The sequence below is a fragment of the Bufo gargarizans genome, chromosome 2, assembly GCF_014858855.1.
Source record: "Bufo gargarizans isolate SCDJY-AF-19 chromosome 2, ASM1485885v1, whole genome shotgun sequence".
Classification (NCBI taxonomy): Eukaryota; Metazoa; Chordata; class Amphibia; order Anura; family Bufonidae; genus Bufo; species Bufo gargarizans.
In genome coordinates, this window is record NC_058081.1 from 57,019,450 (window position 1) to 57,085,962 (window position 66,513).

The 66,513-nt window shown below is 42.3% G+C and overlaps 19 non-coding genes across 19 annotated transcripts; all 19 read left to right on the forward strand.

Moving 5' to 3' along the window:
* Positions 1-18,235: 18,235 nt before the first annotated feature.
* LOC122929794 lies at positions 18,236-18,371 on the forward strand. The gene has a single exon (XR_006388015.1). It is a non-coding gene; the product is annotated as a U4 spliceosomal RNA (small nuclear RNA).
* Positions 18,372-19,124: 753 nt separating this feature from the next.
* Positions 19,125-19,197, forward strand: TRNAK-UUU. The gene has a single exon. It is a non-coding gene; the product is annotated as a tRNA-Lys (tRNA).
* Positions 19,198-19,424: 227 nt separating this feature from the next.
* LOC122929793 lies at positions 19,425-19,563 on the forward strand. The gene has a single exon (XR_006388014.1). It is a non-coding gene; the product is annotated as a U4 spliceosomal RNA (small nuclear RNA).
* A 754-nt stretch (positions 19,564-20,317) lies between these two features.
* TRNAK-UUU lies at positions 20,318-20,390 on the forward strand. Its single transcript has one exon. It is a non-coding gene; the product is annotated as a tRNA-Lys (tRNA).
* Positions 20,391-21,144: 754 nt separating this feature from the next.
* Positions 21,145-21,288, forward strand: LOC122929788. The gene has a single exon (XR_006388012.1). It is a non-coding gene; the product is annotated as a U4 spliceosomal RNA (small nuclear RNA).
* A 10,069-nt stretch (positions 21,289-31,357) lies between these two features.
* On the forward strand, positions 31,358-31,499 carry LOC122929783. Its single transcript, XR_006388010.1, has one exon. It is a non-coding gene; the product is annotated as a U4 spliceosomal RNA (small nuclear RNA).
* A 755-nt stretch (positions 31,500-32,254) lies between these two features.
* On the forward strand, positions 32,255-32,327 carry TRNAK-UUU. The gene has a single exon. It is a non-coding gene; the product is annotated as a tRNA-Lys (tRNA).
* Positions 32,328-41,446: 9,119 nt separating this feature from the next.
* LOC122929769 lies at positions 41,447-41,587 on the forward strand. Its single transcript, XR_006387998.1, has one exon. It is a non-coding gene; the product is annotated as a U4 spliceosomal RNA (small nuclear RNA).
* Positions 41,588-42,341: 754 nt separating this feature from the next.
* TRNAK-UUU lies at positions 42,342-42,414 on the forward strand. Its single transcript has one exon. It is a non-coding gene; the product is annotated as a tRNA-Lys (tRNA).
* Positions 42,415-43,168: 754 nt separating this feature from the next.
* LOC122929777 lies at positions 43,169-43,311 on the forward strand. Its single transcript, XR_006388005.1, has one exon. It is a non-coding gene; the product is annotated as a U4 spliceosomal RNA (small nuclear RNA).
* Positions 43,312-44,065: 754 nt separating this feature from the next.
* Positions 44,066-44,138, forward strand: TRNAK-UUU. Its single transcript has one exon. It is a non-coding gene; the product is annotated as a tRNA-Lys (tRNA).
* A 232-nt stretch (positions 44,139-44,370) lies between these two features.
* LOC122929781 lies at positions 44,371-44,504 on the forward strand. The gene has a single exon (XR_006388008.1). It is a non-coding gene; the product is annotated as a U4 spliceosomal RNA (small nuclear RNA).
* Positions 44,505-45,258: 754 nt separating this feature from the next.
* Positions 45,259-45,331, forward strand: TRNAK-UUU. The gene has a single exon. It is a non-coding gene; the product is annotated as a tRNA-Lys (tRNA).
* A 232-nt stretch (positions 45,332-45,563) lies between these two features.
* LOC122929785 lies at positions 45,564-45,697 on the forward strand. The gene has a single exon (XR_006388011.1). It is a non-coding gene; the product is annotated as a U4 spliceosomal RNA (small nuclear RNA).
* A 754-nt stretch (positions 45,698-46,451) lies between these two features.
* On the forward strand, positions 46,452-46,524 carry TRNAK-UUU. Its single transcript has one exon. It is a non-coding gene; the product is annotated as a tRNA-Lys (tRNA).
* A 7,718-nt stretch (positions 46,525-54,242) lies between these two features.
* On the forward strand, positions 54,243-54,383 carry LOC122929772. The gene has a single exon (XR_006388000.1). It is a non-coding gene; the product is annotated as a U4 spliceosomal RNA (small nuclear RNA).
* Positions 54,384-55,950: 1,567 nt separating this feature from the next.
* Positions 55,951-56,091, forward strand: LOC122929774. Its single transcript, XR_006388002.1, has one exon. It is a non-coding gene; the product is annotated as a U4 spliceosomal RNA (small nuclear RNA).
* A 754-nt stretch (positions 56,092-56,845) lies between these two features.
* TRNAK-UUU lies at positions 56,846-56,918 on the forward strand. The gene has a single exon. It is a non-coding gene; the product is annotated as a tRNA-Lys (tRNA).
* Positions 56,919-57,150: 232 nt separating this feature from the next.
* Positions 57,151-57,284, forward strand: LOC122929782. Its single transcript, XR_006388009.1, has one exon. It is a non-coding gene; the product is annotated as a U4 spliceosomal RNA (small nuclear RNA).
* Positions 57,285-66,513: the final 9,229 nt, after the last annotated feature.

The window sequence follows — 66,513 nt, forward strand, 5'->3', positions numbered from 1 at the left end:
TCTCTACTACCCCATAGGTCTTACGATTGCACCATTGAATTGGTAAAGGGGGCCAGGTTTCCCAAGGGACGCATCTATAACCTTTCTAGACCTGAACGCAAGGCCATGGAGGATTATGTCAAGGAGAGTCTCAGTAAGGTGCACATTAGGCTTTTGGTATCTCCTATGGGGGCAGGATTTTTCTTTGTCAAAAAAGGATGGAGGCCTCTGACTTGTATTGATTATCGGGAATCGTTGATTCTCGATTTGTTTAATCAAGTACTAGGGGCTTCCTGGTTCTCTAAAATTGATTTCAAAGGGGCATATAACTTAATTCTAATTAAGGAGGGAGACAAGTGGAAGACAGCTTTCAATACTCCAGCTGGACACTTCGAATATCTTGTAATGCCTTTTGGCCTTTTATGAATGATATTTTCTGAGAATTCTTGGGTAAATTTGTGATTGTTTACCTAATGATGTTTTGATTTTTTCCCCTGATCTTGAGAGTCATGTGGTTCATGTTAAACAAGTGTTGGTAATTTTGAGGAAGAATCAATTAGCTGCCAAACAGGAGAAATGTATTTTTGGGGTACAAGAGATATTATATCTCGGGTAAATGGATGCTAGCAAGGTATTAGCAATAATGGATTGGGTAAGGCCATTGTCCTTAACCTCTTAAGGACCTAGGGCTTACAGGTACGCCCTGATGTCCTGGTATTTAAGGACACTGGGCATACCTGTACGTTCTGTGTATTTCCGATCACTGCCGCTTGACGGGTGGTGATTGGAACAAGGTGCCTGCTCAAATTATTGAGCAGGCACCTTGGGTCAATGCGCGGGGGGGTCCCGTGACCCCCTGTGTCGGCGATCGCCACAAACCGCAGGTCAATTCAGACCTGCGGTTTGAGGCTTTTACTGGAGGTTGCGGCGGTAATCGGAGAAGCCATCAGGTCCCCGTGCGGCTGTAAGGGGGACCCGATGGCCTTGAAGGCAGCGCAATGCCTTCCTTAAGCATCGGCGCTGCCTTCCGTGATGAGCCTGTGAGATCCAGCCCCCTGGATCTCACAGGCTGGAAGCTGTATGAGTAATACACACTGTATTACTCATACAGCCAATGCATTCCAATACAGAAGTATTGGAATGCATTGTAAGGGGGATCAGACCCCAAAAGTTGAAGTCCCAAAGTGGGACAAAAAATAAAGTGAAAAAAAGTAGAAAAAATAAAGTTTCCCCCCCAAAAAATTAAAAGTTTCAAGTAAAAAAACGTAATTTTCCCCAAATAAAGTAAAAAAAAAGACAAAAAAAGAAAAATGTTGACATATTAGGTATCGCCGCATCCGTATCAACCGGCTCTATAAATATATCACATGACCTAACCCCTCAGATGAACAACGTAAAAAATAAAGAATAAAAACTGTGCTAAATAAACAATTTTTTTGGCACCTTACATCACAAAAAGTACCAATCTAACCGTCACCTCATCCCACAAAAAATGAGCCCCTACCTAAGACAATCGCCCCCCAAAAATAACTATGGCTCCGAATATGGAGACACTAAAATGAAAAAAAGTATATATATTAGGTATCGCTGCAAAAATATCACATGACCTAACCACTAAGGTGAACACCGTTTTGTCACCTTAAATCACAAAAAGTGTAATAGCAAGCAATCAAAAAGTTATACGCACCCCAAAATAGTGCCAATAAAACCATCATCTCATCCCGCAAAAATCATATCCTACCTAAGATAATCCCCCAAAAAATTGAAAAAACTATGGCCCTCAGACTATGAAGACACTAAAACATGATTTTTTTTTGTTTCAAAAATGAAATCATTGTGTAAAACTTACAAAAATAAAAAAATAGTATACATATTAGGTATTGCCGCATCTGTGACAACCTGCTCTATAAAAATACCACATGATCAAACCTGTCAGATGAATGTTGTAAATAACAAACAAAAAACTGTACCAAAACAGCTATTTCTTGTTGCCTTGCGTCACAAAAAGTGTGATATAGAGCAACCAAAAATCATATGTACCCTAAACTAGTACCAACAAAACTGCCACCCTATCCCGTAGTTTCTAAAATGGGGTCACTTTTTTAGAGTTTCTACTCTAGGGGTGCATCAGGGGGCTTCAAATGGGACATGGTGTTAAAAAACCAGTCCAGCAAAATCTGCCTTCCACAAACCGTATGGCATTCCTTTCCTTCTGTATCCTGCCATGTGCCCGTACAGCAGTTTACGACCACATATGGGGTGTTTCTGTAAACTACAGAATCAGGGCCATAAATATTTAGTTTTGTTTGGCTGTTAACCCTTACTTTGTAACTAGAAAAAATATATTAAAATGGAAAATCTGCCAAAAAATAGAAATTTTGAAATTGTATCTCTATTTTCCATTAATTCTTGTGGAACACCTAAAGGGTTAACAAAGTTTGTAAAATCAGTTTTGAATACCTTGAGGGGTGTAGTTTCTAGAATGGGGTCATTTTTGGGTGGTTTCTATTATGTAAGCCTCACAAAGTCACTTCAGACCTGAACTGGTCCTTAAAAAGTGGGTTTTTTAAAATTTCTGAAAAATTTCAAGATTTGCTTCTAAATTTCTAAGCCTTGTAACATCCCCAAAAAATAACATATCATTCCCAAAATGATCCAACCATGAAGTAGACATATGGGGAATGTAAAGTAATAACTATTTTGGAGGTATTACTATGTATTATAGAAGTAGAGAAATTGAAACTTAAACATTTGCTAATTTTTAAAAATTTTTGGTAAATTTGTTTTTTTTTAAATAAAAATGTTTTTTTTTAACTCCATTTTACCAGTGTCATGAAGTACAATATGTGACAAAAAAAACAACCTCAGAATGGCCTGGATAAGTCAAAGTGTTATCACCACATAAAGTGACACTGGTCATATTTGCAAAGAATGGCCTGGTCCTTAAGGTGAAAATGAGCACAGTCCCTAAGGGGTTAAAGGCCTTACAACGTTTTTGGGGTTCGCTAATTATTTTCCGCAGATTTATAAAAAAAAAAATCGGTAATTGCTAGACCCTTGACGGACCTCACAAAAAAGGGGCGGACCTGGATAACTGATCTGCTGAAGCTACTGAAGCATTTGAAACTCTTAAAAAGGCCTTCAGTAGTGCTCCTGTTTTGATTCAGCTGGATCAAGAGAGACCTTTCATTGTGGAGGTGGATGCCTCCTAGGACAGAGTAGGGGCAGTCCTCTCACAAGGCCCCTCTACTCTTACCAATTTAAGGCCTTGCGCCTTCTTTTCCAGAAAATGTTCTCCCATCGAGAGAAATTATGACGTGGGGAATCGTGAATTGCTAACCATTAAATGGGTGTTTGAGGAGTGGAGGCATTTTCTTGAAGGGGCTAAACATTGTGTTACCGTTGTCACTGATCACAAAAATCAAATATTTCTTGAGTCTGCTAAGAGGTTGAATCCCCATCAAGCCAGATGGGCATTGTTTTTTTACACGTTTTAATTTCTCCATCACTTTCAGGCCAGGAAGTAAGAATGTGAAGGCCGATGCCTTATCTCTGAGTTTTTGTGCGTTTCAGCCTACAGACACACCACCTGAAACCATACTGCCAGCTAATGTATTTTTAGCAGCCTTGTCCCAAGATCTTACGGCTCTTATTAAGGCAGAACAACATCTAGCCCGGCACCCACACCAACAGATAAGTTGTTTGTCCCCTAAAAATTCTGTCTCCGGCTGTGTCATGATTCTGTTTTGTGTGGACATCCTGGTATCGAGAGTACTAAAGAGCTGGTATCAAGATCTTACTGGTGGCCCACACTATTCAAGGATGTCAAGTCCTATGTGTCGGCCTGTGAGGTTTGTGCCAAGTCTAAAACCCCTAGAACTCGCCTTGCTGGTGAGTTGCGACCCCTACCAGTAAACCCTGGTCTCATATTTCTATGGATTTCCTCACGGACCCACCTGCGGAGGGCAAAACTGTGGTTTGGGTAGTGGTTCAGCAAGATGGTACTTTTTTTACTCTTTCTAAGCTTCCTAATGCTAAGACTCTGGCCTCTGTATTTGTAGAACAAATTGTACATTGCATGATATTCCCGAGAACATTGTATCTGATAGGGGGGTCCAGTTTGTGTCTAGATTTTGGAGAGCCTTCTGTCAAAGGTGCCAAATTTTATTGTCTTTCTCATCTGCCTATCATCCTGAGAGTAACGGGCAGATTGAACGACTTAATCAGTCTGTGGAACAGTTTCTCAGGTTATATGTCTCCGATGATCAGCAATTATGGGTTAAGTATCTTCCTTTGGCAGAATTTGCAATAAACAACCATGTTAATTCCTCCACTGGTGTCTCCCCATTCTTTTGTAATTACGGTTTCCATCCTCGTTTTCATTCTGGGTCATCCGTCTCCTCGTCTAACCCCGAGGCGGATAAGGTCTCGTCAGAACTGTGCACAGTTTGGGTTCGGGTTCAGTCGAACCCAGAAAAAGCTCAAAACAGTATTAAAATCAAGGCGAATAAGAAACGTTCTCAGGGGATGGATTTTCAGGTTGGGGATAAGGTGTGGCTATCTTCTAAGTTTGCACCTCGCTTTATAGGTCCATACGAGATTACGGAGGTAATTAACCCAGTATCTTTTAGGATGAGACTGCCCGAGTCTTTCCACATCCATGACGTTTTCCACAAATTTCTGCTTAAGAGACATGTTGCACCTGTTGTTCCTTCAGAGCTGGCTCCGCTGCCAGTACTGGTTAATGATTCTGTGGAGTTTATGGTTTCCAAGATATTGGATGTTAAGAGAGTCCGTAACTCTTTACAGTACCTGGTGCACTGGAAAGGCTATGGACCGGAAGAAAGGTCCTGGGTATCAGCTAAGGATGTTTATGCCTCTAGACTTGTTAAAAATCTCATGTGGAACATCCTGAGAAGCTGTCGCCTAGGGCCTTGTGTCCGGTGGCCCCGCGTAAAAGGGGGGGTACTGTCACGGTGTGCTCTGTGCGGAGTTCCAGGAGACGGGGACGGCTGGAGCGCGCTCGCGTCATTGGCACGCCGGGCGTCGCCCGTTACCATGGTAACCGCAATGGGGCTGAGCCCTGAGCTGCTCACTCGGCGCTCGGCTGTATTGGAACTCAGGAGTCATGTGATGCTGGCCACGTCACATGACTCCACTAGTGCCCTATTTAAACAGGCAATATGCTAGCCACAGATTGGGTCCTTACTGCGAATACTTACCTGGTTTGTTGGTGTCCTGCTAGTGTTGTACTTCCCGTTTGTCTCATCCCTTGGTCTTGGCGTTCCCTCCTGGTTTTGACTTCGGCTTCTTCCTGACGATCCTCCGCTTGCTCCTCTGGCAATTTACAGCTCTCTTGGTTATTGACTCGGCTCGTTTTGACTTCTCTGTTGTATGTTTTGTTCGTCTTCCCTGCACTTATCCTAGTTGAGGGTTTGTCGTCCAGTTGTCCCTTGTCACTAGGACTTGCGAGGCAAGTAGGCAGGGACAGGGGTGCGGATGGAGCTCAGTGGTCACTTCCCCACTCCCTGTGTGTGTGACAGCTGCACAATACAAGTTTTTATAGTTACAGTTTTTTTGGGGGGCAACTGTTATAGCACACCAGTTGCAATTAGTTGTTCCAGTAGCGTTTGTCCCTCTGTATAGCTGCGGTATCGCGGCAGAATCGCACACAACTGCTGCACAATACAAATGCACTAAATAGAAAGTATATTATAGGTATATCATACCCCTGCCACAACTGCTGCACAATACAAATGCACTACTGTATTTTCCGGCGTATAAGACGACTGGGCGTATAAGATGACCCCCTTTTGTAGTTAAAATACAGGGTTTGGGCTATACTCGCCGTATAAGACTATGCAACCAGAGGGGCGTGGCTAGGCAGCCGTTCGTGATGGCCGCATGAACGCATAGCTCTCCCAATCCATAAAACCCCTGCCAATTGTGCCCGGCTCACTTAGTAAACATACCCACGATGCCGCGGGGGAAAAAGACCCAAGCCAAGCAGGGCAGGCTGGACTTTTACTTTGATAATGGCGCGGATGCAGCGCAGCTTGCCTCAGCCGACTAAGACCCATCCTCACCGTTCACTGTAGCGGCCCCGTCACCCTCCACTCCAGAGCAGTGTGAAGACCACATGAGTGCAAACCTGCTTGCCCAGCTCATGATTCAGGAGGTTCGGTCAGAGCGGGTCATGCCATAGTCTCTTTGCAGCAGGGACACGTGGAAGCGCAGAATGGAGAATTAGCTGTTTCCCACAATCAGCTAATAGATAATCAAGAGACTATGCAACAAATAGAGGGAGCTGTTTAAGACTAATGAACAGTGCCCTCTATTGGTTGCATAGTCTTATGACAATACTATTCGCTGTTGTGAGATCGTGAAAACTCAGATCTGATGGTATATTCTAACCCTGAGGTGTTCCCATGGTGATGGGGACGCCTCAGGGTTAGAATATACCATCGGATCTGAGTTTTCACAATCTCACAACAGCGAATAGTGTTGTCATAATCTCCAGTCCAGCTCGGAATTAAGAACCGTAAGTTTCAGCACACCGTATACCGGCTTATAAGATGACCCCTGACTTTTGAGAAGATTATCATCTGTTAAAAAGTCATCTTATACGCCGGAAAATACAGAATATCGAAAGTATATTATAGATATATCACACAACTGCCTCAATCAGTTTTTTTGGGGGGCAACTGGTATTTCACACCAGTTGCAATTAGTTGTTCGAATAGCGTTTGTCCCTCTGTATAGCTGCAGTATCGCAGTAGGGTGTATAGGGAGAGGAATTACCAGTAGAAAGAGGGAGGCGCTCATGCCACTCTACAGAGCACTAATGAGACCTCATTTGGAGTATTGTGCTCAGTACTGGAGACCAGATCTCCAGAAGGATATTGATACTTTGGAGAGAGTTCAGAGAAGAGCTACTAAACTGGTACATGGATTGCAGGATAAAACTTACCAGGAAAGATTAAAGGACCTTAACATGTATAGCTTGGAAGAAAGACGAGACAGAGGGGATATGATAGAAACTTTTAAATACATAAAGGGAATCAACAAGGTAAAAGAGGAGAGAATATTTAAAAGAAGAAAAACTGCTACAAGAGGACATCGTTTTAAATTTGAGGGGCAAAGGTTTAAAAGTAATATCAGGAAGTATTACTTTACTGAGAGAGTAGTGGATGCATGGAATAGCCTTCCTGCAGAAGTGGTAGCTGCAAATACAGTGAAGGCGTTTAAGCATGCATGGGATAGGCATAAGGCCATCCTTCATATAAGATAGGGCCAGGGGCTTTCCATAGTATTCAGTATATTGGGCAGACTAGATGGGCCAAATGGTTCTTATCTGCCGACACATTCTATGTTTCTAACCACATAAAACTGCTGCACAATACAAATGCACTATAATATATTTTCTATGTTAGAAATAATATTATAAGTATATCATACCCCTCAGTATGTCACACCTATCGATAGCACACCTTTACCAGTTCTTAAAAGGACTTTTGTGGCCCTATTAGCTAGCATTTGGTGTCCCTAACAGTCTGTCCCTGCTCCACACAGCAACCTCTTCCTGCACAGGCAAAAGACTGAATGTAAAATGGCGGCCAGATAGGGTTTATTTATAGGGTAGGGGGTGTTTCCATGTGCTGCAACGTCTCAATTGGCTGTCCTGTCCCACCTGATGGATGTGTAATGGGTCAAAGTTTTGCACAATGCAAAAGAATACGGCGCTGGCGGACATCGCCATATGTTCGCCTGTTAGGCCAACCGCGAACGAGCAAAGTTCATGCGAAACGACCGCTGGGCGAACCGCAAGGCCATCTCTATTGTGCAATATGTTTTTAACAAAGGTATTTTATCAAATTCTATGAAAAAAGGTGTTATTACATTGGTGCATAAGAAGGGGGATAAAAGATATCAAAAACTGGCGCCCGATATCCTTGTTAACCACTTCAACCCCGCTAGCTGAAACCCCCTTAATGACCAGGCCACTTTTTACACTTCTGCACTACACTACTTTCACCGTTTATCGCTCGGTCATGCAACTTACCACCCAAATGAATTTGACCTCCTTTTCTTCTCACTAATAGAGCTTTCATTTGGTGGTATTTCATTGCTGCTGACATTTAAAAAAAAATATATATTAATCGAAATTTAACATTTTTTTGCAAAAAAAATGACATTTTTCACTTTCAGCTGTAAAATTTTGCAAAAAAAAAAACATCCATATATAAATTTTTTGCTAAATTTATTGTTCTACATGTCTTTGATAAAAAAAAAAATGTTTGGGCAAAAAAAAAAATGGTTTGGGTAAAAGTTATAGCGTTTACAAACTATGGTACAAAAATGTGAATTTCCGCTTTTTGAAGCAGCTCTGACTTTCTGAGCACCTGTCATGTTTCCTGAGGTTCTACAATACCCAAACAGTATAAAAACCCCACAAATGACCCCATTTCGGAAAGTAGACACCCTAAGGTATTCGCTGATGGGCATAGTGAGTTCATAGAACTTTTTATTTTTTGTCACAAGTTAGCGGAAAATGATGATTTTTTTCTTTTTTTCTTACAAAGTCTCATATTCCACTAACTTGCGACAAAAAATAAAAAATTCTAGGAACTCGCCATGCCCCTCCCGGAATACCTTGGGGTGTCTTCTTTCCAAAATGGGGTCACTTGTGGCGTAGTTATACTGCCCTGGCATTCTAGGGGCCCAAATGTGTGGTAAGTAGTTTGAAATCAAAATGTGTAAAAAATGGCCGGTGAAATCCTAAAGGTGCTCTTTGGAATGTGTGCCCCTTTGCCCACCTAGGCGGCAAAAAAGTGTCACACATGTGGTATCGCCGTACTCAGGAGAAGTTGGGGAATGTGTTTTGGGGTGTCATTTTACATATGACCATGCTGGGTGAGAGAAATATCTTGGCAAAAGACAACTTTTCCAATTTTTTTATACAAAGTTGGCATTTGACCAAGATATTTTTCTCACCCAGCATCGGTATATGTAAAATTACACCCCAAAACACATTCCCCAACTTCTCCTGAGTACGGCGATACCAGATGTGTGACACTTTTTTGCAGCCTAGATGCGCAAAAGGGGCCCAAATTCCTTTTAGGAGGGCATTTTTAGACATTTGGTGTCACAACCAGACAGCTGAGAAGCTCTGACAGAGGTCTTTCAGAACCTCCTCCTTGACTTTGTTGTGGTATTCAGTTTCTCATCTCGTTAGCCTCTCTCAGCTGTCATGTGTTGGACTAATTGCTTCCCTTTAAATTCCTCCCCAGAATGCTTTTCTGGGCGGCTTATATTTCTTCCTGGAGTGTGTGTGCACGCTGGTCTTGTTCTCCTGTCTGCTACAAAAGCTAAGTGTTGAACATTTATCTGTTACTTTCTGTTTGCTGGATCCCAGGTGACCCTGACTCCCTCCGTATCTTGTGTAGGGAGCCGGTGGTCATGTCCCCTCACTATCGTAGGGTGCTCAGGGGTTATATAGTCAAGGTACGTGGATATGCAAACCTCCACCATTCGGATCTTTGCGTAGGCTGAGCAACCAGGGAAAGTGCCAGGTCTTCTGCAGGGGTCCCCCCTTGGTTCCTTAGTTTTTGGATCCAGCAAGTCATTTATGCATGTTGCTTTGCCTTGTTTCCTGTACACTGTCCGTGACATTATAAGCCGCCAAAACCGTCTTAAGCATGGATCCGGTTTCACTTTTGGCTGAACGCTTCCAGGGTCTTTCATTGGAGGTAGCTGACCTCCGTAAGACTTTTTCTCAGCTTCAAGTGACCGGTTTAGCTTGCGTTCATGGAGCTTGTTCTGAGCCTAAGATCTCGCTCCCGGATACGTTCTCCGGGGGTAGTGAGAATTTTGTGAGTTTTAGAGAGGCTTGCAAACTCCATTTTCGCCTTCTTCCCCTTTCCTCTGGAGATGAGAAACGGAGGGTGGGGATCATTATATCGCTGCTCAGAGGTAACGCTCAGTCCTGGGCCTTTTCGCTGCCGGAGGGGGCACGGCCTCTCTGTTCAGTGGATGAATTCTTTTTAGCCCTGGGTCAGATATATGATGATCCGGATCGTATTGCTCTGGCGGAGTCTAGACTACATCTCTTATGCCAGGGTAAACAATCCGCAGAAATATACTGCTCAGAATTTCGGAGATGGGCAGTTGATACTGGTTGGAATGATGCTGCACTCCGAAGTCAATTTTGCCATGGTCTTTCAGAGGGATTGAAAGATGCATTTGCCTTTCATGAGAGGCCTATTTCTTTGGACTCTGCTATGTCTCAGGCCGTTCGTATTGACAGGCGTCTTAGAGAGAGAGGAGAGATGTCTCCTTCCTGTCATACGCAGTCCCAGGACAGTGCAGCGGTCTCATTCTGTGCGCAGGGGTCTCAGTCGCCGTCAGCCCCTTCTGAGCAGGAGCCCATGCAGCTGGGGTTGATTGCTTCTAACAATAGAAGATTCAGCTCGCATGGGAGGGTTTGTTTTTGTTGTGGAGGTATAAATCATTTGGCAAATATTTGTCCCTCTAGGAGATTCAGGCAGTTTTCTGGGAGTAATAAAGAAACAAACAGGAAAAAATCTTTTAAAAATGTTCCGTCTGTTACTATTGGCAGGGTTGAGGCGGAAATTTAAGGTTTTCCATTTGCTTGTAGTTCCCGTTTTGTCCTGCCGGCTAGGGTGGCGCTAGAGAGCAAGAACATTTTTTGTGAGATTTTTGTGGATAGTGGAGCAGCGGTCAATCTCATTGATAATTAATTTGCGATAACTCATGGTTTCCAGGTGCGCACTTTGGGAAAGGATATTCCTGTTTTTGCTATCGATTCCACTCCACTTTCTCAGAAATCATTAAAGGGCATAGTTCACGATATCCGTTTAATTGTGAGTGATGCTCATGTTGAGGATGTGTCATGTTTCGTCCTTAGCGGTTTGCCTACCCCTCTGGTGTTGGGGCTGCCCTGGCTCACTATGCATAACCCCACCATTGATTGGCAAGCGAGGCAAATAAATGGTTGGAGTGACTTTTGCAGAGAGAATTGCCTCATGACATCTGTTTCTGAGGTTGCTACTAAGACTGTACCATCTTTTCTCTCTGAATTTTCAGATGTCTTCTCTGAGAGTGGAGTTCAGGATTTGCCCCCGCACAGGGAGTACGATTGCCCTATTAATCTCATCCCAGACGCCAAGCTGCCTAAATCTCGTTTATACAATCTTTCCCAACCTGAGAGGATCGCTATGCGTGCTTATATCTCTGAGAGTCTGAGAAAAGGACACATACGACCCTCTAAGTCACCTGTTGCCGCTGGTTTTTTCTTTGTTAAGAAAAAAGATGGTTCTTTAAGACCTTGTCTGGATTTCAGGGAGCTGAACAGTATCACAATTCGTGACCCTTATCCGCTTCCTCTGATCCCGGACCTGTTTAACCAGGTTGTTGGGGCTAAAGTCTTTTCCAAATTAGATCTAAGAGGGGCATACAACCTGGTCAGAGTCAGAGAAGGGGACGAATGGAAGACGGCCTTCAATACCCCTGAGGGCCATTTTGAAAATTTGGTTATGCCTTTTGGTTTGATGAATGCCCCAGCCGTTTTTCAGCATTTCGTGAACAGCATTTTTTATCATTTGATGGGAAAATTTGTATTGGTGTATTTGGATGACATTTTGATTTTTTCTCCCGATTTCAAAACTCATAAGGAACATTTACGTCAGGTCTTGCTCATCCTGCGGGAGAATAAATTATATGCGAAACTGGAAAAATGTGTGTTTGCGGTTCCAGAAATTCAATTTCTGGGGTTTCTTCTCTCCGCTTCTGGTTTTCGCATGGACCCCGAGAAGGTCCGCGCTGTGCTTGAGTGGGAGCTTCCTGAGAATCAGAAGGCGCTGATGCGTTTTTTGGGCTTTGCCAATTATTACAGGAAGTTCATTTTGAATTATTCTTCTATTGTTAAACCACTCACTGATATGACCAGAAAGGGGGTAGATTTTTCTTCTTGGTCAGTAGAGGCGCGTAAGGCTTTTTCTGATATCAAGGAGAGTTTTGCTTCCGCTCCCATCTTGGTGCAACCTGATGTTTCTTTACCCTTCATAGTTGAGGTTGATGCTTCTGAGGTGGGCGTGGGGGCGGTCTTGTCTCAGGGTTCCTCCCCTGCCAATTGGCGACTGTGTGCCTTTTTCTCAAGAAAACTCTCCTCCGCAGAGAGAAATTACGATGTGGGAGATAGGGAATTGTTGGCCATCAAGTTGGCTTTTGAGGAATGGCGCCATTGGCTAGAGGGAGCCAGACACCCTATTACCGTATTTACTGACCATAAAAATCTGGCCTACTTGGAGTCAGCCAAGCGTCTGAACCCGAGACAGGCCAGATGGTCTTTGTTCTTTTCTAGGTTTAATTTTGTTGTCACGTTCCGCCCTGGAGTTAAGAATGTGAAGGCAGATGCCCTGTCATGTTGTTTTCCGGGAGGCGGGAATTTTGAAGACCCGGGTCCCATTTTGGCTGAAGGTGTGGTGGTCTCTGCTCTTTTTCCTGAATTGGAGGCAGAGGTGCAGGCAGCCCAGTCAGAGGCTCCTGATCTTTGTCCTCCTGGGAGGTTGTTTGTGCCTCTCGCTTTAAGACACAAGATTTTTAAAGAACATCACGATACGGTCCTTGCTGGGCACCCGGGGGTAAGAGCCACACTGGATCTCATCGCTCGGAGATTCTGGTGGCCTGCGCTTCGTAAGTCGGTTGAGGGTTTTGTGGCAGCCTGCGAGACTTGCGCTCGTGCCAAAGTCCCTCATTCACGGCCATCAGGTCCTCTCCTTCCCTTACCCATTCCTTCCCGTCCTTGGACACATCTGTCCATGGACTTCATAACGGACCTGCCTCGTTCCTCGGGGAAGACTGTGATTCTGGTGGTGGTGGACCGTTTTAGCAAAATGGTGCATTTCATCCCTTTTCCTGGTTTGCCCAATGCTAAGACGCTGGCGCAGGCATTTATTGATCACATTGTCAAATTGCACGGTATTCCTTCAGACATAGTCTCTGATAGGGGCACGCAGTTTGTTTCCAGATTCTGAAAGACTTTCTGTTCTCGCTTGGGGGTTCGGTTGTCATTCTCTTCTGCTTTCCACCCGCAGTCGAATGGCCAGACAGAGCGCGTCAATCAGAATCTGGAGACATATCTGCGCTGTTTTGTGGCGGAGAATCAAGAGGATTGGTGTTCTTTTTTGTCCCTTGCTGAGTTTGCTTTAAATAACCGTCGTCAGGAGTCCTCTGATAAGTCACCATTTTTTGGTGCATATGGGTTTCATCCGCAGTTTGGGACTTTCTCGGGAGAGGGGTCTTCTGGTTTACCTGATGAGGACAGATTCTCCTCGTCTTTGTCATCTATTTGGCAAAGGATTCAGGATAATCTAAAGAGCATGAGTGAGAGATATAAGCGTGTGGCAGATAAGAGACGTGTGCTTGGTCCGGACCTGAATGTTGGTGATCTGGTGTGGTTGTCTACCAAGAATATCAAATTGAAGGTTCCCTCCTGGAAGTTGGGTCCTAGGTTTATTGGGCCTTACAAAATCCTGTCTGTCATCAATCCTGTTGCATACCGTCTTGATCTTCCTCAGACTTGGAAGATCCATAATGTTTTTCATAAGTCCTTATTGAAACCTTATGTTCAACCCATTGTACCCTCGCCTTTGCCTCCTCCTCCGATTATGGTTGATGGGAATCTTGAATTTCAGGTCTCTAGGATTGTGGATTCTCGTCTTGTCCGCGGTTCTCTTCAGTACCTTGTTCATTGGGAGGGGTATGGTCCTGAGGAGAGGATGTGGGTCCCAGTGACGGACATTAAGGCCTCTCGTCTCATCAGGGCTTTCCATAGGTCCCATCCTGAGAAGGTGGGTTCTGAGTGTCCGGAGTCCACTCGTAGAGGGAGGGGTACTGTCACAACCAGACAGCTGAGAAGCTCTGACAGAGGTCTTTCAGAACCTCCTCCTTGACTTTGTTGTGGTATTCAGTTTCTCATCTCGTTAGCCTCTCTCAGCTGTCATGTGTTGGACTAATTGCTTCCCTTTAAATTCCTCCCCAGAATGCTTTTCTGGGTGGCTTATATTTCTTCCTGGAGTGTGTGTGCACGCTGCTCTTGTTCTCCTGTCTGCTACAAAAGCTAAGTGTTGAACATTTATCTGTTACTTTCTGTTTGCTGGATCCCAGGTGACCCTGACTCCCTCCGTATCTTGTGTAGGGAGCCGGTGGTCGTGTCCCCTCACTATCGTAGGGTGCTCAGGGGTTATATAGTCAAGGTACGTGGATATGCAAACCTCCACCATTCGGATCTTTGCATAGGCTGAGCAACCAGGGAAAGTGCCAGGTCTTCTGCAGGGGTCCCCCCTTGGTTCCTTAGTTTTTGGATCCAGCAAGTCATTTATGCATGTTGCTTTGCCTTGTTTCCTGTACACTGTCCGTGACATTTGGATCCCAGACTTCTTCTCACGCTTTAGGGCCCCTAAAATGCCAGGGCAGTATAAATACCCCACATGTGACCACATTTTGGAAAGAAGACACCCCAAGGTATTCAATGAGGGGCATGGCGAGTTCATAGAAATTTTTTATTTTTTGTCGCAAGTTAGTGGAAATTGATTTTTTATTTTTTTTTCTCACAAAGTCTCCCTTTCCGCTAACTTGGGACAAAAATGTAAATCTTTCATGGACTCAATATGCCCCTCACGGAATACCTTGGGGTGTCTTCTTTCCGAAATGGGGTCACATGTGGGGTATTTATACTGCCCTGGCATTTTAGGGGCCCTAAAGCGTGAGAAGAAGTCTGGAATATAAATTCCTCCTAACAAAAGGGACCACCAGAGGACCAGGTAGCAGGTATATTAGACGCTGTTATCAAAACAGCGTCTAATATACCTGTTAGGGGTTAAAAAAATCACATCTCCAGCCTGCCAGTGACCGATCGCCGCTGGCAGGCTGGAGATCCACTCGCTTACCTTCAGTTCCTGTGAGCGCGCGCGCCTGTGTGCGCGCGTTCACAGGAAATCTCGGCTATCGCAAGATGACGCGCCGATGCGTCCAGGAGGAGTAAATCAACCACCTCCCGGACGCATCGGTGCGTTAGGCGGTCGGGAGGTGGTTAAATAGTGACTACAAAATTGTTACCAAAATCATAGCGGATAGGATGTCAGAAATGATTGGCTTGATGGTAGGGGAGTATCAGATCTGTGCAGTACCGGGTAGGAGAATTTCTGATAATTTGATACTTTTAAGGGATATTATGTATCATACAAATTTTTATAATTGGGTTTTATTGGCTGAATGTATTGATTTTGAGAAGGCATACAACAAGGTTTCTCATAGGTTCATGTTTGCGGCACTTGCACGCTTGGGGATTCCTGAGAAGATGTTAATTATAAAGGGGCTTTACCAAGGTGTTACCAGTCAGATTTTGATTAATGGTCATGTTGGGGAGAATATTAGGATATTATCTGGTGTGAGGCAGGGATGCCCGCTGTCTCCAATACTTTTTATTTGTATTATGGAAGCTCTACTGAAAAATGTGCAGAGGGACAAGTGTGTGGATGGTTTTCTGATCCCTGGTAGTAATGGAGGAACTGTGAAGTCCCTGTGCTACATGGATGATGTGTTTTTTATTTGTAGTTCACAAGCAGATTTAAATAGGGTTAATTTGCATGCAAGAATATTTTGTTGTATAGCAGGGATGTCAATTAATTGGAGTAAAACTCAACTGTGTAATTTTGGTAGGATGGTGGATGTGGAGGTGGAAGGAGTGATAAAAAAAAGTACTGGGGATTGGTTTTGGAAAAGATCTTAAAGGAGAGAGAAGTTAGACAAAGTTGGAAAAGAAAGTGGATATGAAGATTCATTTTTGGAAATTGAGAAATTTGTCACTGAAAGTGAAGATTTGCTACTGTATACAGCAGTGATTTTTCCACCTACACGGTTATGGACTAAAAGGATGACAAGAAAGCTTTTTGTGGTCCCCAAGTTCTTTAATGATCAGTATAAGCTAAGCTCTTTGGGTAACCCTGAGAAAGATAAAATTATGCAACATTTTAAAAGTAAAGATGTTTTATGTGATGTAAAATGTAGTTTGGTTGTGCACACCCCATATGGAATATGTGTGTATATATATATATACACAAAGGCTTCCTTATATGCGTATTGAATATTTATTGTACATATAGAACAATGTGTTAAAATATTGTATGGAATCATATTGTATGCCAGTGTATTTGGCATTTTATCTATATTTATAGTTATATGTTTAGATTATAGTATTGTGTATTGTAAATTAACTGTATATGGAAAACCGCACTAAAACCGCAATGTGCTTTGCCCAACTGCACCTATTTCTGATAAAGCCATGATATCTGCAGCAGAAGAGTGAATCCAAACCAGGTTTCCAACCGACCAAAGATATTGACCCAATAAGACTATAAAAGGTCTGCCATATCTGTGGGTCTCCTAACCACTGAGGAAGGAGACTGAGATCTCTGAAACACGTTTGGTGAGAGAGGACACCCAGCTAAATACCATTTATCAGCACCGGACCCCCATGTCCTCAAGAGCGCTCTAATCAAGTATTCTCCTGATGCGGCACCTGATAACTACAGCTACATAAAAGCTAACCTGCACCTTGGGCCCTGTAATCATCCCGCATTCGTGAGAATAGTCCGAAGGGCACAAGTACTGCGAGCTCTGTAGGCACATGGACGCCGTGGCCACAGATACTAATAACATCAGCGGGTTATTACAAACAGTGCGATACTACCAGGTCGCCTATACCAGGATCCAAAACTGGAGACGACCAACTGTGAGTAACATATATAACACTCAGCTACTTTAAGTGAACCAATATTAACAAGCCGGTTTATTGACTGAAATCGCAAGACTGCATGTCGGAACCTGTACTTATATGACACTCTAGCTGGAGAGATCCGACATATTGACACATTGTGTATGGTAATCCATTTGGAGAAACAATACCTAGCAACATATTTGGGACTATTCAACTTCAATAGACATTGAAATCTTACCAAAGTTGAACAAATCTGCTAGGTAAAACATAATCCCTGTATATCACAGTGCGGTTTCTAATATCACTATACTGCTGGAGGGACTATAACTCTTGTACTTTTGCAATTATAATACTTTTGCAGTTATAATATTGCTGGGTGAAATACAATCTTGACTATTACTGGATAAAATACAATTGCTCATCATAGCATTATCACTGACCTGCTGGATGGAACTTATTTTTTATTTCTCATCTCTAACTTATATCTCATTTTAATATTTTTGTGGTTTCTAAATATTGCAGTTATAATACTGATGGATGATATATAATTTCCATTACTGTTGGATAAAATACAATTGTCCTCTATAGTACAGTGGGAACCTCGCGGACCTGCTGGATGAAATATAACGCAACGTGCAATAAGTATTACTATTGCGGTTTTCACCTCATCGCGGTTATATATTGCCTATAGTTGTGTCCACTCATGAAAGTTTTGCACCTTTAATAATCCATTTTTTATCCTACATACTAAATCCAGAAGGTCCCACTGTGGATGTTCTTTTATCTTTTTTCCATTGCAGGTTCACATATTTTTGCATTTATTTTTGCACATATTTTTGCACATAATTCTGCACATATCATATTGTGGTGTTATCTTGGATCAATTGTGACAGATTAATTCACATAGTTATTCATTTATTTTTTTTATTCTATTTATAAATATTATTAGTTCACTGTCACAATATCAGGTTCTATTAAGAGACATCCCAAGGATCCAACCATATCAATGTTTTTTGGAGCTGTCCTTTTGCCAATGTTTTAAGATTTTAGATATAATTTTTATAGCGCTTTTAGGCCTTTTCAATTTTACTTTTGAATGTGTTTTAGTTGGCCAAGAACTTAAAACCCCAAAAGACTCACTTATTTATTGGATTACTTTTAGTATTTTTAAAGAAGTTTCATGGGATATAATAAATCTTCTAATTTTTAAGCATTTGTGTCTTTCTCCTGAAGATTGCAAAAGGATTTTTTTTCATCAAGATTGTTTACAGTTTATTTGGTTGACAAGAAAATAAATGGAGAAGTTAAGGCAGAGGATATTTGGAAGATTATGCAATGGAAAAGACTTCTTTGAGGTATCTTGACTAACAGTTTTTGGTTTAGGAATTTCCCGATGATGTTTCTTAAGGCCTCGATTATGTGATTCATTTTGCTTGAAATGATGTGTGATTATCGAGAGTCTTTGAACTGAGGAAAAAAAAATAATAATAAATCCGAGGCGTGATTATTGCTAGTTGAAAACTTTTCCCAATACCCCGCCATGATGACTTGAAATACAGTCAGCTTTGTCAATTTTTGATAGTCTCTGAGGAGACTGGATTATGCTGTGAAAACTAGAGAACTTGCTTGAGAAGCCTACCTAAGTAATTTATGCCTGTCATTGTGTATGACTACTTTATGGTATTTTTGTCCATTTGGGTGTTGAATTTCCCATTGCATTGTTATAAGCATCCCAACGTCTCTACCAACTATACTATCAGCGCGTTAAATGGTTATAAGGGTGCACTCACAGGTGGCATCTTTAGACTCCGGGTTTTGCCCTCAGATCTGCCAAGAACTTGCTGCTGATAGGGTGTCATGGCCAGAGAGGGTGATTACAAGCTCAAAAGTTCACGTAAATCCAGCTTAGTAATTTGCCTTAGAAAGCGACGTCGTCTATATATCGTCTCCGTGACTTCAACAGCAGATTGATACAGGTTTTACTGAGCTATAGTTACCTGCTTTTTACAAAACTTCATAAGATCTGGAAAAAGTGGTGCTGGAGGGCTAGAACCACTATGCTGCCCAACATGTTCTGACAGGTCAGTCACAGTTTGTATATCAAACTGGGGGCAGTGTTCTGTTCTAGATCTCGAACCCCTATTTGTAATTGACATGCTCCTCAGCTGATTTCCTGGTGCTATCACCAGAAAGTCACTGGTAATGTAATCCCCTAATACATATGTGAAAGTTCCCTTTATAATTCTAGGAAGCAGGTACTAGTGCACGGTATGGTAAAAGGTGGAACTATAAAAAGTAGGGAAACGCAGTCGGTCAGAAAGTTATGACTTTAATCACTCTGCAGAGAGCCTGGATAGCTCAGTCGGTAGAGCATCAGACTTTTAATCTGAAGGTCCAGGGTTCAAGTCCCTGTTTGGGCGTTAGCTTTTAGGATAAGAAATCAAACACGTTAAACAAAACTCCAACACGTTATTGCCATGAAAGTTAGGTATATGAGGCAAAGGATCAAAAGTAATGAGAAAAATGAAGATTGCGAAAGTGAATAGGAAACAAAGTTGCATCGACCCACTCGGAGTCCACCACAAAAGCTAATTTAGGAGCTAAATACTTGCCCCATTGACCATTTTTCTTACAGATGATATGTACAATTATAACAATGGAGATTAATGTTTTAGATAGGTTTATCCGAGGCGTGATTATTGCTAGTTGAAAACTTTTCCCAATACCCTGCCATGATGACTTGAAATACAGTCAGCATTGGCAACTTTTGATAGTCTCTGAGGAGACTGGATTATGCTGTGAAAACTAGAGAACTTGCTTGAGAAGCCTACCTAAGTAATTTATGCCTGTCATTGTGTATGACTACTTTATGGTATTTTTGTCCATTTGGGTGTTGAATTTCCTATTGCATTGTTATAGGCATCCCAACGTCTCTACCAACTATACAATCAGCGCGTTAAATGGTTATAAGGGTGCACTCACAGGTGGCATCTTTAGACTCCGGGTTTTGCCCTCAGATCTGCCAAGAACTTGCTGCTGATAGGGTGTCATGGCCAGAGAGGGTGATTACAAGCTCAAAAGTTCACGTAAATCCAGCTTAGTAATTTACCTTAGAAAGCGACGTCGTCTATATATCGTCTCCGTGACTTCAACAGCAGATTGATACAGGTTTTACTAAGCTATAATTACCTGCTTTTTACAAAACTTCATAAGATATGGAAAAAGTGGTGCTGGAGGGCTAGAACCACTATGCTGCCCAACAGGTTTCCGACAGGTCAGTCAAAGTTTGTATATCAAACTGGGGGCAGTGTTCTGTTCTAGATCTCGAACCCCTATTTGTAATTGACATGCTCCTCAGCTGATTTCCTGGTGCTATCACCAGAAAGTCACTGGTAATGTAATCCCCTAATACATATGTGAAAGTTCCCTTTATAATTTTAGGAAGCAGGTACTAGTGCACGGTATGGTAAAAGGTGGAACTATAAAAAGAAAGGAAACGCAGTCAGTCCGAAAGTTATGACTTCAATCACTCTGCAGAGAGCCTGGATAGCTCAGTCGGTAGAGCATCAGACTTTTAATCTGAGGGTCCAGGGTTAAAGTCCCTGTTCGGGCGTTAGCTTTTAGGATAAGAAATCAAACACGTTAAACAAAACTACAACATGTTATTGCCATGAAAGTTAGGTATATGAGGCAAAGGATCAAAAGTGATGAGAAAAATGAAGACTGCGAAAGTGACTAGGAAACTAGGTTGCATCGACCCACTCGGAGTACACCACAAAATCTAATTTAGGAGCTAAATACTTGCCCCTTTGACCATTTTTCTTATGGGATTATTTGCAAAGAACCGATTACATCTTACAGATGATATGTACAATGATAACAATGGAGATTAATGTTTTAGATAGATAGAGGGTGGTGGGCCTAACCTGACTTAGGCAGTGGTGTCGCTAGAAGTAGGTACCACTGGCTCCCCAGGGAACGGCGACATTTAACTGTATCCATATCTACACTTTTTAGGGGCCGTTATGTATGTGGCGCTATTACTGTCAGGGGCACTATTTCCTTCTCATAATTAGTTTTGGCCACACTATATGTGGCACTACCCACATAGTGTGGTTCTAGTATTGTCAGGAAGGCTATCTAGGGAAACTACTGACACAGGGCTAAAGTGGACAAAAGAGTCAGTGTTTTATGTCAATCTTCAGCTCCCTATAGCCCGGGGCAACAGCCCACCCACAATGTATGCATGAACTATTAGCATATCCATTCCCAGAATTCCTAGCTCTGCATTTACTGACTGCTGGGTGTCTCCACAGGTTTAATCACTACACTGTGTTATCTCTTCTATGCCTCACTAGTAGAATGTCAGCTTTGCGCAGTGGCAGTATCATAGCCGATGAGGTTTAACCGAGGCGTGATTATTGCTGATTGAAAAGCTACTCGTTTTTTTTGTTGTTGTTTTCTGACTCCGTACTAGTTGAGGAAACTCTACTGGTGCTTGGGTTAGAGAGATCTTACAGGGTCCTCCTTGCGGGGGACCCTGGGGTCTACGAGTTTGATTGTGGGTTGGCGTGTTTTTGACCTGCAGGATGGCTCAAGGATTGGAAGATACAGTGCGACTTCTTGTTGCGACTGAACATCGGAAGGAGGTTGGTTTGGACCAGATCGTGCATGATGTCTTGAAGAAACTGGATTACCTTAAGGTAGATCAGGTATTGGGGTTACAGGATTTTCATCGCCAAGGCATTTATGATATTACCTTTGTTTCTGCAAGCTTATGTGAACGTGTGTTCATGGATCTGAAGAAGAGGAAAGAAGAAGGACAGAATGAAACTTTGAGGAAAGTATCAGTGCAACCGCTTTTTGAGAAGAAAAAAGTGACTGTTATTGTTCATATGTACAACCCCAAGGTACCTGATGAGGTTGTGAGTATGTTCTTGGCAAGATATTGTGCAGCTTTGGAATTTGTGGAGAGATTGAGGAATAAGCATGGTTATCTGAACTGTAAAAGGAAGTACTTGGTTCGTTTGAAACCGGATGTTAATATGCCACATGGTGTTAAAAGTATACCTAACACATTTTCTATTGGAGGAGAGAGAGGTTTTTGCTTTTACGACGGTCAGATTAGTTTCTGCAGACAATGTAAAGCATATGGGCATATCCAAGCAAATTGTCCTGTAAATGGTCAGTGTTGCAGAAATTGTGGCCAGACTGGGCATGTCGCTAAAGATTGTAAGACTCCTAAGGCATGTGATGTATGTGGGAGTGGTGGACATTTAGCAAAACAATGCTTTGTCTGGAAGAAAGCAAAGCAAACATATGCTGATATTGTTGGAGGTTCTAAGGTTGAAGAAGCAGGAAGAGAGCTTCCTAATGAAAGCAATCAGGAAAATAAGAGTAATGAAAAGGTTTCAGGAGTTTCTGTTATTGTCTCTGGTGGGGGTAAAGGAAAAGTGGAGGGAAAATTTAAGGCGTCGGCTGGTAAAAAGGGGAGCCTTGAAACTGCTAATAAATCCAAAATGGAGACTCAGGTTCTTGCTCAAAATGGTGGACAAAAGGTGGAGACAGGGTTTGTGTCTTTGTTTGATGGAGGCATTTCTAGTGAGGCAGCAGGTAAGGAAGATATATGTCTAGACCCTGTTATTGGAGAAGGTGAAAACATGGAGTGTCAGGAGGAAGGAAGTGAGGATGATGGGATTACACCAGGCCAGCAGGAATTGCAGAGTGAAGAAGAGGTGGGTGAACTAGATAGCAAAGAAGAAGAGATTGATATTGATGAAGATGTGGTGATTGGTTCCCAAAGAAAGCGTTATAAGACAGGTGGTAGTTGGTCAGGACGGCAGGAAGATACTGTTGATCCTAGAATTTATCATAGTGACAGGGACTCCTCTGAGGGGTCGCCTGATGTTGAGCACAGCTTGAGTAGAAAGATTGGTGGGTATGACAGCAAATCAGAGTCATGATGGATACGTTTCAGAAAATAATATTTTTTGTGATGATGAGTATTGTTGTAGCCACACTGAACGTGAGGGGCATCTGCTCCAGTGTCAGGAGGGCAGCAGTATTTGATTTTTTGGAGGATGTGCAAGCTGATATTATATGTTTACAGGAATGTGCAATAAGATCATGTCCTCATGAGAGTGAATGGAAGAAAGGACAGTCCTTCTGGTCAACTGGTTTGGATAATAAAAGTGAAGGAGTTGGTATTTTAATTAGAAGTAGTCATGTTGTTGTTTTAGACTGTAAAATTGTTCTACCTGGGCGTTTTATGATTTTAAACTTGGAGTTTTTAGGACAGAGGATCCGTGTTTTCAACATATATGCTCCTGCTGAGAAACAAGCACGGTTGCCTTTTTTTGAGACTCTAAAGTTTTATTTGCCTGGCAGAGATTTTACAGTGGTAGCTGGCGATTTTAATTGCATTAGATCTGTCAAAGATAGAGAAGGCGTTGTTGAAGCTAGGGTGGACGGTTCCTCAACTGTGCTAAATGATATAATACAAGATTTGCATTACACTGATGTGGGGCTGATGGTGGACACTGAGGAAAAATTCACATATTTTGCAGATAGTGGGCGCTGCAAATCTCGTTTAGATTATGTGTTGGTGTCAGAAGGTGTTAAAGCTTCTCGTTGTTCTCTAATGATGACTTCCTTTTCCGATCATAAGATTGTTTGTGCTGAAATCAGTATTAATGAATCCATCATCTTTGGCAAAGGAATTTGGAAATTAAATGTTGAACTGTTGAAGGATGATGACGTATTAATGGGGTTTTAAGCATGTTTTTGATTCCTGTGTGTACTGTCAGCCAGATTTTAAGAGTTTGTTTGTATGGTGGGATTGGGCAAAAGAAGAGTTTGCTAAATATTTTAAGAGGGTTGGATTTAGGAAGGCACAGGAAAAAAACAGGAAGGATGCTGTTCTTGTATCCAAGCTGGAAGCATTATATAGATTTAGACAGATAGGATTAGAAGTGGATCAAGAAATTTTGCAGATTAAAGAAGAAATAAAGGCAAATCTTAAAAATAGAGGGTAGAATATAGTGTATCAGGCAAAAATACAGCATATGGAAGAAAATGAACAGTGTTCCCGATATTTTTTTAAAAAGTGTTTTAGACCCAAAGGTTGTTTTCAGTCTGTTTTAACATCAACAGGGGAAGCAACTGGATCTGATATGGTGAATGAGATTACCGGCTTTTATAAAAATCTTTTTAGTAATGAAAGTAAAGCTAGCAAAAAAGAAATAGATGACTATTGTATGATTCTAGAAAATAATATCCCTGATGAGAAGATTTGTGTTTTAAATAATGAGGTGCAGGAGGAGGAGGTCAAAAGAGCTGTGGAGAAGATGGCAAGAGGGAAAACTCCAGGCTCGGACGGCCTCCCCGCTGAGTTTTATAAGGTGTGCTGGGATTTTATTGGTAAGGAGGTAATTCGGGTTGTGCAATATGTTTTTAACACAGGTATTTTATCAAATTCTATGAAGAAAGGTGTTATTACGTTGGTGCATAAGAAGGGGGATAAAAGAGATATAAAAAACTGGCGCCCGATATCCTTGTTAAATAGTGATTACAAAATTGTTACCAAAATCATAGCGGATAGGATGTCAGAAATGATTGGCTTGATGGTAGGGGAGTATCAGATCTGTGCAGTACCGGGTAGGAGGATTTCTGATAATTTGATGCTTTTAAGGGATATTGTGTATCATACAAATGTTAATAATGGGGTTTTATTGGCTGAATCTATTGATTTTGAGAAGGCATACGACAAGGTTTCTCATAGGTTCATGTTTGCGGCACTTGCACGCTTGGGGATTCCTGAGAAGTTGTTGCTAATTATAAAGGGGCTTTACCAAGGTGTTACCAGTCAGATTTTGATTAATGGTCATGTTGGGGAGAATATTAGGATATTATCTGGTGTGAGGCAGGGATGCCCGCTGTCTCCAATACTTTTTATTTGCATTATGGAAGCTCTACTGAAAAATGTGCAGAGGGACAAGTGTGTGGATGGTTTTCTGATCCCTGGTAGCAATGGAGGAACTGTGAAGTCCCTGGGATACATGGATGATGTGGTCTTTATTTGTAGTTCACAAGCAGATTTAAATAGGGTTAATTTGCATGCAAGAATATTTTGTTGTATAGCAGGGATGTCAATTAATTGGAGTAAAACTCAGCTATGTAATTTTGGTAGGAAGGTGGATGTGGAGGTGGAAGGTGTGATCCAAAAGAATGAACTGAAAGTACTGGGGATTGTTTTTAGTAAAGATCTTAAAGGAGAGAGTTGTTTCAAAGAATTGGAAAAAAAAGTGGATATGAAGATAAATTTTTGGAAATTGAGAAATTTGTCGCTGAAAGGGAAGATTTTAATTATAAAGACTGTGATTCTCCCGTTACTACTGTATACAGCAGTGATCTTTCCACCTACACAGTTATGGACTAAAAGGATGACAAGAAAGCTTTTTGTGTTTTTTTGGGGATCAAACATTGAGAAAGTGAAGAGGACAATTGTAATGAGCAGTAGCAGAATGGGAGGATATGAGTTTCCGAACATTGACTTATTTCTAAAAATGCATTATTTTTTAAATGTTTTCAAGACTTTTAAGCGCTCTTTTAGAACATCTCAAATGTGCAGATATTTAGCAGTATGGCTTTTTATCAAGTGGGGCTGGTGTGAAAAGGATTTGAGGAGACCAATGTCATTTGTACTGCCTTCCTTCTATGTGGTCCTCAAGTTCTTTAATGATCAGTATGAACTAAGCTCTTTGGGTAACCCTGAGAAAGATAAAATTATGCAACATTTCAAAAGTAAAGAGGTTTTATGTGATGTGCCATTCTGTAATAATGTACAAGCAAGAAAGACGTGGAAACTTTTTAATGTTTTTGGTCTAACAAATAGACAAAGAGACATTGTTTGGTTGTCATTACATGGCCGTCTCCCAACCAGAGCATTGTTATATGGTAGAGGGATTCCAGTGACAGATAAATGTCCAAGAGTGGGTTGTGGAGGAATTGAGGACATTCAGCATGTTTTTTGGAGCTGTCCTTTTGCCAGACAATGTTTTAAGATGTTAGAAAGAATTTTTATAGCGCTTTTAGGTCTTTCCAATTTTTCGTTTGAATGTGTTTTAGTTGGTCAAGATCTCAAAACCCCAAAAGACTCACGTATTTATTGGATTATTTTTAGTATTTTTAAAGAAGTTTTATGGGATATGAGAAATCTTCTAGTTTTTAAGCATTTGTCTCTTTCTCCTGAAGATTGCAGAAGTATTTTTTTATCAAGATTGTTTACAGTTTATCTGGTTGACAAGAAAAGAAATGGAGAAGATAAAGCAGAGGATATTTGGAAGATTACGCAATGGAAAAGACTTATTTGAGGTATCTTGACTAACAGTTTTTGGTTTAGGAATTTCCCTATGATGTTTCTTAAGGCCTCGATTATGTGATTCATTTTGCTTGAAATGATGTGTGATTATCGAGAGTCTTTGAACTGAGGAAAAAAAACAAAAAAAAAAAAAACGAGGCGTGATTATTGCTGATTGAAAAGCTATTCGTTTTTTTTGTTGTTATTTTCTGACTCTGTACTAGTTGAGGAAACTCTACTGGTGCTTGGGTTAGAGAGATCTTACAGGGTCCTCCTTGCGGGGGACCCTGGGGTCTACGAGTTTGATTGTGGGTTGGCGTGTTTTTGACCTGCAGGATGGCTCAAGGATTGGAAGATACAGTGCGACTTCTTGTTGCGACTGAACATCGGAAGGAGGTTGGTTTGGACCAGATCGTGCATGATGTCTTGAAGAAACTGGATTACCTTAAGGTAGATCAGGTATTGGGGTTACAGGATTTTCCTCGCCAAGGCATTTATGATATTACCTTTGTTTCTGCAAGCTTATGTGAACGTGTGTTCATGGATCTGAAGAAGATGAAAGAAGAAGGACAGAATGAAACTTTGAGGAAAGTATCAGTGCAACCGCTTTTTGAGAAGAAAAAAGTGACTGTTATTGTTCATATGTACAACCCCAAGGTACCTGATGAGGTTGTGAGTATGTTCTTGGCAAGATATTGTGCAGCTTTGGAATTTGTGGAGAGATTGAGGAATAAGCATGGTTATCTGAACTGTAAAAGGAAGTACTTGGTTCGTTTGAAACCGGATGTTAATATGCCACATGGTGTTAAAAGTATACCTAACACTATTTACTATTGGAGGAGAGAGAGGTTTTTGCTTTTACGACGGTCAGATTAGTTTCTGCAGACAATGTAAAGCATATGGGCATATCCAAGCAAATTGTCCTGTAAATGGTCAGTGTTGCAGAAATTGTGGCCAGACTGGGCATGTCGCTAAAGATTGTAAGACTCCTAAGGCATGTGATGTATGTGGGAGTGGTGGACATTTAGCAAAACAATGCTTTGTCTGGAAGAAAGCGAAGCAAACATATGCTGATATTGTTGGAGGTTCTAAGGTTGAAGAAGCAGGAAGAGAGCTTCCTAATGAAAGCAATCAGGAAAATAAGAGTAATGAAAAGGTTTCAGGAGTTTCTGTTATTGTCTCTGGTGGGGGTAAAGAAAAAGTGGAGGGAAAATTTAAGGCGTCGGCTGGTAAAAAGGGGAGCCTTGAAACTGCTAATGAATCCAAAATGGAGACTCAGGTTCTTGCTCAAAATGGTGGACAAAAGGTGGAGACAGGGTTTGTGTCTTTGTTTGATGGAGGCATTTCTAGTGAGGCAGCAGGTAAGGAAGAGATATGTCTAGACCCTGTTATTGGAGAAGGTGAAAACATGGAGTGTCAGGAGGAAGGAAGTGAGGATGATGGGATTACACCAGGCCAGCATGAATTGCAGAGTGAAGAGGAGGTGGGTGAACTGGATAGCAAAGAAGAAGAGATTGATATTGATGAAGATGTGGTGATTGGTTCCCAAAGAAAGCGTTATAAGACAGGTGGTAGTTGGTCAGGACGGCAGGAAGATACTGTTGATCCTGGAATTTATCATAGTGACAGGGACTCCTCTGAGGGGTCGCCTGATGTTGAGCACAGCTTGAGTAGAAAGATTGGTGGGTATGACAGCAAATCAGAGTCATGATGGATAAGTTTCAGAAAATAATATTTTTTGTGATGATGAGTATTGTTGTAGCCACACTGAACGTGAGGGGCATCTGCTCCAGTGTCAGGAGGGCAGCAGTATTTGATTTTTTGGAGGATGTGCAAGCTGATATTATATGTTTACAGGAATGTGCAATAAGATCATGTCCTCATGAGAGTGAATGGAAGAAAGGACAGTCCTTCTGGTCAACTGGTTTGGATAATAAAAGTGAAGGAGTTGGTATTTTAATTAGAAGTAGTCATGTTGTTGTTTTAGACTGTAAAATTGTTTTACCTGGGCGTTTTATGATTTTAAACTTGGAGTTTTTAGGACAGAGGATCCGTGTTTTCAACATATATGCTCCTGCTGAGAAACAAGCACGGTTGCCTTTTTTTGAGACTCTAAAGTTTTATTTGCCTGGCAGAGATTTTACAGTGGTAGCTGGTGATTTTAATTGCATTAGATCTGTCAAAGATAGAGAAGGCGTTGTTGAAGCTAGGGTGGACGGTTCCTCAACTGTGCTAAATGATATAATACAAGATTTGCATTACACTGATGTGGGGCTGATGGTGGACACTGAGGAAAAATTCACATATTTTGCAGATAGTGGGCGCTGCAAATCTCGTTTAGATTATGTGTTGGTGTCAGAAGGTGTTAAAGCTTCTCGTTGTTCTCTAATGATGACTTCCTTTTCCGATCATAAGATTGTTTGTGCTGAAATCAGTATTAATGAATCCATCATCTTTGGCAAAGGAATTTGGAAATTAAATGTTGAACTGTTGAAGGATGAGGACGTATTAATGGGTTTTAAGCAAGTTTTTGATTCCTGTGTGTACTGTCAGCCAGATTTTAAGAGTTTGCTTGTATGGTGGGATTGGGCAAAAGAAGAGTTTGCTAAATATTTTAAGAGGGTTGGTTTTAGGAAGGCACAGGAAAAAAACAGGAAGGATGCTGTTCTTGTATCCAAGCTGGAAGCATTATATAAATTTAGACAGATAGGATTAGAAGTGGATCAAGAAATTTTGCAGATTAAAGAAGAAATAAAGGCAAATCTTAAAAATAGAGGGAAGAATATAGTGTATCAGGCAAAAATACAGCATATGGAAGAAAATGAACAGTGTTCCCGATATTTTTTTAAAAAGTGTTTTAGACCCAAAGGTTGTTTTCAGTCTGTTTTAACATCAACAGGTGAAGCAACCGGATCTGATATGGTGAATGAGATTACCGGCTTTTATAAAAATCTTTTTAGTAATGAAAGTAAAGCTAGCAAAAAAGAAATAGATGACTATTGTATGATTCTAGAAAATAATATCCCTGATGAGAAGATTTGTGTTTTAAATAATGAGGTGCAGGAGGAGGAGGTCAAAAGAGCTGTGGAGAAGATGGCAAGAGGGAAAACTCCAGGCTCGGACGGCCTCCCCGCTGAGTTTTATAAGGTGTGCTGGGATTTTATTGGTAAGGAGGTAATTCGGGTTGTGCAATATGTTTTTAACACAGGTATTTTATCAAATTCTATGAAGAAAGGTGTTATTACGTTGGTGCATAAGAAGGGGGATAAAAGAGATATAAAAAACTGGCGCCCGATATCCTTGTTAAATAGTGATTACAAAATTGTTACCAAAATCATAGCGGATAGGTTGTCAGAAATGATTGGCTTGATGGTAGGGGAGTATCAGATCTGTGCAGTACCGGGTAGGAGGATTTCTGATAATTTGATGCTTTTAAGGGATATTGTGTATCATACAAATGTTAATAATGGGGTTTTATTGGCTGAATCTATTGATTTTGAGAAGGCATACGACAAGGTTTCTCATAGGTTCATGTTTGCGGCACTTGCACGCTTGGGGATTCCTGAGAAGTTGTTGCTAATTATAAAGGGGCTTTACCAAGGTGTTACCAGTCAGATTTTGATTAATGGTCATGTTGGGGAGAATATTAGGATATTATCTGGTGTGAGGCAGGGATGCCCGCTGTCTCCAATACTTTTTATTTGCATTATGGAAGCCCTACTGAAAAATGTGCAGAGGGACAAGTGTGTGGATGGTTTTCTGATCCCTGGTAGCAATGGAGGAACTGTGAAGTCCCTGGGCTACATGGATGATGTGGTCTTTATTTGTAGTTCACAAGCAGATTTAAATAGGGTTAATTTGCATACAAGAATATTTTGTTGTATAGCAGGGATGTCAATTAATTGGAGCAAAACTCAGCTATGTAATTTTGGTAGGAAGGTGGATGTGGAGGTGGAAGGTGTGATCCAAAAGAATGAACTGAAAGTACTGGGGATTGTTTTTAGTAAAGATCTTAAAGGAGAGAGTTGTTTCAAAGAATTGGAAAAAAAAGTGGATATGAAGATAAATTTTTGGAAATTGAGAAATTTGTCGCTGAAAGGGAAGATTTTAATTATAAAGACTGTGATTCTCCCGTTACTACTGTATACAGCAGTGATCTTTCCACCTACACAGTTATGGACTAAAAGGATGACAAGAAAGCTTTTTGTGTTTTTTTGGGGATCAAACATTGAGAAAGTGAAGAGGACAATTGTAATGAGCAGTAGCAGAATGGGAGGATATGATTTTCCGAACATTGACTTATTTCTAAAAATGCATTATTTTTTAAATGTTTTTAAGACTTTTAAGCGCTCTTTTAGAACGTCTCAAATGTGCAGATATTTAGCAGGATGGCTTTTTATCAAGTGGGGCTGGTGTGAAAAGGATTTGAGGAGACCAATGTCATTTGTACTGCCTTCCTTCTATGTGGTCCTCAAGTTCTTTAATGATCAGTATGAACTAAGCTCTTTGGGTAACCCTGAGAAAGATAAAATTATGCAACATTTCAAAAGTAAAGAGGTTTTATGTGATGTGCCATTCTGTAATATCGTACAAGCAAGTAAGACGTGGAAACTTTTTAATGTTTTTGGTCTAACAAATAGACAAAGAGACATTGTTTGGTTGTCATTACATGGCCGTCTCCCAACCAGAGCATTGTTATATGGGAGAGGGATTCCAGTGACAGATAAATGTCCAAGAGTGGGTTGTGGAGGAATTGAGGACATTCAGCATGTTTTTTGGAGCTGTCCTTTTGCCAGACAATGTTTTAAGATGTTAGAAAGAATTTTTATAGCGCTTTTAGGTCTTTCCAATTTTTCGTTTGAATGTGTTTTAGTTGGTCAAGATCTCAAAACCCCAAAAGACTCACGTATTTATTGGATTATTTTTAGTATTTTTAAAGAAGTTTTATGGGATATGAGAAATCTTCTAGTTTTTAAGCATTTGTCTCTTTCTCCTGAAGATTGCAGAAGTATTTTTTTATCAAGATTGTTTACAGTTTATCTGGTTGACAAGAAAAGAAATGGAGAAGATAAAGCAGAGGATATTTGGAAGATTACGCAATGGAAAAGACTTCTTTGAGGTATCTTGACTAACAGTTTTTGGTTTAGGAATTTCCCGATGATGTTTTTTAAGGCCTCGATTATGTGATTCATTTTGCTTGAAATGATGTGTGATTATCGAGAGTCTTTGAACTGAGGAAAAAAAAAAAAAAAAATAAAAAAATCCGAGGCGTGATTATTGCTAGTTGAAAACTTTTCCCAATACCCCGCCATGATGACTTGAAATACAGTCAGCATTGGCAATTTTTGATAGTCTCTGAGGAGACTGGATTATGCTGTGAAAACTAGAGAACTTGCTTGAGAAGCCTACCTAAGTAATTTATGCCTGTCATTGTGTATGACTACTTTATGGTATTTTTGTCCATTTGGGTGTTGAATTTCCCGTTGCATTGTTATAGGCATCCCAACGTCTCTACCAACTATACTATCAGCGCGTTAAATGGTTATAAGGGTGCACTCACAGGTGGCATCTTTAGACTCCGGGTTTTGCCCTCAGATCTGCCAAGAACTTGCTTGCTGATAGGGTGTCATGGCCAGAGAGGGTGATTACAAGCTCAAAAGTTCACGTACATCCAGCTTAGTAATTTGCCTTAGAAAGCGACGTCGTCTATATATCGTCTCCGTGACTTCAACAGCAGATTGATACAGGTTTTACTGAGCTATAATTACCTGCTTTTTACAAAACTTCATAAGATCTGGAAAAAGTGGTGCTGGAGGGCTAGAACCACTATGCTGCCCAACAAGTTTCCGACAGGTCAGTCACAGTTTGTATATCAAACTGGGGGCAGTGTTCTGTTCTAGATCTCGAACCCCTATTTGTAATTGACATGCTCCTCAGCTGATTTCCTGGTGCTATCACCAGAAAGTCACTGGTAATGTAATCCCCTAATACATATGTGAAAGTTCCCTTTATAATTCTAGGAAGCAGGTACTAGTGCATGGTATGGTAAAAGGTGGAACTATAAAAAGAAGGGAAACGCAGTCGGTCAGAAAGTTATGACTTCAATCACACTGCAGAGAGCCTGGATAGCTCAGTCGGTAGAGCATCAGACTTTTAATCTGAGGGTCCAGGGTTCAAGTCCCTGTTCGGGCATTAGCTTTTAAGATAAGAAATCAAACACGTTAAACAAAACTCCAACACGTTATTGCCATGTGTTAAATATCGTCCAGCATTTCTTAATTTTGTAAGAGATGCTTCAGAAGGAGCCAACAAAATATGGAGAGTTCTTGATGAAAGATAAAAGTTAAAAGGGTTTAATTCGCATAAAAAGAAACAGTTACAAAGTTTAGGAAGAGAAAAATATAAAGTACAGCAGAAGAATCTTAAAAGATAACAAGCAAGCAATAAACCAAAATGAGTGAAGAAAAAGTGATTCCCTTAAAGTAACGTGTATGTGTGAATGTGTGTGTGTGCAGAGAGCAACCGGTGTCTTGTCAAAGAATGCTCCCCCAATGTCATGAGACAAAGCCTTTTTATAGGTTGACTCTCCATAGAGTTATATTGTATCCTAAATTTACCATTATAACAGACATATATGGTTAACAAGTAAAACCCCTTACATCATGGTTTTCTAAGTTTCCTTATTTGTAAAGCTAATAATGATATGCTGAGTTAGGAGGATTCCTAACCTTTCCAAATACTATTGTCGTCTCAAGAACTGTCAAAATTGTCACGTCACACAAGTGCTGACCTTTCATGGTCCTTAAAATACCCTATCCTACTAAAAAGTGTTAATATGTTATTTTACATTTCCCCCTGATTATGATTTTAAATCTAATTTTTCAATCATAACCTTCTAATTTAACGCAATTATTCACCATTCGTATCACATTCATATCACATTCATTCATTGACTATGTTATAGCACTTGGTTGATTGATCAATTTTTGGTTCAGTATTCAATATAGAATTGGAATACTGAGTTCTTTTTAACATTTCTTTTAAAATGTTGTCTCCCTTATAAATTTCTTCCTTTATATTCCTATATGTTTTCCTAATCTTATACATAATAAAAATTTGATAGATAACACACAAAAATATCACAATAAATATAATAATAATAGGATGGGACAAAGTATTCCCAACTGCTGTTTGTGCAGAAGATTTTGTCCACATATTTACAGATTTCTTAAATTTTCCCCACCAAGATGTTCCAGACATAGTATTCCATTCATGTTCTATTTCTGATAATTGTCCTTGATGATGATTAAATGCAATTTCAGCTTCTTTTACTTGTTCATTTAATATTTTAAAAAAAAACTTTATCCTTTTTAATTTCTTCTGTCCACTTATCCCAAGGAAATTTATCAATTTCAGTGAGATTAAATTGTATTGGAAGAGTTTTCAATTGATTTGTATTTATGGAAGAAATATTAAGTCTTCCTAACTTCATAGAAATAGCTCTCAAATCTCCTTCCAAACAATATAGACCTCTTGTCAAATTCTCGTAATGTATACATGAAGAAAAGAATGCTATGACCTTTTCTTTCTCAGACATCACTTGTACACAAACTTTGTTTAAACCAACTTGAGTTACCAAATCATGAATTGAGTATACATTCTCAATCCGTGCATGGCAAGAAGTTTGATTATGGAAACAAGAATGATAAATCGCCTTATCTTGCTCCGGTAAACAGATTATTTTAGAAACAAAGTGTAGACATGAAGAAAGATCCAATTGTTCTATATGAGAACCATCATATGCAAATTCAGTATATTGCAATTGATAATAAATCAACTGTGTTTCACTCACAGGAATTCCTAAAACAATTATTGGAACGACCATTTGTTCTCTTCCAGTTACTGGAATCAATGAGGTCGCTGTGCATGTGTTCTCATTACATCCTAACCACTTATTTACCCATAAATCTATATGTCTCATACTGTCTCAAATTTTCCACCCAATCTTCATCAAATTTTCCTGTTATGGAAAAATTTATGAATCCATTATTTTTACATAATTCTGGGTTTGAAACCAAATTTCCTCTCAAGATTTTCCCATTTTTCCAAATGATATCTTATCATTTGTGAGGTCTCCAGACCATGTAGCTGACTCATTTCCTTTTATCACGATACTCCAATATAATCCATCTATCGATGTACACTACCATGTACCTGTTCTATTGTTATGTGTGAATGTTCCTTGTAATTGAGTGAACTTTGTTTTAGGTCCTGCTGTTGCATGTAATGTAATGTGTGTATCATGTCTGAAGTGTACTTCAATACAACAGTTAACACCATAACCCATGCAAAGACTTCCGGAAATGTCTCTGGAGTTATCTTGAATTTGTTCTTCCAGAAAATCCTCAAGATGAAATCCTCTTCTCCTTCGTGCAAGGATTGAAGTCTCTGTATCATGGTCACTCTTTTTATCATGAAAGAATTCTGCGAATGTAGTTGTGAACATCATCATCAACAATGACATTCTCATCATGAAACTGTTTTTCTGAAGACATCTTTTTTCGTTGTAGAATGCATATTCCATGAAGAATTTCATTCCCTAATGAAGAAAAGCAGTATCATTATTTTGGTACATACAATTTACATTGATCAACATGTACCCACAATTTATGTTGTCTGCGAGTATTCTTTAAAGCATTCGGTGCTCTTTGAACCAAAATCATTACTTGTCCCATAGTATCAATGATTTCAAAGGGACCTTCCCAATTACTTTCCCAAGTTCCACTCTTCCTGAAGGTCTTAATCATTACAAAAGCACCTTTCACAAATTTAGAAGAGTGTGGTGGTATCATGCGTTGCATTTTGGATGCAGCATATGGAAGAATTGTACTTAAATTCTCTTGTAATAACTGTAACCACCTGGACCTTGCTACTGCATCTTTTTGAGGAGTAGACAAGAATGGTTCGTTTGGGAAAATTAATGGCATTATTCTTCCCGTCATCAATTCAAATGGAGTATATTGTGTCGTAGAGGAAACAGTTCCTCTTATACTCATTAGTACAAAGGGTACTGCATCAACCCATGTATTCCCTTTGTCTAATAACATTTTTGCAATCCTTGTCTTAATTGTTCTGTTCATTCTTTCCACAATGCCTTCAGATTGTGGGTGATATGATACATGGAACTGTTGTTTTACGCCTAGAATAGCACAAACTGTTTGCATGATTTTACCTGTAAAATGACTTCCTCTGTCAGATGTAATCATTCTTGGGATCCCCCAAGTACAAAACACATGATTCACCAATGCCCTTGCTGTAGACAGAGCATCATCCTTCCTGACAGGTAAGATCTCTACCCATTTTGAAAATACATCTACCACCACTAATGCATACCTCAGTCCATGTTTACCTGAAGGTAGAGGACCTATGTAGTCTATCTGTAATGTAGACCAAGGACCATCTGCAGGTGCAATTCGTAAAAGTGGAGGCTTTTGTCCTTTAGGTCGCGGGTTGACTTGAGCACAAATGAGACATGACTGAACAACATCTTGGACAGTCTTCTCCATTTTGTCCCAGTAAAATTTCTCTTTGAGAATTCCTAACAATTTTTCCTGACCCAAATGACCTAAACTCTCATGATTGTATTTGGTGAATTCAATCTGTAAGTGTTTTGGGACAACAGGACGCAATTCCCCCTTACAGTCATGACACAAAACCCCGTTTTCACAAACAAAGGGAGGTTTTGGATCAACCTGAGAAGTAGCAATGGATGAATCCTTTGCTTGTTCTTCTGCAAAAGAAGGCAAATGCGTGTCTGTTTTCCTAACTGGTAAGGCTTTCAAAGATTCAGTTTCTCCCTCCAACTTTCCTGTCTTAGCTGCTTCCTTAGCCAATGCATCTACTGTATTGTTTCCAATAACTAGCTCATGTTTGCCTTTTTTATGTGCGGGAACTTTGACTATAACATACCCATTTGGATTTTTAGTAGCTAACTTGAATACTTCCTTGAGTGTATCACTATGAACCAGGACCTTGTTAGAGGAATCTACAAAACCTCTCTTCTCCCACACTGGTAAATAGTCTGTCAGTGATCTCACGACATATGAGCTGTCACTATAAATAACCAAGGGACTCTTGTTTTCTTTCTCATCAATTGTCAGTACTGTCTTGACAGCTTCTAACTCTGCTCTCTGAGCTGAATAGTGTCCTGGTAGCCTATGCTGTACAGAATAACCCCTCTCAGGATACCAGAGAGCATAACCTGAATAGTATTTTCCCTCTGACCAAAATCTGGAGCCGTCTACGAACACTGGTTCATCAACGTTCTCTGCATCTCTTCTAAAAAGAGATGAATTTGGTTCACAAAATGTCTCTAAGCATTCAGGCACTTTCCCTTCATACTGCATTAATTGAGGAAGTACATACTTGGCTTTGTGATCAATCTCAATTTGCTTTGATGATAAAGACAACAACCAATGTGCAAATCTTTGATGTGACACACCCGGGATGTTTTTCTCAAGGAGAAGTTTTAATGTGGAGTGAGGAGTCTGCAGAATGATTTTGTTAAATCCAACTATGTGTTCTATTGCCTTGACAGCAAAATGAACACCCACCAAATGTTTTGCACAAGTTTCAAACCCTTTTTCCACAGGTGTGAGAAGCTTGGAGAAATAGCCCAAAATCCGCCATTCTCCCCCTTGCAACTGCAAGAGTACAGCTGACACAGCCGTGTCTGAGGTATGAACCTGCAAAGCAAACAGTGCCAGAGGCATAACCGTTGATAATGCTGGAGAGGTTTGCATATTTCGCTTTAAAAGTTCAAATGCCTTCTGTTGTTCCTCTTCCCATGGTCCAAAAGAGTCATCATCATTATTTTTCAAGAGATCATAAAGAGGCTTAGCTTTTTCTGCAAACCCTTCTATGAATTCTCTGGAAAAGTTTACCAGACCCAAGAAATGTCTTAGAGCCTTGTGTGATGTTGGAATGGGAAGAAAAGCAATAGCTTCAATCCTTTCTTGAAGAGGCTGTCTCTTTCCTGGACTGATTAACACTCCAAGATATCTCACTTTATTCCGTAATAATTTGACTTTTTGGGTATTCAATTTCAAACCTGCTTCATGCAACAATGAAAACAATTCTGCTAAGAGAGATAAATGCAACTCCCTATCCTCAGTGGCTAAAAGAATATCATCAACATATTGCAACAGACAATCGGGTCTTGAAAATTTGGACAATACTTTTGCAACTGCCTGATGAAATATGCTAGGTGATAAATGCGCTCCTTGAGGCAATCTGCAAAATACATATTGCTCATCCATATAAGAAAATGCAAACTTGTATTGACAACTTTTTGCTAGAGGAATGCTAAAAAAAACATTACTGATGTCTAAAACAGAGAAAAACTTTGCCTTAGCATTCAGTCGTGCCATCATGTCATGAGTATTTGCAACAATGGGTGCCACATTTGGGGTATACTTATTCAGCAGTCTTAGGGCCAATAACATTCGGTATGAACCATCAGGCTTCACGGTACACCACAAAGGATTGTTCGTTACTGAATTAGCTTTTCTAATGACACCCTGATCAAGCAGTTCCTGTATGATTTTAGACATGGGACCAATTGATTCAGGTGGCAATTTGTACTGCTTTTGGGGAGGAGGATCTCTCCCCTCCACATTCACTAGTACTTCTCTCATTGTGCCCACATCATTTCTGAATTGTGCCCACAAAGAAGGAGTACATTGTACAATTCCTTTTAAAACTTCATCATCACCAGTGTCTGGCCACAAATGTTCTGAAGAAACAACTTCAGTTAAGCAAACAGTCCCAACATGACTGTATTCAGTGGGATCAATGACTACAGGTTTAGATCCATCAACATCTTTCCAGATCACCTTATTCCCTAAGTCAATGACCCAACCCCATTTCTTCATGATGTCAGTTCCTATGATGTTTTCAGAGTTAGTACTATGCCAAATGTCAATTTTAGTTTTCAGATAGCCAGGAATTTCCAAACCCACATTCTGAGCTAAAATCGCTTTAGTACCGTTCTTTCCACTAAAACCTACAATTGTACAAACAGGTGCATTTGGTGTTAGAGGTAAATTCTGATTAGTCATGCTTAATTGAGCTCCTGTGTCAATGAGAAATGTCACCTCTTTGCCCTGTAAAGATCCCTTTACAAAAGGTCTCCCACACTCATCTAATGAAACTGGAGCTACTAGTTCCAAAGGACGAGAGGTCAGAGTTCGTCCTAGTCATGGGGAAGGTAACAAACCAGTTGTCTCCTCAATCTTATCACCATAGGATTTCCCCTTGTACATTGTGTTATTTAATGTTAATTCTCTAATTTGTCGTATTAGAGGTGCATACAGTGACTGTGACTGTGACTGATACTGCTCTGGAGAAGGAGCTGTTGGCACAAAACCATTTTGTTTCCCTGAATTTTGTGTCTCACTAATGAATTTCCTACATTGCCATTTTAAATGTCCTATTTTCCCACAATGATAACAAGTAACTTGTCCTCTGTGAAATGACACCTTTCCTTTCTGATTGGAATATTCTCCTTTCATGGGACGGTTTGATTTAAGATGACTTGAATTAGTTACCTGTTTTTCAACCTTTTTTTGGACAGCAATAACTTTGGCCTTTACACTACTTTGTTTCATCGATCTCCTAATTTGATCAATAAATGTCGCTGCCTCTTGTAAACTAAGCTTTCCTAATGCTAACTCCCTGGAGACTGGATCAAGGTATTTAAATCGTTTCACAAATGACTTTATCATTGAGGTGGGTTCAGAATCATCCTCAATTTCCATGACCATTCTATAAGCCTGTTCAAATTTTATTAAGAATGAAAATGGATCATCCTGTAAAGTTGGCTTTAACATGTCAAGGATTTCAAATGTAGGAGTAGATTCTCCAGTAGTAAATAAAAGTAGTTGCCTCAATCGATCTGCTGGGGAACTATGTATTATTTCTCGTTCATCATTTGTTCTTGGTGTGGTCTCTAATCTCCTTGCCATATGTGAGGGAATCCATACTTTAAATACTTTATTTTACTGTTCATTATTTAGGTTAAACTTATCAGTATTAGATTCAAAGATATCAGCATTGTGAAATGCATCCATCTTATCATTATAAGTTGGGATATCTTTAGTAATTTTCATTAACTGATCATGTATTTTTAAATTTAGTTTGGCTGCCCTATCATGTAATTTCCTCCTCTTGACTTCCTCAGCCTCTATGTCTTCATCTACATCAGCTGGACTAGTGTCTGGAAGGTAGGACGCACCCGTATCTTTGCCACTTTTTGTAAGAACAGAAACTGTTTTCATACTATGGTGTAATTTTGATATTAGTTGTGTCCTAGTTTCCATCTGATCTTCCAGATCTTCTACGTGTTGTGCCAAAATGTGACAATTTAGACAATCATTAAAATCAACCACCTCTAAATGTTCCTGTGTGTCAGTATTATGTGTATCCTTATTATTCACACATATACTATGTGTCTGATTCTGTGGCTGCCTGTCTTCAATAACTAATGCATTGAATATTTTGACCATATGTAACACATTTCTAAGTTTCTTCTGTAATTTATCTATACATAACAACTTTTTATCAATTCTTTTGTTCTCCTCTTCACATTGACTATATAAACTTGCCCATAGTTGTGCATTAGTATGGCTACTTACAACTCTAAACTCTAATTTACTTTTATCAGAATAAGAATCAAGAAATTCCATTACTTACTCAGGTACAATGTCCTCGATGTCCTCTTCACGTCTTGTTTCACAGTCTATGGAAAGATCCCTGTGTAGTTTCTTCACAGGCCTCCGTCTGTAATAAGTCTGGGAAGTGACACTTTGAACACGTGCAACAGATGTATGGCTCACTCCTTCTTGTATAAGTTCGTTTTTGTTGATTTCCTGAAGCTTGTAATAATAATTACTTAGTAGACCCTCCTGTTCAAGCAGAAGGAAAATCGGAGAAAAAAATCCGATCGCTGGCTCGCCATTTGTTAAATATCGTCCAGCATTTCTTAATTTTGTAAGATGCTTCAGAAGGAGCCAACAAAATATGGAGAGTTCTTGATGAAAGATAAAAGTTAAAAGGGTTTAATTCGCATAAAAAGAAACAGTTACAAAGTTTAGGAAGAGAAAAATATAAAGTACAGCAGAAGAATCTTAAAAGATAACAAGCAAGCAATAAACAAAAATGAGTGAAGAAAAAGTGATTCCCTTAAAGTAACGTGTATGTGTGAATGTGTGTGTGTGCAGAGAGCAACCGGTGTCTTGTCAAAGAATGCTCCCCCAATGTCATGAGACAAAGCCTTTTTATAGGTTGACTCTCCATAGAGTTATATTGTATCCTAAATTTACCATTATAACAGACATATATGGTTAACAAGTAAAACCCCTTACATCATGGTTTTCTAAGTTTCCTTATTTGTAAAGCTAATAATGATATGCTGAGTTAGGAGGATTCCTAACCTTTCCAAATACTATTGTCGTCTCAAGAACTGTCAAAATTGACACGTCACACAAGTGCTGACCTTTCATGGTCCTTAAAATACCCTATCCTACTAAAAAGTGTTATTTTGTTATTTTACACCATGAAAGTTAGGTATATGAGGCAAAGGATCAAAAGTGATGAGAAAAATGAAGACTGCGAAAGTGACTAGGAAACTAGGTTGCATCGACCCACTCGGAGTACACCACAAAATCTAATTTAGGAGCTAAATACTTGCCCCTTTGACCATTTTTCTTATGGGATTATTTACAAAGAACCGATTACATCTTACAGATGATATGTCCAATGATAACAATGGAGATTAATGTTTTAGATAGATAGAGGGTGGTGGGCCTAACCTGACTTAGGCAGTGGTGTCGCTAGAAGTAGGTACCACTGGCTCCCCAGGGAACGGCGACATTTAACTGTATCCATATCTACACTTTTTAGGGGCCGTTATGTATGTGGCGCTATTACTGTCAGGGGCACTATTTCCTTCTCATAATTAGTTTTGGCCACACTATGTGTGGCACTACCCACATAGTGTGGTTCTAGTATTTTCAGGAAGGCTATCTAGGGAAACTACTGACACAGAGCTAAAGTGGACAAAAGAGTCAGTGTTTTATGTCAATCTTCAGCTCCCTATAGCCCGGGGCAACAGCCCACCCACAATGTATGCATGAACTATTAGCATATCCATTCCCAGAATTCCTAGCTCTGCATTTACTGACTGCTGGGTGTCTCCACAGGTTTAATCACTACACTGTGTTATCTCTTCTATGCCTCACTAGTAGAATGTCAGCTTTGCGCAGTGGCAGTATCATAGCCCATGAGGTTTATCCGAGGCGTGATTATTGCTAGTTGAAAACTTTTCCCAATACCCCGCCATGATGACTTGAAATACAGTCAGCATTGGCAATTTTTGATAGTCTCTGAGGAGACTGGATTATGCTGTGAAAACTAGAGAACTTGCTTGAGAAGCCTACCTAAGTAATTTATGTCTGTCATTGTGTATGACTACTATATGGTATTTTTGTCCATTTGGGTGTTGAATTTCCCGTTGCATTGTTATAGGCATCCCAACGTCTCTACCAACTATACTATCAGCGCGTTAAATAGTTATAAGGGTGCACTCACAGGTGGCATCTTTAGACTCCCGGTTTTTCCCTCAGATCTGCAAAGAACTTGCTGCTGATAGGGTGTCATGGCCAGAGAGGATGATTACAAGCTCAAAAGTTCACGTACATCCAGCTTAGTAATTTGCCTTAGAAAGCAACGTCGTCTATATATCGTCTCCGTGACTTCAACAGCAGATTGATACAGGTTTTACTGAGCTATAATTACCTGCTTTTTAGAAAACTTCATAAGATCTGGAAAAAGTGGTGCTGGAGGGCTAGAACCACTATGCTGCCCAACAAGTTTCCGACAGGTCAGTCACAGTTTGTATATCAAACTGGGGGCAGTGTTCTGTTCCAGATCTCGAACCCCTATTTGTAATTGACATGCTCCTCAGCTGATTTCCTGGTGCTATCACCAGAAAGTCACTGGTAATGTAATCCCCTAATACATATGTGAAAGTTCCCTTTATAATTCTAGGAAGCAGGTACTAGTGCATGGTATGGTAAAAGGTGGAACTATAAAAAGAAGGGAAACGCAGTCGGTCAGAAAGTTATGACTTCAATCACACTGCAGAGAGCCTGGATAGCTCAGTCGGTAGAGCATCAGACTTTTAATCTGAGGGTCCAGGGTTCAAGTCCCTGTTCGGGCGTTAGCTTTTAGGATAAGAAATCAAACACGTTAAACAAAACTCCAACACGTTATTGCCATGAAAGTTAGGTATATGAGGCAAAGGATCAAAAGTGATGAGAAAAATGAAGACTGCGAAAGTGACTAGGAAACTAGGTTGCATCGACCCACTCGGAGTACACCACAAAATCTAATTTAGGAGCTAAATACTTGCCCCTTTGACCATTTTTCTTATGGGATTATTTACAAAGAACCGATTACATCTTACAGATGATATGTACAATGATAACAATGGAGATTAATGTTTTAGATAGATAGAGGGTGGTGGGCCTAACCTGACTTAGGCAGTGGTGTCGCTAGAAGTAGGTACCACTGGCTCCCCAGGGAACGGCAACATTTAACTGTATCCATATCTACACTTTTTAGGGGCCGTTATGTATGTGGCGCTATTACTGTCAGGGGCACTATTTCCTTCTCATAATTAGTTTTGGCCACACTATGTGTGGCACTACCCACATAGTGTGGTTCTAGTATTTTCAGGAAGGCTATCTAGGGAAACTACTGACACAGAGCTAAAGTGGACAAAAGAGTCAGTGTTTTATGTCAATCTTCAGCTCCCTATAGCCCGGGGCAACAGCCCACCCACAATGTATGCATGAACTATTAACATATCCATTCCCAGAATTCCCAGCTCTGCATTTACTGACTGCTGGGTGTCTCCACAGGTTTAAACACTACACTGTGTTATCTCTTCTTTGCCTCACTAGTAGAATGCCAGCTTTGCGCAGTGGCAGTATCATAGCCCATGAGGTTTATCCGAGGCATGATTATTGCTAGTTGAAAACTTTTCCCAATAACCCCCGAAATGATGACTTGAAATACAGTCAGCATTGGCAATTTTAGATAGTCTCTGAGGAGACTGGATTATGCTGTGAAAACTAGAGAACTTGCTTGAGAAGCCTTCCTAAGTAATTTATGCCTGTCATTATGTATGACTACTTTATGGTATTTTTGTCCATTTGGGTGTTGAATTTCCCGTTGCATTGTTATAGGCATCCCAACGTCTCTACCAACTATACTATCAGCGCGTTAAATGGTTATAAGGGTGCACTCACAGGTGGCATCTTTAGACTCCGGGTTTTGCCCTCAGATCTGCCAAGAACTTGCTGCTGATAGGGTGTCATGGCCAGAGAGGGTGATTACAAGCTCAAAAGTTCACGTAAATCCAGCTTAGTAATTTGCCTTAGAAAGCGACGTCGTCTATATATCGTCTCCGTGACTTCAACAGCAGATTGATACAGGTTTTACTGAGCTATAGTTACCTGCTTTTTACAAAACTTCATAAGATCTGGAAAAAGTGGTGCTGGAGGGCTAGAACCACTATGCTGCCCAACAAGTTTCCGACAGGTCAGTCACAGTTTGTATATCAAACTGGGGGCAGTGTTCTGTTCTAGATCTCGAACCCCTATTTGTAATTGACATGCTCCTCAGCTGATTTCCTGGTGCTATCACCAGAAAGTCACTGGTAATGTAATCCCCTAATACATATGTGAAAGTTCCCTTTATAATTCTAGGAAGCAGGTACTAGTGCATGGTATGGTAAAAGGTGGAACTATAAAAAGAAGGGAAACGCAGTCGGTCCGAAAGTTATGACTTCAATCACACTGCAGAGAGCCTGGATAGCTCAGTCGGTAGAGCATCAGACTTTTAATCTGAGGGTCCAGGGTTCAAGTCCCTGTTCGGGCGTTAGCTTTTAGGATAAGAAATCAAACACGTTAAACAAAACTCCAACACGTTATTGCCATGAAAGTTAGGTATATGAGGCAAAGGATCAAAAGTGATGAGAAAAATGAAGACTGCGAAAGTGACTAGGAAACTAGGTTGCATCGACCCACTCGGAGTACACCACAAAAGCAAATTTAGGAGCTAAATACTTGCCCCTTTGACCATTTTTCTTACAGATGATATGTACAATGATAACAATGGAGATTAATGTTTTAGATAGGTTTATCCGAGGCGTGATTATTGCTAGTTGAAAACTTTTCCCAATACCCCGCCATGATGACTTGAAATACAGTCAGCATTGGCAATTTTTGATAGTCTCTGAGGAGACTGGATTATGCTGTGAAAACTAGAGAACTTGCTTGAGAAGCCTACCTAAGTAATTTATGCCTGTCATTGTGTATGACTACTTTATGGTATTTTTGTCCATTTGGGTGTTGAATTTCCCGTTGCATTGTTATAGGCATCCCAACGTCTCTACCAACTATACCATCAGCGCGTTAAATGGTTATAAGGGTGCACTCACAGGTGGCATCTTTAGACTCTGGGTTTTGCCCTCAGATCTGCCAAGAACTTGCTGCTGATAGGGTGTCATGGCCAGAGAGGGTTATTACAAGCTCAAAAGTTCACGTACATCCAGCTTAGTAATTTGCCTTAGAAAGCGACGTCGTCTATATATCGTCTCCGTGACTTCAACAGCAGATTGATACAGGTTTTACTGAGCTATAATTACCTGCTTTTTACAAAACTTCATAAGATCTGGAAAAAGTGGTGCTAGAGGGCTAGAACCACTATGCTGCCCAACAAGTTTCCGACAGGTCAGTCACAGTTTGTATATCAAACTGGGGGCAGTGTTCTGTTCTAGATCTCGAACCCCTATTTGTAATTGACATGCTCCTCAGCTGATTTCCTGGTGCTATCACCAGAAAGTCACTGGTAATGTAATCCCCTAATACATATGTGAAAGTTCCCTTTATAATTCTAGGAAGCAGGTACTAGTGCATGGTATGGTAAAAGGTGGAACTATAAAAAGAAGGGAAACGCAGTCGGTCAGAAAGTTATGACTTCAATCACACTGCAGAGAGCCTGGATAGCTCAGTCGGTAGAGCATCAGACTTTTAATCTGAGGGTCCAGGGTTCAAGTCCCTGTTCGGGCGTTAGCTTTTAGGATAAGAAATCAAACACGTTAAACAAAACTCCAAAACGTTATTGCCATGAAAGTTAGGTATATGAGGCAAAGGATAAAAAGTGATGAGAAAAATGAAGACTGCGAAAGTGACTAGGAAACTAGGTTGCATCGACCCACTCGGAGTACACCACAAAAGCAAATTTAGGAGCTAAATACTTGCCCCATTGACCATTTTTCTTACAGATGATATGTACAATGATAACAATGGAGATTAATGTTTTAGATAGGTTTGTCCGAGGCGTGATTATTGCTAGTTGAAAACTTTTCCCAATACCCCGCCATGATGACTTGAAATACAGTCAGCATTGGCAATTTTTGATAGTCTCTGAGGAGACTGGATTATGCTGTGAAAACTAGAGAACTTGCTTGAGAAGCCTACCTAAGTAATTTATGCCTGTCATTGTGTATGACTACTTTATGGTATTTTTGTCCATTTGGGTGTTGAATTTCCCGTTGCATTGTTATAGGCATCCCAACGTCTCTACCAACTATACTATCAGCGCGTTAAATGGTTATAAGGGTGCACTCACAGGTGGCATCTTTAGACTCCGGGTTTTGCCCTCAGATCTGCCAAGAACTTGCTGCTGATAGGGTGTCATGGCCAGAGAGGGTGATTACAAGCTCAAAAGTTCACGTACATCCAGCTTAGTAATTTGCCTTAGAAAGCGACGTCGTCTATATATCGTCTCCGTGACTTCAACAGCAGATTGATACAGGTTTTACTGAGCTATAATTACCTGCTTTTTACAAAACTTCATAAGATCTGGAAAAAGTGGTGCTGGAGGGCTAGAACCACTATGCTGCCCAACAAGTTTCTGACAGGTCAGTCACAGTTTGTATATCAAACTGGGGGCAGTGTTCTGTTCTAGATCTCGAACCCCTATTTGTAATTGACATGCTCCTCAGCTGATTTCCTGGTGCTATCACCAGAAAGTCACTGGTAATGTAATCCCCTAATACATATGTGAAAGTTCCCTTTATAATTCTAGGAAGCAGGTACTAGTGCATGGTATGGTAAAAGGTGGAACTATAAAAAGAAGGGAAACGCAGTCGGTCAGAAAGTTATGACTTCAATCACACTACAGAGAGCCTGGATAGCTCAGTCGGTAGAGCATCAGACTTTTAATCTGAGGGTCCAGGGTTCAAGTCCCTGTTCGGGCGTTAGCTTTTAGGATAAGAAATCAAACACGTTAAACAAAACTCCAACATGTTATTGCCATGAAAGTTAGGTATATGAGGCAAAGGATCAAAAGTGATGAGAAAAATGGGGGGGCCGAGCTGAATGGCTGTGTGAAGCAGGAGCTCCGTTTGAAAAGTGCCCTTACAGCTTGGATTTCTGCCTGAATAGGTCCGGAATGGTGAAAATCGGAGGCTCTAAAGCAGGGGAACCTGTCATTCAGCCGAAATCGTCCACTTCGAGCGGTGACATGGATAAATTTATAAAAAAGGCTGCTGCCACCTACGCTAGCAGGGAGGTCAAGATGGCGCCGGCGTCTCCACATGCGGCCGGCCGAAAACAGGGAGAGCCTTCTCATGGAGCGCAGGGAGGTGAGAACGAATCTGACTCCCTCCCGATATCCCGCTCTTACCTCAGAGACACTCTGACCACCTCCCTTGCGATGGCGTTAGAGCCCATAAGCCCCGACATAGGTACGATTAAGCAGGACATCCGCCACATTGGTCGCAGGGTTGAGGCCCTAGAAGACACGCAAATTGTCCTGTTAGACCACCAAGCGGCTGTTACACAAAAATTACAAGCAGTCCAGCTAAACTTGAATTCGCTATATAACGCGATAGAAGACCAGGAAAACAGAGGTCGCCGCAATAACCTCCGCTTTAGAGGGATACCAGAAACGGTCGCCCAGGGGGACATCCCCACTACTATAGTGCAGATATGCCTTAACATACTGGGTCCCGATTCGGTACATGAGGTTCTTTTAGAGAGAGCTCACAGAGCCCTGAAGCCCAAGCCAGCACCTACAGCGCCACCCAGAGATGTCATTGTTAAATTTCTGAGCTATCCAGTAAAAGAAGCGGTGATGTCAAAAGCCAGAGGTATGCGGTCAATCGTGTGGGACGACAATGAAGTCCTAGTTTTTCAAGATCTGGCTCAATCTACGCTCAGGAAACGGAGAGCTCTCAAACCACTGACGGATTGGCTCAGGAGGAACAACACCATGTACAGATGGACCTTTCCCTTTGGACTTTCGTTTGTCTATGAAGGACGCAGGATGACCATCTCCTCTCATCTGGACTTAGACCCAGTTTATGAACACCTGAATATTGCCCCTCTGGATATACAGGACTGGGATCCAGTACAAGAGCTAAGCGGCCTACCTGTCCTCCCACCTGTTGAATTGTGGGATAAACAACACACGCCTAAGCAGCAAAAATCCAGAAGAGGCAACCTGAAAACGACCCCAAGAAGACTTCCTATGGGAGAGTGAAATCACTGATGTTTATGGTATCATGTATGTTCTCTGGCTCTCCTCTCTCTGAAATATTTCCCTAACACCTTCGCCAGTTCCACCTTATCCTATTCCTTCCCCCTCTTCCTGCCTCTATCACATATCATATACACCCCTGCTGGTCTATATGGACCTTTCTCATGTATTAAAGGGATTCTGTCACCTCCCCTCAGCCAAAAAACGATTTCAAAGCAGCAATGAAGCACAGCTTACCTGGATTAGGCTGTGCTCTTTTATCTTGAAATCCGTCCAGCAGTTACTGCAAAAAACGACTTTGATCGATATGTAAATGTGTCCTGAAGGTGCCCAGAGGGGCGTTTTTTTCTTCTTAGTGAGCCCAGTACCGCCCCTCTTTCAGTGCCTTGCCCGCATTCCTTGTACTTTCTAACCGCCGCCTCCAGCCTGCCACAGCCTCCCCTCCCTCTCCTCCCCCTCCCTCACGCCGAACGAAGTCTCGCACAGGTGCAGTACCCACTGAGGGATGCGCCTGTGCGATCATCAGGAGACTGAGGGCGGCAGCTTCATCTTCGTCACTGGGCATGCGCCGAGCCCATTGACGTCCGATGTTAGCTCTTTCCCTCAGTCAGCCTGGTAGGAAGCGCAGAGGATTGCCGATCGGCTGCTGCACCCTGCGCTTTCTCCAGTCTGCCTGCCACAGTGAAGACGGCCAGCGATTTCTTTCCCCACCCTCCCTTCAGGAAAGAAATAAGTATTTGTTTTTGCTCAGTGAAAATGTATAAATTCAGTAAAGCTTTACTTAATATAATAATACCTAATTCGCCCCAACAAATACTTATTTCTTTCCTGAAGGGAGGGTGGGGAAAGAAATCGCTGGCCGTCTTCACTGTGGCAGGCAGACTGGAGAAAGCGCAGGGTGCAGCAGCCGATCGGCAATCCTCTGCGCATCCTACCAGGCTGACTGAGGGAAAGAGCTAACATCGGACGTCACTGGGCTCGGCGCATGCCCAGTGACGAAGATGAAGCTGCCGCCCTCAGTCTCCTGATGATCGCACAGGCGCAGCCCTCAGTGGGTACTGCGCCTGTGCGAGACTTCGTTCGGCGTGAGGGAGGGGGAGGAGAGGGAGGGGAGGCTGTGGCAGGCTGGGGGCGGCGGTTAGAAAGTACAAGGAAGGCGGGCTGGGCACTGAAAGAGGGGCGGTACTGGGCTCACTAAGAAGAAAAAAACGCCCCTCTGGGCACCTTCAGGACACATTTACATATCGATCAAAGTCGTTTTTTGCAGTAACTGCTGGACGGATTTCAAGATAAAAGAGCACAGCCTAATCCAGGTAAGCTGTGCTGCATGGCTGCTTTTAAATCGTTTTTTGGCTGAGGGGAGGTGACAGAATCCCTTTAAGGGCACTGAAACAGTTCCTTGATTTTCCCCCTAAACATACTTTCTTGCTTTCCAACTACCCATTTTCCACTCACGGTCCTTCCGGGAGTACTCCATAACGTGTATGTTAGTTTCCTTTTTGCATACATTTTGGTTTTTATTTTCCACCACCTGACCAATATGCTGGATGTAAAGCATATGAGATGGTGGTACTGTTATTGTTTCATGTTCATTTTTGTTTTCAATATGAGTAGATGTCCTGCTGTCTTTACCTTGGTGATGTATCTTTTGGGGTCTACAGATGAAGGGGTGGTCAATGTATTCTGGGGGGCACGTCTATCCCCCTGGTCCCTAGCTTTCCCAATTTTGATAGTGGAACTAGCAGCTTCATTAATACGGAAGGGAGATGGCGGACTTGACTGTAGTTTCATATAATGTGAAGGGCTTTAATGCGCCCTCCAAAAGATGCCAGATCCTCTCATTCCTCAAAAAAAAAAGATTGCTCCATTCTGATGCTGCAGGAGACGCACTTTAAATTTAATCATTACCCGAACCTATCCCACTCCAGGTTTCCGGTGTGGTTCCACTGTGGCTCAAATTCCTCAGCCTCCAGGGGAGTCAGCGTGGGCCTCAGGGGGGACGTGCCTTTTCAGTTGAGCTCCCATATACTAGACCCAGATGGCCGCTACATCCTAATCAAGGGCTTTATTGCTAATCAAATGTACACGCTTATCAATGTTTATGCCCCAAACATTAACCAACAGAACTGGTTTAAAAGCCTCATCCCAATTATCGATTCCTTTAAAGAAGGCGTTACTATAATGGGCGGAGACTTTAACCTAAGCCTAGACCCTTTGATGGATTCAACCTCCCAGAGATCAGCCCTTTCCCACAAGGCTTTAGTGTCCATCAGAAAACAGTTCCACAATCTAGATCTTATGGATGTTTGGAGATCCCTGAATCCAGAGACTAAAGATTATTCCTTTTTCTCACATGTCCATGGGACTTATCATAGAATAGACCACATCATGATATCTAGGGAACACATTCACCTCTGCCCTAAAGCTTGGATTGATTCTATCCACTTATCTGACCATTCCCCCGTGATGGCTATCATATCCACTCCTCAAATGGCCCCCAAAACCTTCAACTGGAGGCTTAATGAGCAATTGTTATCCTCAAAAGAGCAGATTTTGGATATACAGAAATCTATGGAGGAATTCTTTACTTTAAACGCCCTCCCAGAAACCTCCCCACACGTAGTTTGGGACACACATAAAGCCTATGTGAGAGGCCAGTTCATCAGGGCTGGCTCCATACTTAAAAAGAAAAGGAAAGCACATATGGATCTTCTCTTGTTAGAGATCCGCAAACTGGAAACCCTTCACAAGAAATCTCTCCAAGACTCCCAGTTGTCTAGGCTTAGTGAACTGAGAGCAGAATTGAAGAACTACCTCAACACACAATCAGCCAAGTTTTATTTGCACTCCCAATTTAAATTTTTTGCACACGGCGACAAAACATCTAAATTCATGATGAACAGGATTAGGAAGAAAAGAGCCCTTAATTACATAAATAAAATCACCAAAACAGACGGAGGCCAAGCCATATCGACTAAGGAGATTGCACAACAATTTCAAGAATATTATGAAGCCTTATATAATATCCCACAAACAGATTGTGACGTAGACCCCCTATCACCCTCTCATCCAATTAAAAAATTCTTGGACCAAATCCCTCTTCCTCAACTAGATGACCTTCAAAGGGAACAGTTGAACGCCCCTTTCGCCATGGAAGAATTACTTTCCACTATTAAAAGCCTCCCTAAGAATAAAGCACCTGGTCCTGATGGCCTCCCTGCCATCTACTACCGTATCTTTGGTAAAACTTTATCCCCCCACTTATTAAAAATATGTAACATGTCCTTACAAAATGGCCCACTGTCCCCAGAAATGACTAAGGCTCACATAACTATCATCCCCAAAGAAGGGAAAGACCCTGCCCTCTGCTCAAACTACCGCCCCATTTCCCTCCTAAATCTAGATTTGAAACTCCTAGCAAAAATGATGGCCAACCGCCTGTCTCCGCTTCTCCCTCTGCTGGTTCACAGAGATCAAACTGGCTTCGTTAAGGGGAGAGAAGGCAAAGATAATTCCGCTAGACTACTAAATGCCCTGTTCTACGCCAAAAAACATTCTACTCCCCTTGTCCTTCTCAGCACCGACGCTGAGAAGGCATTTGACAGGGTCAAATGGGACTTCATGACCCTTACGTTGGGAATATTTGGCCTACCCCCGGAGTATATAGCTGCAATCCTTTCAATGTACACTATGGCCTCTGCAGCAGTATTAGTTAATAATTCCCTTTCTCTTCCCTTTCCGATTAAGAATGGAACGAGACAGGGATGTCCCCTCTCTCCTTTCTTGTTTGTTCTAATCATGGAACCACTTCTCCAAGCTATTCGCCAGGAAAGCAGAATAAAAGGCATCAAGTTAGGAGGTCAAGATCATAAAGTTGCCGCATTTGCTGACGATCTTATGATTACCACAACAAATCCTGAAACGTCATTACCCATTGTTTATAAAATACTAGAGACCTTTAGCCCACTCTCAAATTTCAAGGTTAATTTAAAGAAATCTAATGTTTTGGCCATTGGTATAAAGCCATCAATCAAAGTGAAACTGGCTAAAACTTCCCCCTTTAACTGGGACACCCCTTTCCTATCTTATATAGGTATCAAAATATCAGATGATGTAGATAAACTATATTCCCTTAATTATATCCCACTCCTTAAATCCATACAAGACCAACTTACCAATTTGCATTCACCCTTTCTATCCTGGTTTGGCCGTAAGAACATGGTGATGTCCCTTGTAGTCCCCAGACTCAATTACTTGCAACAGGTCCTTCCGGTTCCTATTCCAAAAAATTATTACATCTCCTTAGCTAGAGAAATTAGATCTTTCATCTGGAATAAAAAGAAGTCAAGGATTTCCATGTCAGTTCTTCAGAGACATAGATCCTGCGGAGGAATCGGTCTCCCAAATCCGCTTCTTTATAACAGAGCCATTCTTCTGGCGAGAGCCGTGGATTGGTTTAGGCAGCCTCCCCACAAATCCTGGGTGGTAATGGAAACGTCCCAATCGGGATACTCGTTTAGAGGTCTCTTAGTGGATACTCCCAGCTATCCTACCCCGAAACAAAATGCTAGTCCCTCTGTTAAAGCTACGTTGGAGGCATGGAAATGGTTCCAGGAATCCAACTTGGGCATCCCCACTCCCTCTCCGATTGTACAGATCAGAGATGTGTTGAATCTTGCATCTAAAGAGCTGAAACAGCATATCCCTACAGCCCTCCGCCTTTCAGTCACCCCCATCATATCTTTGTTCTCGGACTCAGGGAATTTGTTAGAAGGCGAAGATCTTTTGTTGGCCTTGAACTCCCCCCGCACTAATCCTCTCATTATCTCTTTCCTGAGGACCCATATTATTAAATTTATCCCTTATCACTCGCTGCTTAGACCTCTCACGTGGTTTGAACATATGATTCAATCTCAATCCTCCCCTGTTAAGATCATTTCTCAACTTTACAAAAAGCTTAACACACCGATTCTGCCACCAAAGCCAGCTTTCATTAGTTTGTGGGAGAAAGACCTCAACTGTAGCTTTTCTTCCAGTGAGCAGGCTCGCATTCTTATTGCCCCCCACTCCTCCTCCCGCTGTGTAAGGATTCAGGAAAATGGGTATAAGGTGTTGACTAGGTGGTATAAGACTCCAGACATAACATGTCGGTATGGAGAGGGAAATTTGGACACCTGCTGGCGTTGCAGTCAGGAGAAGGGTACCTTCTACCATATTTGGTGGAAATGCCCAACTATACAGTCCTGGTGGGAGGGGATCTTCGCGAAAAGTAATAAGATATGCAATTCTAACGTTCCAATGTCTCCCCAAATTGCCCTCCTGGGTAGTCACACAGGTGGCGAACCTGCTAAGACCCCCTTCCTATTCAACAAACTTATGATGGCTGCACGCCTATTGGTTCCTAGGTTCTGGCTCTCCCCAGACGCGCCCCCTGAAGATTTCTGGATAAACAAAGTAGATACTATCTATAGGTTTGAGGAGATTGCTGCCTGGGAAAATAGATCCCATTCCAGATTCAAAAGCCAATGGTTGGTTTGGGAAAGGTATAGAAACTTCAATTAGGGTTGTTTCCTTTATTCTTGGCATAAATTATCGCTCTTATATTGGCTGAATTGCTCGTCTGTATTCAAATGACTGTGACATCTACCTGTATACTGTATTTGTTCTTGTTCGACTTTGTTCATTCATTGTACTTCATTGTGCATAACCTTATGTATCAACTTTTATTCAGAAATAAAGTTGTTAAAATGGAAAAAAAAAAAAAATAATAAAGTGATGAGAAAAATGAAGACGGCGAAAGTGACTAGGAAACTAGGTTGCATCGACCCACTCGGAGTACACCACAAAATCTCATTTAGGAGCTAAATACTTGCCCCTTTGACCATTTTTCTTATGGGATTATTTACAAAGAACCGATTACATCTTACAGATGATATGTACAATGATAACAATGGTGATTAATGTTTTAGATAGATAGAGGGTGGTGGGCCTAACCTGACTTAGGCAGTGGTGTCGCTAGAAGTAGGTACCACTGGCTCCCCAGGGAACGGCGACATTTAACTGTATCCATATCTACACTTTTTAGGGGCCGTTATGTATGTGGCGCTATTACTGTCAGGGGCACTATTTCCTTCTCATAATTAGTTTTGGCCACACTATGTGTGGCACTACCCACATAGTGTGGTTCTAGTATTTTCAGGAAGGCTATCTAGGGAAACTACTGACACAGAGCTAAAGTGGACAAAAGAGTCAGTGTTTTATGTCAATCTTCAGCTCCCTATTGCCCAGGGCAACAGCCCACCCACAATGTATGCATGAACTATTAACATATCCATTCCCAGAATTCCCAGCTCTGCATTTACTGACTGCTGGGTGTCTCCACAGGTTTAAACACTACACTGTGTTATCTCTTCTTTGCCTCACTAGTAGAATGTCAGCTTTGCGCAGTGGCAGTATCATAGCCCATGAGGTTTATCCGAGGCGTGGTTATTGCTGGTTGAAAACTTTTCCCAATACCCCGCCATGATGACTTGAAATACAGTCAGCATTGGCAATTTTTGATAGTCTCTGAGGAGACTGGATTATGCTGTGAAAACTAGAGAACTTGCTTGAGAAGCCTACCTAAGTAATTTATGCCTGTCATTGTGTATGACTACTTTATGGTATTTTTGTCCATTTGGTTGTTGAATTTCCCGTTGCATTGTTATAGGCATACCAACTATACTATCAGCGCGTTAAATGGTTATAAGGGTGCACTCACAGGTGGCATCTTTAGACTCCTGGTTTTGCACTCAGATCTGCCAAGAACTTGCTGCTGATAGGGTGTCATGGCCAGAGAGGGTGATTACAAGCTCAAAAGTTCACGTACATCCAGCTTAGTAATTTGCCTTAGAAAGCGACGTCGTCTATATATCGTCTCCTTGACTTCAACAGCAGATTGATACAGGTTTTACTGAGCTATAATTACCTGCTTTTTACAAAACTTCATAAGACCTGGAAAAAGTGGTGCTGGAGGGATAGAACTACTATGCTGCCCAACAAGTTTCCGACAGGTCAGTCACAGTTTGTATATCAAACTGGGGGCAGTGTTCTGTTCTAGCTCTCGAACCCCTATTTGTAATTGACATGCTCCTCAGCTAATTTCCTGGTGCTATCACCAGAAAGTCACTGGTAATGTAATCCCCTAATACATATGTGAAAGTTCCCTTTATAATTCTAGGAAGCAGGTACTAGTGCATGGTATGGTAAAAGGTGGAACTATAAAAAGAAGGGAAACGCAGTCGGTCCGAAAGTTATGACTTCAATCACACTGCAGAGAGCCTGGTTAGCTCAGTCGGTAGAGCATCAGACTTTAAATCTGAGGGTCCAGGGTTCAAGTCCCTGTTTGGGCGTTAGCTTTTAGGATAAGAAATCAAACACGTTAAACAAAACTCCAACACGTTATTGCCATGAAAGTTAGGTATATGAGGCAAAGGATCAAATTGATGAGAAAAATGAAGACTGCGAAAGTGACTAGGAAACTAGGTTGCATCGACCCACTCGGAGTACACCACAAAATCTAATTTAGGAGCTAAATACTTGCCCCTTTGACCATTTTTTTTATGGGATTATTTACAAAGAACCGATTACATCTTACAGATGATATGTACAATGATAACAATGGAGATTAATGTTTTAGATAGATAGAGGGTGGTGGGCCTAACCTGACTTAGGCAGTGGTGTCGCTAGAAGTAGGTACCACTGGCTCCCCAGGGAACGGCGACATTTAACTGTATCCATATCTACACTTTTTAGGGGCCGTTATGTATGTGGCGCTATTACTGTCAGGGGCACTATTTCCTTCTCATAATTAGTTTTGGCCACACTATGTGTGGCACTACCACATAGTGTGGTTCTAGTATTTTCAGGAAGGCTATCTAGGGAAACTACTGACACAGAGCTAAAGTGGACAAAAGAGTCAGTGTTTTATGTCAATCTTCAGCTCCCTATAGCCCGGGGCAACAGCCCACCCACAATGTATGCATGAACTATTAGCATATCCATTCCCAGAATTCCTAGCTCTGCATTTACTGACTGCTGGGTGTCTCCACAGGTTTAATCACTACACTGTGTTATCTCTTCTATGCCTCACTAGTAGAATGTCAGCTTTGCGCAGTGGCAGTATCATAGCCCATGAGGTTTATCTGAGGTGTGATTATTGCTAGTTGAAAACTTTTCCCAATACCCCGCCATGATGACTTGAAATACAGTCAGCATTGGCAATTTTTGATAGTCTCTGAGGAGACTGGATTATGCTGTGAAAACTAGAGAACTTGCTTGAGAAGCCTACCTAAGTAATTTATGCCTGTCATTGTGTATGACTACTTTATGGTATTTTTGTCCATTTGGGTGTTGAATTTCCCGTTGCATTGTTATAGGCATCCCAATGTCTCTACCAACTATACTATCAGCGCGTTAAATGGTTATAAGGGTGCACTCACAGGTGGCATCTTTAGACTCCTGGTTTTGCCCTCAGATCTGCCAAGAACTTGCTGCTGATAGGGTGTCATGGCCAGAGAGGGTGATTACAAGCTCAAAAGTTCACGTACATCCAGCTTAGTAATTTGCCTTAGAAAGCGACGTCGTCTATATATCGTCTCCTTGACTTCAACAGCAGATTGATACAGGTTTTACTGAGCTATAATTACCTGCTTTTTACAAAACTTCATAAGACCTGGAAAAAGTGGTGCTGGAGGGCTAGAACCACTATGCTGCCCAACAAGTTTCCGACAGGTCAGTCACAGTTTGTATATCAAACTGGGGGCAGTGTTCTGTTCTAGATCTCGAACCCCTATTTGTAATTGACATGCTCCTCAGCTGATTTCCTGGTGCTATCACCAGAAAGTCACTGGTAATGTAATCCCCTAATACATATGTGAAAGTTCCCTTTATAATTCTAGGAAGCAGGTACTAGTGCATGGTATGGTAAAAGGTGGAACTATAAAAAGAAGGGAAACGCAGTCGGTCCGAAAGTTATGACTTTAATCACGCTGCAGAGAGCCTGGATAGCTCAGTCGGTAAAGCATCAGACTTTTAATCTGAGGGTCCAGGTTTCAAGTCCCTGTTCGGGCGTTAGCTTTTAGGATAAGAAATCAAACACGTTAAACAAAACTCCAACACGTTATTGCCATGAAAGTTAGGCAACTGAGGCAAAGGATCAAAAGTGATGAGAAAAATGAAGACTGCGAAAGTGACTAGGAAACTAGGTTGCATCGACCCACTCGGAGTACACCACAAAAGCAAATTTAGGAGCTAAATACTTGCCCCTTTGACCATTTTTCTTACAGATGATATGTACAATGATAACAATGGAGATTAATGTTTTAGATAGGTTTATCCGAGGCGTGATTATTGCTAGTTGAAAACTTTTCCCAATACCCCGCCATGATGACTTGAAATACAGTCAGCATTGGCAATTTTTGATAGTCTCTGAGGAGACTGGATTATGCTGTGAAAACTAGAGAACTTGCTTGAGAAGCCTACCTAAGTAATTTATGCCTGTCATTGTGTATGACTACTTTATGGTATTTTTGTCCATTTGGGTGTTGAATTTCCCGTTGCATTGTTATAGGCATCCCAACTAGGGATGAGCGAACTCGAACTGTATAGTTCGGGTTCGTACCGAATTTTGGGGTGTCCGTGACATGGACCCGAACCCGGACATTTTCGTAAAAGTCCGGGTTCGGGTTCGGTGTTCGTCGCTTTCTTGGCGCTTTTGTGATGCTTTCTTGGCGCTTTTTGAAAGGCTGCAAAGCAGCCAATCAACAAGCGTCATACTACTTGCCCCAAGAGGCCATCACAGCCATGCCTACTATTGGCATGGCTGTGATTGGCCAGAGCACCATGTGACCCAGCCTCTATTTAAGCTGGAGTCACATAGCGCCGCCCGTCACTCTGCTCTGATTAGCGTAGGGAGAGGTTGCGGCTGCGACAGTAGGGCGAGATTAGGGAGATTAACTCCTCCAAAGGACTTGATTATTGATCGATCTGCAGCTGTGGGTCATTGAGCTGCTGATACTCAATTGCTAACTGTTTTTAGGCTGCCCAGACCGTTTGTCAGTCACATTTTTCTGGGGTGATCGGCGGCCATTTTGTGTCTTGTGGTGCGCCAGCACAAGCTGCGACCAAGTGCATTTAACCCTCAATGGTGTGGTTGTTTTTTGGCTAAAGCCTACATCAGGGTGAAGCTGTCACACCAAGTGCATTTAACCAGCAATAGTCTGTTTATTTTTTGGCCATATACTACATCAGGGGCAAGCTGCGCCTGTCACCAAGTGCATTTAACCCTCAATGGTGTGGTTGTTTTTTGGCTAAAGCCTACATCAGGGTGAAGCTGTCACACCAAGTGCATTTAACCAGCAATAGTCTGTTTTTTTTTTGGCCATATACTACATCAGGGGCAAGCTGCGCCCGTCACCAAGTGCATTTAACCCTCAGTAGTGTGGTTGGTCAAGCTATCACACCAAGTGCATTTAACCAGCAATAGTCTGTTCATTTTTTGGCCATATACTAAATCAGGGGCAAGCTGCGCCCGTCACCAAGTGCATTTAACCAGCAATAGTCTGTTCATTTTTTGGCCATATACTACATCAGGGGCAAGCTGCGCCCGTCACCAAGTGCATTTAACCCTCAGTAGTGTGGTTGGTTAAGCTGTGACACCAAGTGCATTTAACCAGCAATAGTCTGTTCATTTTTTGGCCATATACTACATCAGGGGCAAGCTGCGCCCGTCACCAAGTGCATTTAACCCTCAGTAGTGTGGTTGGTCAAGCTATCACACCAAGTGCATTTAACCAGCAATAGTCTGTTCATTTTTTGGCCATATACTAAATCAGGGGCAAGCTGCGCCCGTCACCAAGTGCATTTAACCAGCAATAGTCTGTTCATTTTTTGGCCATATACTACATCAGGGGCAAGCTGCGCCCGTCACCAAGTGCATTTAACCCTCAGTAGTGTGGTTGGTCAAGCTATCACACCAAGTGCATTTAACCAGCAATAGTCTGTTCATTTTTTGGCCATATACTAAATCAGGGGCAAGCTGCGCCCGTCACCAAGTGCATTTAACCAGCAATAGTCTGTTCATTTTTTGGCCATATACTACATCAGGGGCAAGCTGCGCCCGTCACCAAGTGCATTTAACCCTCAGTAGTGTGGTTGGTTAAGCTGTGACACCAAGTGCATTTAACCAGCAATAGTCTGTTCATTTTTTGGCCATATACTACATCAGGGGCAAGCTGCGCCCGTCACCAAGTGCATTTAACCCTCAGTAGTGTGGTTGGTCAAGCTATCACACCAAGTGCATTTAACCAGCAATAGTCTGTTCATTTTTTGGCCATATACTAAATCAGGGGCAAGCTGCGCCCGTCACCAAGTGCATTTAACCAGCAATAGTCTGTTCATTTTTTGGCCATATACTACATCAGGGGCAAGCTGCGCCCGTCACCAAGTGCATTTAACCCTCAGTAGTGTGGTTGGTCAAGCTATCACACCAAGTGCATTTAACCAGCAATAGTCTGTTCATTTTTTGGCCATATACTAAATCAGGGGCAAGCTGTGCCCGTCACCAAGTGCATTTAACCAGCAATAGTCTGTTCATTTTTTGGCCATATACTACATCAGGGGCAAGCTGCGCCCGTCACCAAGTGCATTTAACCCTCAGTAGTTTGGTTGGTCAAGCTATCACACCAAGTGCATTTAACCAGCAATAGTCTGTTCATTTTTTGGCCATATACTAAATCAGGGGCAAGCTGCGCCTGTCACCAAGTGCATTTAACCAGCAATAGTCTGTTCATTTTTTGGCCATATACTACATCAGGGGCAAGCTGCGCCCGTCACCAAGTGCATTTAACCCTCAGTAGTGTGGTTGGTCAAGCTGTGACACCAAGTGCATTTAACCAGCAATAGTCTGTTCATTTTTTGGCCATATACTACATCAGGGGCAAGCTGCGCCCGTCACCAAGTGCATTTAACCCTCAGTAGTGTGGTTCGTCAAGCTGTGACACCAAGTGCATTTAACCAGCAATAGTCTGTTCATTTTTTGGCCATATACTACATCAGGGGCAAGCTGCGCCCGTCACCAAGTGCATTTAACCAGCAATAGTGTAGTTATTTTTTGGCCATATCCCAGTCTAATTCTGTCACTAAATCCATACCGGTCACCCAGCGCCTAAATACTAGGCCTCAAATTTATATCCCGCTAAATCTGTCGTTACCGCTGTACTGTTGTGGCTGGGCAAGTTATTTAGTGTCCGTCAAAGCACATTTTTTGTTCAGGGTTGAAATACAATTCCCAATTTAGCAATTTCAGAATTTAGTGGTTTCTGCTATATCAGAGCTATTTGAAATCTATCCCTAAAAGGGTATATAATATTCAAGGTGCACATAGGGTCATTCAGAATAACTTCACACACACGCTACTGTGCATTTCCAAGTCCAATTCTGTTAGTAAATCCATACCGGTCACCCAGCGCCTAAATAATAGGCCTCAAATTTATATCCCGCTAAATCTCTTGTTACCGCTGTCCTGTTGTGGCTGGGAAAGTTATTTAGTGTCCGTCAAAGCACATTTTTTGTTCTGGGTTGAAATACAATTCCCAATTTAGCAATTTCATAATTTAGTGGTTCCTGCTATATCAGAGCTATTTGAAATCTATCCCTAAAAGGGTATATAATATTCAAGGTGCACATAGGGTCATTCAGAATAACTTCACACACACGCTACTGTGCATTTCCAAGTCCAATTCTGTTAGTAAATCCATACCGGTCACCCAGCGCCTAAATACTAGGCCTCAAATTTATATCCCGCTAAATCTCTCGTTACCGCTGTCCTGTTGTGGCTGGGAAAGTTATTTAGTGTCCGTCAAAGCACATTTTTTGTTCTGGGTTGAAATACAATTCCCAATTTAGCAATTTCATAATTTAGTGGTTCCTGCTATATCAGAGCTATTTGAAATCTATCCCTAAAAGGGTATATAATATTCAAGGTGCACATAGGGTCATTCAGAATAACTTCACACACACGCTACTGTGCATTTCCAAGTCTAATTCTGTTAGTAAATCCATACCGGTCACCCAGCGCCTAAATACTAGGCCTCAAATTTATATCCCGCTAAATCTCTCGTTACCGCTGTCCTGTTGTGGCTGGGAAAGTTATTTAGTGTCCGTCAAAGCACATTTTTTGTTCTGGGTTGAAATACAATTCCCAATTTAGCAATTTCATAATTTAGTGGTTCCTGCTATATCAGAGCTATTTGAAATCTATCCCTAAAAGGGTATATAATATTCAAGGGGCACATAGGGTCATTCAGAATAACTTCACACACACGCTACTGTGCATTTCCAAGTCCAATTCTGTTAGTAAATCCATACCGGTCACCCAGCGCCTAAATACTAGGCCTCAAATTTATATCCCGCTAAATCTCTCGTTACCGCTGTCCTGTTGTGGCTGGGAAAGTTATTTAGTGTCCGTCAAAGCACATTTTTTGTTCAGGGTTGAAATACAATTCCCAATTTAGCAATTTCATAATTTAGTGGTTCCTGCTATATCAGAGCTATTTGAAATCTATCCCTAAAAGGGTATATAATATTCAAGGTGCACATAGGGTCATTCAGAATAACTTCACACACACGCTACTGTGCATTTCCAAGTCTAATTCTGTTAGTAAATCCATACCGGTCACCCAGCGCCTAAATACTAGGCCTCAAATTTATATCCCGCTGAATTTGAATACAATACATTGGGCCAAATAATATTTTTGTTGTTGTGGTGAACCATAACAATGAGGAAAACATTTAGTAAGGGACGCGGACGTGGACATGGTCGTGGTGGTGTTAGTGGACCCTCTGGTGCTGTGAGAGGACGTGGCTGTTCTGCCACATCCACACGTCCTAGTGTACCGACTACCTCAGGTCCCAGTAGCCGCCAGAATTTACAGCGATATATGGTGGGGCCCAATGCCGTTCTAAGGATGGTAAGGCCTGAGCAGGTACAGGCATTAGTCAATTGGGTGGCCGACAGTGGATCCAGCACGTTCACATTATCTCCCACCCAGTCTTCTGCAGAAAGCGCACAGATGGCGCCTGAAAACCAACCCCATCAGTCTGTCACATCACCCCCATGCATACCAGGGAAACTGTCTCAGCCTCAAGTTATGCAGCAGTCTCTTATGCTGTTTGAAGACTCCGCTGGCAGGGTTTCCCAAGGGCATCCACCTAGCCCTTCCCCAGCGGTGAAAGACATAGAATGCACTGACGCACAACCACTTATGTTTCCTGATGATGAGGACATGGGAATACCACCTCAGCATGTCTCTGATGATGACGAAACACAGGTGCCAACTGCTGCGTCTTTCTGCAGTGTGCAGACTGAACAGGAGGTCAGGGATCAAGACTGGGTGGAAGACGATGCAGGGGACGATGAGGTCCTAGACCCCACATGGAATGAAGGTCGTGCCACTGACTTTCACAGTTCGGAGGAAGAGGCAGTGGTGAGACCGAGCCAACAGCGTAGCAAAAGAGGGAGCAGTGGGCAAAAGCAGAACACCCGCCGCCAAGAGACTCCGCCTGCTACTGACCGCCGCCATCTGGGACCGAGCACCCCAAAGGCAGCTTCAAGGAGTTCCCTGGCATGGCACTTCTTCAAACAATGTGCTGACGACAAGACCCGAGTGGTTTGCACGCTGTGCCATCAGAGCCTGAAGCGAGGCATTAACGTTCTGAACCTGAGCACAACCTGCATGACCAGGCACCTGCATGCAAAGCATGAACTGCAGTGGAGTAAACACCTTAAAACCAAGGAAGTCACTCAGGCTCCCCCTGCTACCTCTTCTGCTGCTGCCGCCTCGGCCTCTTCTGCTGCTGCCGCCTCGGCCTCTCCCTCCGCCTCTGGAGGAACGTTGGCACCTGCCGCCCAGCAAACAGGGGATGTACCACCAACACCACCACCACTACATCCGTCACCAAGCGTCTCAACCATGTCACATGGCAGCGTTCAGCTCTCCATCTCACAAACATTTGAGAGAAAGCGTAAATTCCCACCTAGCCACCCTCGATCCCTGGCCCTGAATGCCAGCATTTCTAAACTACTGGCCTATGAAATGCTGTCATTTAGGCTGGTGGACACAGACAGCTTCAAACAGCTCATGTCGCTTGCTGTCCCACAGTATGTTGTTCCCAGTCGCCACTACTTCTCCAAGAGAGCCGTGCCTTCCCTGCACAACCAAGTATCCGATAAAATCAAGTGTGCACTGCGCAACGCCATCTGTGGCAAGGTCCACCTAACCACAGATACGTGGACCAGTAAGCACGGCCAGGGACGCTAAATCTCCCTAACTGCACACTGGGTAAATGTAGTGGCAGCTGGGCCCCAGGCGGAGAGCTGTTTGGCGCACGTCCTTCCGCCGCCAAGGATCGCAGGGCAACATTCTTTGCCTCCTGTTGCCACCTCCTCCTTCTCGGCTTCCTCCTCCTCTTCTTCCACCTGCTCATCCAGTCAGCCACACACCTTCACCACCAACTTCAGCACAGCCCGGGGTAAACGTCAGCAGGCCATTCTGAAACTCATATATTTGGGGGACAGGCCCCACACCGCACAGGAGTTGTGGCGGGGTATAGAACAACAGACCGACGAGTGGTTGCTGCCGGTGAGCCTCAAGCCCGGCCTGGTGGTGTGTGATAATGGGCGAAATCTCGTTGCAGCTCTGGGACTAGCCAATTTGACGCACATCCCTTGCTTGGTGCATGTGCTGAATTTGGTGGTGCAGAAGTTCATTCACAACTACCCCGACATGTCAGAGCTGCTGCATAAAGTGCGGGCCGTCTGTTCGCGCTTCCGGCGTTCACATCCTGCTGCTGCTCGCCTGTCTGCGCTACAGCGTAACTTCAGCCTTCCCGCTCACCGCCTCATATGCGACGTGCCCACCAGGTGGAACTCCACCTTGCACATGCTGGACAGACTGTGCGAGCAGCAGCAGACCATAGTGGAGTTTCAGCTGCAGCACGCACGGGTCAGTCGCACTACAGAACAGCACCACTTCACCACCAATGACTGGGCCTCCATGCGAGACCTGTGTGCCCTGTTGCGCTGTTTCGAGTACTCCACCAACATGGCCAGTGGCGATGACGCCGTTATCAGCGTTACAATACCACTTCTATGTCTCCTTGAGAAAACACTTAGGGCGATGATGCAAGAGGAGGTGGCCCAGGAGGAGGAGGAGGAGGAGGAAGAGGGGTCATTTTTAGCACTTTCAGGCCAGTCTCTTCGAAGTGACTCAGAGGGAGGTTTTTGGCAACAGCAGAGGCCAGGTACAAATGTGGCCAGACAGGGCCCACTACTGGAGGACGAGGAGGACGAGGATGAGGAGGAGGTGGAGGAGGATGAGGATGAAGCATGGTCACAGCGGGGTGGCACCCAACGCAGCTCGGGTCCATCACTGGTGCGTGGCTGGGGGGAAAGGCAGGACGATGACGATACGCCTCCCACAGAGGACAGCTTGTCCTTACCCCTGGGCAGCCTGGCACACATGAGCGACTACATGCTGCAGTGCCTGCGCAACGACAGCAGAGTTGCCCACATTTTAACCTGTGCGGACTACTGGGTTGCCACCCTGCTGGATCCACGCTACAAAGACAATGTGCCCACCTTACTTCCTGCACGGGAGCGTGATAGGAAGATGCGCGAGTACAAGCGCACGTTGGTAGACGCGCTACTGAGAGCATTCCCAAATGTCACAGGGGAACAAGTGGAAGCCCAAGGCCAAGGCAGAGGAGGAGCAAGAGGTCGCCAAGGCAGCTGTGTCACGGCCAGCTCCTCTGAGGGCAGGGTTAGCATGGCAGAGATGTGGAAAACTTTTGTCAACACGCCACAGCTAACTGCACCACCACCTGATACGCAACGTGTTAGCAGGAGGCAACATTTCACTAACATGGTGGAACAGTACATGTGCACACCCCTCCACGTACTGACTGATGGTTCGGCCCCATTCAACTTATGGGTCTCTAAATTGTCCACGTGGCCAGAGCTAGCCTTTTATGCCTCGGAGGTGCTGGCCTGCCCGGCGGCCAGCGTTTTGTCTGAACGTGTATTCAGCATGGCAGGGGGCGTCATTACAGACAAACGCAGCCGCCTGTCTACAGCCAATGTGGACAAGCTGACGTTCATAAAAATGAACCAGGCATGGATCCCACAGGATCTCTCCGTCCCTTGTCCAGATTAGACATTAACTACCTCCCCTTAACCATATATTATTTGACTCCAGGGCAGTTCCTCATTCAATCCTATTTTTATTTTCATTTTACCATTATATTGCGAGGCTACCCAAAGTTGAATGAACCTCTCCTCTGTCTGGGTGCCGGGGCCTAAATATATGCCAATGGACTGTTCCAATGTTGGGTGACGTGAAGCCTGATTCTCTGCTATGACATGCAGACTAATTCTCTGCTGACATGAAGCCAGATTCTCTGTTACGGGACCTCTCTCCTCTGCCTGTGTGCTGGGCCTAAATATATGCCAATGGACTGTTGCAGTGGTGGCTGACGTGAAGCCTGATTCTCTGCTATGACATGCAGACTGATTCTCTGCTGACATGAAGCCAGATCCTCTGTTACGGGACCTCTCTCCTCTGCCTGGGTGCTGGGCCTAAATATCTGACAATGGACTGTTGCAGTGGTGGCTGACGTAAGCCTGATTCTCTGCTATGACATGCAGACTGATTCTCTGCTGACATGAAGACAGATTCTCTGTTACGGGACCTCTCTCCTCTGCCTGTGTGCTGGGCCTAAATATATGCCAATGGACTGTTGCAGTGGTGGCTGACGTAAAGCCTGATTCTCTGCTATGACATGCAGACTGATTCTCTGCTGACATGAAGCCAGATTCTCTGTTACGGGACCTCTCTCCTCTGCCTGGGTGCTGGGCCTAAATATCTGACAATGGACTGTTGCAGTGGTGGCTGACGTGAAGCCTAATTCTCTGCTATGACATGCAGACTGATTCTCTGCTGACATGAAGACAGAGTCTCTGTTACGGGACCTCTCTCCTCTGCCTGTGTGCTGGGCCTAAATATATGCCAATGGACTGTTGCAGTGGTGGCTGACGTGAAGCCTGATTCTCTGCTATGACATGCAGACTGATTCTCTGCTGACATGAAGTCAGAGTCTCTGTTACGGGACCTCTCTCCTCTGCCTGTGTGCTGGGCCTAAATATATGCCAATGGACTGTTTGCAGTGGTGGCTGACGTGAAGCCTGATTCTCTGCTATGACATGCAGACTGATTCTCTGCTGACATGAAGCCAGAGTCTCTGTTACGGGACCTCTCTCCTCTGCCTGTGTGCTGGGCCTAAATATATGCCAATGGACTGTTGCAGTGGTGGCTGACGTGAAGCCTGATTCTCTGCTATAACATGCAGACTAATTCTCTGCTGACATGAAGACAGATTCTCTGTTACGGGACCTCTCTCCTCTGCCTGTGTGCTGGTCCTAAATATATGCCAAATGGACTGTTGCAGTGGTGGCTGACGTGAAGCCTGATTCTCTGCTATGACATGCAGACTAATTCTCTGCTGACATGAAGCCAGATCCTCTGTTACGGGACCTCTCTCCTCTGCCTGGGTGCTGGGCCTAAACTTATGAAAATGGACTCTTACAGTGGTGGGTGACGTGAAGCCTCAT